This window comes from Ornithodoros turicata, chromosome 1 (assembly GCF_037126465.1).
Source record: "Ornithodoros turicata isolate Travis chromosome 1, ASM3712646v1, whole genome shotgun sequence".
NCBI classification, from domain to species: Eukaryota; Metazoa; Arthropoda; class Arachnida; order Ixodida; family Argasidae; genus Ornithodoros; species Ornithodoros turicata.
In genome coordinates, this window is record NC_088201.1 from 134,353,842 (window position 1) to 134,425,930 (window position 72,089).

Here is a 72,089-nt window from a genome sequence, read left to right on the forward strand (position 1 = left end):
CGGCTGACGTAAAAAATAACGTACTGATGCTGTCACATTTTACTTTCTTCATTCCGTACACGACTGCCGCGGCGCCACAAGACACCCACTTGTCGACACATTTCGCACTCCTGCGTTTCCCTCTAGGCCAGAAATATAAGAGTTTCGTTTTTGCACGTGGTTTTTAGAAGACGTTTTAGGATAAGCATTTCCATGCAGGATTGTCGCTTTTCGGCTGACGTAAAAAATAACGTACTGATGCTGTCACATTTTACTTTCTTCATTCCGTACACGACTGCCGCGGCGCCACAAGAGACCCACTTGTCGACACATTTCGCCCTCCTGTGTTTCCCTCTAGGCCAGAAGTATAAGAGTTTCGTTTTTGCACGTGGTTTTTGGAAGACGCTTTAGGACGAACATTTCCAAGCAGGATTGTCGCTTTTCAGCTGACGTAAAAAATAACGTAGCTGATGCTGTCACACTTTCTTCATTCCGTACACGACTGCCGCGGCGCCACAAGAGACCCGCTTTTCGACACATTTCGCCCTCCTTCGTTTCCCTCTAGGCCAGAAATATAAGAGTTTCGTTTTTGCACGTGGTTTTTAGAGGACGTTTTAGAACAAACGTTTCCATGCAGGATTGTCGCTTTTCGGCTGACGTAAAAAATAACGTAGCTGATGCTGTCACATTTTACTTTCTTCATTCCGTACACGACTGCCGCGGCGCCACAAGAGACGCTTTTCGACACATTTCGCCCTCCTTCGTTTCCCTCTAGGCCAGAAATATAAGAGTTTCGTTCTTGCACGTGGTTTTTAGAAGACGTTTTAGGAGAAACGTTTCCATGCAGAATTGTCGCTTTTCAAATGACGTAAAAAATAACGTAGCTGATACTGTCACATTTTACTTTCTTCATTCCGTACACCACTGCGAGGGCGCCACAAGAGATCCACTAATCGACACATTTCGCCCTTCTGTGTTTCCCTCTAGGCCAGAAATATAGGAGTTTCGTTTTTGCACGTGGTTTTTGGAAGACGCTTTAGGACAAACGTTTCCATGCAGGATTGTCGCTTTTCGGATGGCGTAAAAATAACGTAGCTGATGCTGTTGCATTTTACTTTATTCATTCCGTACACGACTGCGGGGGCGCCACAAGAGATCCACTACTTGACACATTTCCCCCCCTGTGTTTCTCTCTAGGCCAGAAATATAAGACTTTCGTTATTGCACGTGGTTTTTGGAAGACGCTTTAGGACAAACGTTTCCATGCAGAATTCTCGCTTTTCAGATGACGTAAAAAATAACGTAGCTGATGCTGTCACATTTTACGTTATTCATTCCGTACACGACTGCGGGGGCGCCACAAGAGACCCACTTTTCGACACATTTCGCCCTCCTGCGTTTCCCTCTAGGCCAGAAATATAAGAGTTTCGTTTTTGCACGTGGTTTTTGGAAGACGCTTTAGGACAAACGTTTCCATGCAGGATTGTCGCTTTTCAGATGACGTAAAAAATGACGTAGCTGATGCTGTCACATTTTACTTTCTTCATTCCGTACACGACTGCGGGGGCGCTACAAGAGATCCACTACTCGGCACATTTCGCCCTCCTGTGTTTCCCTCTAGGCCAGAAGTATAAGAGTTTCGTTTTTGCACGTGGTTTTTGGAAGACGCTTTAGGACAAACGTTTCCATGCAGGATTGTCGCTTTTCGGCTGACAAAAAAAATAACGTAGCTGATGCTGTCACATTTTACTTTCTTCATTCCGTACACGACTGCGGGGGCGCCACAAGAGACCCACTTTTCGACTCATTTCGCCCTCCTGCGTTTCCCTCTAGGCCAGAAATATAAGAGTTTCGTTTTTGCACGTGGTTTTTGGAAGACGCTTTAGGACAAACGTTTCCATGCAGGATTGTCGCTTTTCGGCTGACGTAAAAAATAACGTACTGATGCTGTCACATTTTACTTTCTTCATTCCGTACACGACTGCCGCGGCGCCACAAGAGACCCACTTGTCGACACATTTCGCCCTCCTGCGTTTCCCTCTAGGCCAGAAATATAAGAGTTTCGTTTTTGCACGTGGTTTTTGGAAGACGCTTTAGGACAAACGTTTCCAAGCAGGATTGTCGCTTTTCGGCTGACGTAAAAAATAACGTACTGATGCTGTCACATTTTACTTTCTTCATTCCGTACACGACTGCCGCGGCGCCACAAGAGACCCACTTGTCGACACATTTCACCCTCCTTCGTTTCCCTCTAGGCCAGAAATATAAGTGTTTCGTTTTTGCGCGTGGTTTTTGGAAGACGCTTTAGGACAAACGTTTTCATGCAGGATTGTCGCTTTTCGGCTGACGTAAAAAATAACGTACCCTGCTGGAAATAGCAAACATGTTCTCACTGAACCCTTCCATCGTCTTGAATGAGATTCAATGTGAAAAATTACACCCACTTCGTGCAATGTGCTGAGAGAGTAAATTTCTCATTGAGGAAATGGGGTGTCGTGCAAGGAAGGAACCTTTACGGAGATACTCTTCAACATGCTGTGTAAGGAAGTTAGCTTACAGGAGCCAGGCACCCAATTAAAGCAATGGGTTTAATGGGAACGAACAGGAATGAGTGCTTTCCAATTGATTTGATGTGAATACAGGACCAACTGAGTCATTTGGTCTAATGAGTATCAATGAGGAATGGCAATTTCAAATTCATGCAATGTGCATACACAACCAATTGGTGTAGTGGGTGTAATGAGAACAAATGAGAAATGATGACTTTATTTTTAATTAAAGTATATGAAGAACCAACTGATGCAATATAGGTAAAATGAAGACCACTTCAGGCAATGTTATTTGTGCTGCACCTACATCAAATAAGATGAACAGATATAAAAATCATTAGATAATACACACTGGTTTGCTGTGAAGAAACATCTCATTTCCAAATACTTTATTTAGTGGGCTGTAGTACGTAATTGGCCAATGTCAGAAACACACCAATAACATGCAAATGCTTTACTGCTTCCTACAGTGCTTAATTTTACTCCTGACAGGGATGAATTCCATGGACAACATGTTCAATTCTTCACAATGTTGAACAATTAAGACAAGATCAAATGAAAGGGGAGTAATTAATGATGAAAGAAGGAAGTCACTGAAAAGGTTAGCCAGCTGTAGGATTTGAACCCACATCTTCTGTATTACCGGTCTAGGGCTCTTACCAATTGAGCTAAGCTAATACGCGTCACCAGTGACTTCCAGCGATGAGTCATTTTGTACCTTCAAAATGACGCAACTCGGGAAGTCACTGGAGAGGTATGTTACCTTTGCTCAATTGGTAAGAGCCCTGGACCAATAACGCAGAAGATGTGGGTTCAAATCCTACAGCTGGCTAATCTTTTCAGTGACTTCCTCCTTTCGTCATTAATTTCTTAGGCACTTGAAGCCTTGTATGTATTCAAGACTCAGAACATCAATTCCCGTCATGGGGAGGTTGGATGTGAAAGGCGTCTTCCGTGCACGACGCCTTCGGATGGAATGACGAAGGCTGAGGCGGACTTGTTGTTTCGGGATGCGCCATCAGTATATGCTGCCGTAAACGTAGAAAACTTCTCGTCTACCAGAGCATGAAAATGGGCTCGGAGGACTTGAGGGGGGACCTGATCTCTTCTTTCCTTTTCTTTCTACAACACATCTGTGATTTTCCACCCCGGGAATGGGCAGTCTTTACAGACCCCAAATCTGCACTTCAAGCAATTGAAAATTCCGGCATACGAGGCCCATCCACACCCCTAGTCACAGACGTGTTAATGGCTTACCACACTATCTACGCCGCAGGCCACAGGCTAGTTCTCCAGTGGGTTCCAGCCCAATGTGGTGTCGTGGGGAACGAGCAGGCCGACAGCGCCGCAGAAGCAGCACTCTCGTATCGGCAACGGACCCGCATTTTTCTCCTGAGAGGAGACCGCCGTTCAATTCTGCGACGCCTAGTGACACCCCTGGCTTCCCGCCAACGGACAACCGACATTCTTTCCCCCTCTATGTTGAACAGAGTTGATCCCACGCTCGCTTTCCGCATGCCACGAAACACCTCTCGTCAAGATGCTGCATTAATCCACCGAATGCGCCTCGATGTGGCCTTTACAGCTCAGTGGCGTTACCGCTTGAGACAAGTTGACTCTCCCACCTGCTGCCACTGTGGTGCTCTTGAGGATCTGGAGCACATTCTTCTTCATTGCCCTCACTACGAACCTTTCCGAACCACACTCTCCGAGTCTCTTCGTCAGCTGGACTCTCGCCCTTTCTCCCTATCGAAATTGCTTGGTCCCTGGCCCAATCCAGCCCAGCAACGCTCTGCGCTCAAAGCTCTTCTGACATTTCTGGACACCATCGGACTTCGATCGTTATTGTGAAGGGGCTCGTTACTTTATTCCCCCCATTCCATCCAGTAATGGGGTAGAGTATTGCCTGTGGCGATGAAACTCCCCACTCTCCAAGGTCGAAAATAAAGTTGTTGTTGTTGTTTCCCATCATGGGCAATATTTAGTTATGAACTGCAAAGTTGAATGACCTATTTAAAAGTAGCTTTCAATGTAGGTAACATTATTCATACTCAACTTTGTTCGGCAGCTTACCAACCACAAACTCTTAATGACATGTACATGCACCTGTACGCCAAACGTTCAGGAGCATGCACCCTAATTTGTTTCGAAAGAGCACAAACTCTCAGGTGGGGAGAATAGAACTCACGAAGGTCAGTGTATTCTAAAAGGATCAGAACATCTCACCATCACTTCTGTAAATGCATATGCGCAGTAACTCAGCATAGATACCATTCGTCAGACAAACTGTCCGGTTGTTCCTATGCCTAGACCTAGTGTAGTCTGCAGAATGATACATAGTACCCCTAAGAATATTCGCCTGGAACTCGTACAGGATGCAGGTAAAGTCAATGTCATGTCACTAAAGCTGTGAACAGCCCCGTGCTTTGTGTTGTCGATTTCTTCCCAATGTAAAACCTCTCTTTTGCTTCTGACAGCCATAGTCCTGTGATTGTCCTTACATACCCAGAAGTACAGCATGCATATAATCTGGGACAAATCCTGACACTATTCCAAAATGTGGCACGTTAATTAACGCTGCTGGAACTTTAAAACCACATACAGGATGCCGCTTCTCTTTCAATGAGTGCTGCATTTCTCTTATAGCCATGTCATCTGTTCGCTCCATAGGCGTGTCGATGGTGATGGGGAACCTCATTGCCGAAGTGTGGTATTCACCTTTATGATAACACCAGCTGCAGCCGAAGTAACCATGAAATCCAACATGGTTCTGCATGGGTGCTCATGCAACAGAATCGACACAGCAGCACAGCCCAACAAATCTGCTCCTAACAACAGTTCGAGAGTTGTTTTTCCACTTCACACCATCAAATATCTTTTTGGCATTATTGACAAAGAGTCCAAGAAACATGTTCATATCTGGCTTTCCTTTTCCACACCAGAGCCCTGCTACAAGCATACAGTAAACCCACGATAACTCTAAGTCGTAAAAACCCGAAAAAATTTCAAGATAAGCGGGGTTTCGAGTTAAGCGAACAGCGAAAATTACGTTGCCACGATGTTACTACAATGCACTATGTTGTGAAACATAAAAAAAAAAAAAGCATTCCTACAGTAATAGGGCTCGTAAACAATTCCGAAGCCATTTATTTTTTAACATCATCTGAGACTGAATAACTCTGTAATAGCAATCTGCTTGGCATTTGCGCCTGTGAACAAGAAAGCATCTTCAAGCACTTCAATGCAACGCATGAGACGCTCCTCCCGGCACGTCACTACCGCGGGCACTCTCGACGATTTCTGTATCACTCAGTTCACCGCTACTGGAACATCGCCGTCGTAAAGCGCATAGTCCTCGATGTTCAAGTCCTAAGTCACTCTCCATGCGTGGCGCATCGCGTCGTTGCACAATTCATCACAGCCACTGAACTAGTCTGCTGGCTCCGGTACGGCGATGGAAGACCAGAAACCCGCATGAATGAAACAGTTCATGCTATTGGCTTGATGAACTTGCTACCAGGCCTTTGATAAGTGCCACCTTCCGTACTTTCATGCGTGTTGTTCAGCCATCATGGCACCGCGAAGAACAAAACGAAGAGAAGCTCGGACGAATGCAGAGGAGGAGGAGGAGGAGTGACGTTGGGTGGAAAGGGGAGTTGTGTCTGCGTGCCACAGCTAGCGGCGCGTGAGGCGCGAGTCACTAGGACTGAAAGGCTTTGACCTTGACCTAGCCTGGAGGACCGAAGAATGCACGTTATCAGTCGTAGGTACGCTGACCTACCGGTGATGGGATTTCGAGATATCCGTACTTGGGCAAAAAAAGGCTTCGACTTAAAAGGGCCCAAATATATAGGAAGCATTGGGACATGGATCGGGACGCAAAAAATATTCGAGATAACCGATATTTCGAGATAAGCGAGTTCGAGTTAACGAGGGTTTACTGTATGCTTTTGCCTAACACGGGGAGGCAACTCGTTTATCATGACATGAATGGGCCAGGCGGAGGTTTTGGCAGACTTAAACACCTGTGCCCCATCAGTGTTAAAAGTGTACGAAAAGTTATTAGGAGACGACAAGAACTGTCCGGGCTGAGACAGGCTTTTGTACTTTGCACCATCCAGGATATCATCAAAGCTAGTCTTTTTGCTTTTTGTTCGGTCTGTTCTGTAACTCAAATGCTGCTGTATTGAGGGATTGTTCTCCAAAAGAAATCAAATCAGGGGACCTAGAGGCAGCATGATCAGTGAAGGTATATCATTCGAGTTCCATTGGGTGTTGCAGTTGGTACACTTGACCTTTTTACGTGTGGTGCTGGTCTTACGTCCAAGATTAAGTGAACACTCTGAACCATATAGGTGATGTGATACTTGCTCGGCTTCTACGGGGAACACTTTCCTGAACAAATACTGCGGCAAGATGCTGCTCTGGAAGATGGTGTTGATAAGCAGTAAAAGGTCAAGCAGTGCAGCTGTCGTCGACTTGTGTCCACTGACATGTGCTAAGGCTAACACCAACACATCCACAACAGTTGTTGACACACAGTTTCACACCTTTACATTCAGGCTGTCACTGTCAAAAGGGTGGCTTTTCTCATGGGCTCCGTCATCCGAGAAATACTGTTCCACATCACTGGTTGAAGAAGCAGAATTATGAGCACCTTGGTCAGCACACCTTGCTTCTTCACTGCTTGAACATGAATAAACCTGTGACAGGAATAAATGTCATTAGTTATGAAATCATATCCAGCAGAGCTCAGTGTTGGTTACCTCCTCTAAATGCATTTCAGCAGGGAGAGCAACGTGATGGGTGGGACAAGGTTCCTGTTCGCTGCCTACCTAATGTGTGACCAAAAATTAGGATCACCACTAGCCGTGCTGTCTTAACCAATTGGATGTGCAGCAAAGCTTTTGTTTCTTCGCCACCTGCACAAAGAAGCGTTACTTACGTCCTCCAAAGAAGTTTCACCAGGAAGGGCAAGCTGTCGGCTTCTATGCTGTTCGTCCAGACTGAAATGCTGAGGTGAAATGTGAAATCAGCCATAGGAAAAAAGCATGCAATGCCAAGCAGCTCACTGTGCAAGGTGCTTTTGTGCCTCTGCCGTACACCCACTGAAGCACGACTTGGAGATCACTCACCTCCTCTGATCCTGTGTCAGCAGGCTGCAACACATGATGGCTGGCATGGCCTTGATCCAGATCGCAATCAAGCTAGAGTATAATCAGAAAATTGAGAGCCCCCCATAGAAATAAGATACACGCAGTCCTATACAAGTGAAAATGCTCAGAGCGTTTGTCCTTCGGTCATCAACGTGTTTTACATATCCTCTGACAAAGAAAGGTCAGGGTAGAGAGAGGGAAGGGGGCACTACTCACCTCTTCAGAAGAAGTTTCTATAGAAAGGGCAAGGTGTGGGCTTTCATGCTGTTCATCGACACTGCAATGCTCAAGGGAAACATGAAATCAGGACCAGCATGAAACAGGAAAGCACACAGCGTTCCAAACATCTCAGAGTGCAAGACGCCATTGTGCATCTGTCATTCACTCACTGGAGAGTGCCACGAGTTCACTCACTGTGTCAGCAGACTTGACAACATGATGGCTCGCATACAGTTCATGTTCACAGTCGAGCTGAAGTGTAATCAAATAATTGGAAGAACCACAGAGCAAGAAAGTGCATGAACTCCAGAATAGTACAGAGCTGTTGCTCAAATTTTGCGCTCCATGTCTAGTTTAGATCAGCCACTCGTACCTTGAAATCTCCATACCTGGATGTAATTATGCAAGGTGCATCGTAATCTGTTAATATGCGGTGCTCGGTTCCACAAATTCCTCTAGAGAACTGTGTTTCACAAAAAGTTTTGGCAGCAGCGGCCGTGCCTTCTTCATGCACCCATTGTTTACCTACGAGTGCCTTTGCACACCTCACCCTCTTCCCGGCATTCTTTTCATCTGTTCTCACTCATTCATCGTTAGGACCACATAGCACTGCGCTAGCAGACAGCAGCCACACTTGCTATGAAAGTGCATTTTATGCTTTTATTTGACTCAGAGAAGCACATTCTCCTATAGATATCTGCGTTTTCATTGACCTCGTGAAGGAATAATGATGGAACCACCATACTTGACAACAAATGCACGAGTGCAAGGGGGCTGAACACCTTACAGGGACAACAAGAACACAGATGTCTATAACAGATATAGCGTATCTATAGCGTGCTATCGTGGCAGACGCTTCAGAACACTGTAAAATGGCTATCTGTGGCCACTCTGAGTCAAATGCACTTTCATGGCAAGTGTGTCTGCTGTCTGCCAGCGGGAGTGGTACGCATTCCTAGCGATGGGCGAGTGAGAACTATACCAAGAGAATTCCAGGAAGAGGGTGAGGTGTGCGATGGCATGTGTAGGTAGGCATGGCCGCTGCTGCCAAAACTTTCCGTGAAACACAATGCTCTAGAGGAATTTGTGGAATCGAGTGCTGCATATTTATAAAGGATTACGATGCACCTTCCATAATTACGTCCAAGTATGTAGATTTCAAGGTTCAAATCGAGTGGCGGACCTAAACTAGAAATGGACAGATTTTTCTGCCATCAGTATACTCACTTCCTCTGAAGAAGATACCGCAGGAGATGCAGCCTGTGGTCTCCCATGCTGTATGTCTGCACTGCGATGCTAAAGTGAAACATGAAATCAGGACCAGCATGAAACAGGAAAATGCACAATAACAACTAGGATGCTGAAACACACATATGTGTATTGCTCGCAACACTGGTCAGAATTTGCACTTAAGTACATTGATATGACACATCAAAGTTAGCACTACAAAAACACCATGTAAGCACGAGAAGTCACAGATCACGGTAATACTTACTGTTTTCTTTCGAAAGCGTCGATAGTATGTCGTACGGGGCGACTCTCGTTTGTTCGTCAACGGCCCTAGGTAGCGTTTGTAGTGGCCTTTTCTATTCATCGTCCTACTTCTGGTTAAATTTGTTGAAGCTTCCGAAACTCTTACGAAGTTCCGAGCTCACGAATTACACGTACATAACACAGGCCAGGCACACAGTCACGAGCACAAATAGCTGAATGTGAAACAGATTCAGGGGCATGTACAAACGAGACAATTAGAAGTAGCTAACGAACACACACAACTCGATAAAAGGGATAGGGCGCACACTACTGGTGCATGATGTTGAAGGAACAAATAACAGAGAGACACGGGACACAAAGACAAGCACGAGATTTCTCAGCTATTAAATCAAATTAAATTAAATGTTATTAAATCATTACTGTGTCTGAGAACTCTTGTGCTTGTCTTGGTGTCCCGCATCTCTCAGTTATTTCTTCCTTCAACACACAAGTCACAATGACAACATTCCAACTGGGACACGGAAGTATAGGTAATGGCTATGGCTATGAGCCGGAAAGCGAACTGGCTAACTAGAAGCCAACTGAATCCGATTCGGAGCTGTCAGCGGCCAACAGGGTCATATTTGTAAGTCGCTGCCTGCCTGTTGTACCAGGCTCCAACAGCTCCCCATAGAGCCCATAGTTTGAGATAATTCACACAACACTGGGCACATGACCAATGAAATTGCGGCGTGGTGGATATTATGCACAACCAGTCGGTCAATCAGGAGCCTTCATGTCTGGCTGGCTTTTCAGTCGGTCCCCGCTACCATCGACTTCTACTGGATTTCAGACCTGCCGCCGTTACTCGGTATACAGTCGAACCTCTCAATAACGAACGTCCATTTAACGAAATCCTCCATTTAACGAAAAATTTCCGTTGCACGAGCGCGTCCCCATAGACGCCAATGTATTTTTGAGCTCGATTTAACGAAATACGTTCGTTTGGTCACCTCTATTTAACGAAGTCCCCGGGCTCTCCTGCGCGTGTCTTTACCCCTTAACCACAAAGAAAAGGAGGAGAAACTTTCCTTCTCCGTTGGTTTTACGTGAGTTTTCGTTGGTTACTTCGGTTGTCACGTGCTGGGGGCGCAAACGTGCCGACGTGTGCTTCGCCTCAGCCGGTAATCGGTGCGCCGATGCTGTGCGCCGCGACGGTGCGTCGCGCCGGCGCGAGGCTCTCTTCGCACCCGTTTTCGGACAAGAAAACACGCATTGCTGACATTTTTTGCTCACGCCTCGCGAAGTCTTATCTGCTTGTGTTGATGACGACGACAGTACGTTGTGGTTTTGTGCCTTTTCATTACTTTTTTTTTGTTCGCGCCGCTAATGCTGACGGTGGTAAAATGGGCATGATGCCGCTGCCGTTCAAGGTTCCATCGGCGCAGGCGTCTACGCGACATGTACCCATTTCTCGTTCTTTTCGGCGGCGTACTATTGTTCTTTCCGGACGTCATGAGTGAAAGTGAACCAAAGAAACTTCGATACGCGAACGCGTAGGAAAAAGCAGTCGAGGTTCATCCGGAGTTACGAAGGTAATGAACGCTCAGAGCGACACTGTGCACAAATTACGTGTTACCTAGCATTACGTAATGAATAAAGCTTGATATTTTGTGCCCTTCTTACCTTAGTACCTGTTTCATGACAAATGACGTTTTGCGGAACGCGCGGCGCTGGTAGTGCGGCGGCCATCTTCGTTTAACTTGGCGTGTTCCATTTAACGAATATCTCGATTTAACGAAACAAAGAGTCAGCATTTACAAATTCGTTATATAGAGGTTCAACTGTATTCAAAATAACTAAAGTGATTTTGGGGTAAAATAAAGATTTATTTGATACAATGCACTAATTCAAAGATCTGATACATGGGTGCACTGCGCGTACATAGCTCACTGCGTTCCTGACACACTGGGACAAAGTTCGAACATGAAGAAGAAAGAACACACCGTTGAATTCCTAATACCGAGCCAGTCTCATGAGTGCGTATCATTTCATGATGAGCATCTTCTTTCGCTGCCTGCGGTGCATCCCTTATAGCGAAGCGAAAAGCTTGTGTGTGGCACGTAATCCTGCCTATGACATGCTTTACAGAAAGAAAACCCATTCACTAATGAGCTGAATACATGGTAATTAAATGACAATACATACCATCATTAAGCGTCTTCTCATTAGTCCAGTTGGTGCGTTTTCTGACTCTCTTGAAGTGAGGATGGTTCCGTGGAAGCCCTGTATCGAACACTGCAACTTTCACGGCACCACCTGTAAACATGTAAAGGAGAATTATCGCGTTTTGCATGGCACATACTTAAAGGGATGGTCTCGTACCCCCCGCCCCTCTCATAAAGTGTACTGTTCGATTGCCCTTTGTTGAAAATGGAATATCATGAATGTATCCGACAAAGCATATCACGGTTGTTTAGCAACCAAATTAAATAGATAAAGATTGCAGAGCATGCCACGATCTGCGTTGGCAACAATACGAACGGCTACGTCGACCTGTGGGAAAGTCTGTGAAGTCTGTGATGCAGAAATCGTCTGCTTTCGCACGCCACGCACTCGTGCACCGACATGAGCAGAAAAGTTTTGACTGGGGACCGCAGCAACTCCCATACATTTTCTTTCAGTTCTCAGACAAAAAATGCAGGTTCTAAGAATTTGCCCACGTAGTGGCTTAGATCAACTATGTCAATCCTTAGAAACAAGTTAAAACTCACAGGACAACCCCACCCACAATCACAAATCTCAAGTCGCTCATTGTCGGCATGCACGGTCACATTACAGCTCTGACCAAAAATACATTACGCGCGCTACCATTACACTCCCCGTTGCACACTGATCATGTTTCGAAATGAAGTGTCACTGACACCGTACGTAGAGAATGAATGTGTGTTTTCTGAGAAGCACATTAAATACCCGTGGAAAGAAAACATGTGACTCAGCTTCCAAGTATCCGATTATGCGCCACAGGAGACCCCCATTCAATGCACGGACCACATTCTCCGCTCGCAGAGATCTGAGCATCCCCATTTCGAGGGCAAAAGGGAGCTTATGGAGATGACTCAAACCAAGGTCCTTCTGCAGCTTAGAACTGCTATGACAATGCCGACTTAGCCACAGGCTGACATCAGGCATGACGTTGCATGAGAGTGAAGCGCAGGTTTCATCGTCTGCTATTACGGCATGTTTTGAAAAATTCCTCGAAAACGACTCAGTTATTCTGAATGAAACTTTGATGGTTGTATGTATACAGTTCTCGTGAAGATAATTTTGGCTAAGTTTCAGAATCGCCCCGGCTGTACCAAACTGTTCCCTTAAAGGTACTGTAAAGCAGCAGCAAGTAGGCAGTTCATGTAAATGGCGTATGTTAACGCTGAAACGTGAAGTTTCAAGATGTGCAACCAGGAGCAGATGTAGACCCCGGGCTTCAGGGGGGGGTTCTTTGTTGAAGCATGCAGCACGGGAAGGAAGAGAGAGGGAAATCCAATGCGTCAACTGACGTTGGGGGAGGAGACATGCATTAACATGCATGACATAGAAGTAAAGTGTCTATGAATCCAAAATACAGTTGTAGCTAGGCATCACATGGCACTTTGTGCTGTTTTAACACTAGCATAACATATAGTCAACACTGTACTGGCAGAAGAACAATCTGGCGCTTTTGAGGAATTCCTCAGTACTGCATTAATGTTTGCACACTTGTTTCCCCAAGTGGGAACGTTTAGCCATCGCACACTTGCAGTTGAACATGAGGAACGTGCTAGATAGGATACTGCCGATGAGAGCAAAACAGAAGTAGTAAAGACAGGATAGATATGACCTTAACCAGTGTTACCAACACAAGATGTGTGGTACACTTTTATTTTCCTCTCAGTCAGGTGGTGCAGGAAAGGACATTATGAGTCGTAGGTAAAAGATGAAAGAAGGAAGTCGTAGAAAAGGTTAGCCAACTGCAGGACTCTAACCCACATCTTCTGGATTATGATTCAGATTATTAATCCAGAAGATGTGGGTTCAAGTCCTGCAGCTGGCTAACCTTTTCAGTGACTTCCTCCTTTCATCATTAGGCACTTGAGGCTTTCTCTGTTTGTCCTTCTCTGTGTTCAAGCCTCAGAACATTAATTTCCATTGAGTCGTAGGTACATCCATCTCCAGCACCAAAGCTTTGTTCCTCAGTAAGGATTATTACTAGCTTTGCTAAATTCTGTACAAAACCCCGAATTCTATGATACGTCCTTCATTCCGTGTATTTTCGTGGAATCGTGGAAAAGTTGGGGGCCTTAGCGACGGTACACAGCAACCTGACCACCCCACAGTTGTTCAAACAATGGTTGAGACTGCAGTCAGAGCAGCTATTGCAGGCACATGACCCATTCTCGAATAACACACACCGCTCGCGCATTCCGTAAACCTTCGTCCAGCACTGTACCTTGCGGCTCAAGACAGAGTCATCTCCGCCCGCCACACCAATCGTCCCAAAATGTGTGTGAGTGCACGTGTGAAATCCAGACCCATTACACGAAATAAGCATGATCACATCAATCACAGTCAATCACAGTCACTGATCACAGTCAATAGCTACATTACACTTCTGGTAAGATTTTGTGTCAACGATTAGATACAATCTTATTGCCGGGTCAAATAGAAACATATTTCACGACAAAGTTTGCAAACTTGGTTGCAAATTTTGCAATCTGCTCGCAAAAGCCCGTAAAAAGCAAAGTGCTCCGATAACCACACTAACAGTCAATAGCTACATTACACTTCTGGTAAGATTTTGTGTCAGCGATTAGATACAATCATATTGCCGGGTCAAATGGAAACATATTTCATGGCAAAGTTTGCAAACTTGGTTGCAAATTTTGCAATCTGCTCACAAAAGCCCGTAAAAAGCAAAGTGCTCCGATAACCACACTAACAGTCAATGGGTACATTACACTTCTGATAAGACTTTGTGTCAACGATTAGATACAATCTTATTGCCGGGTCAAATAGAAACATATTTCATGGCAAAGTTTGCAAACTTGGTTACAAATTTTACAATCTGCTCACAAAAGTCCGTAAAAAGCAAAGTGCTCCGATAACCACACTAACAGTCAATGGCTACATTACACTTCTGGTAAGATTTTGTGTCAACGATTAGATACAATCTTCTTGCCAGGTCAAATTAAAACATATATCATGGCAAAGTTTGCAAACTTGGTTGCAAATTTTGCAATCTGCTCGCAAAAGCCCCTCCGTGAATCGGCAACATACTCTGTGTATGATGTCATGGTCAGTTCGCCTTGCAGGCGGGCCATAGCAGCCTCCTTTCACGGTCATGGTTAATAGAGAATATTTTCGCTATTTGGACTATTTTCAACTTCATATTTCACAGTGTGAATGCTGTAGTACAGAGGAATGAATTGAAAATGATCGTAGGCTTATTAAATATCCTATCATGGTCCCTTGAAGTAAACTGCCTGATCATTTTCAGTGTATATAACAGGTTAAAGGGGGAGGTGTAGAATTACCGAAGGACGTGTACAACGCACGGTTTTAGAGTGCATGCACCTGACTGGTTGCACGGGCAGTTTTGCTGTCTCGTTTCCTCTGGATTATTCTGTATTGTACTTTGGTCATCGAGCAAACAAATACCTTTCCTAAGTGAAGCAAAGATAGTTTTCCTACCTTTGATTCCCATATTCCAGAGCATATCTGCCTGAAGGGCTGAAGTGACCTGGCGGGGCAAAGACCGCATCAACTTGCGCTGCTTATGGTGCTCCGACATCTGCCACAGCGAATTTCCCTGTGAACATATATAACATCAATACAGTCAAACCTCGTTACAACGAAACGCGATATAACGAAATTCGCGATAGAGCGAAATAATTTGGATTCCCCGGCAGAGGGCCATAGAGATCAATGTATTTTAACTCCCGCTACAACGAAACACTTTTTAGCCGCCGCCTCGATACAACGAAAGAACGAGATAAGGTTTATGACCCCAGAGCCGACTTTAGGGTCACGAAAACAAAGGGCGCGAGCAGCGTCCTGTTCCCGCGGCGAAAGATGACACGCGCGATTATGGTCGGGAGGAATCTGGTGCCTACAAAAGGAAGTATGAGTCATTGGAAGGTTAGGGATTTTCTTCCGAGGCTTCTCCTTTTCGCGCTTCTTTTGAACTGTCCGGTTGCAGCCAACTAAAAAGAGCACGAGACGCAAGGCGCCATCGCGCGCGTGGGAAACGCTTTGTTCGCGTGGCGGCGTAAATGACGAAATCAGCCTAGATGATTTTCTTGACGGGGACAAACATGCCGTAGCAACGGAGAGCCTTACGGAAAATGCACTGTCATAGACGTAGAAGGTTTGCGGGAGATCGCAACACGATATGGAGAAAGCTGCGGAGGCTTCGGCGGCGTACGAACAATGCGTGACACCGCGTCTTCTAGGCACGACGCAGACGCGTATAACCGGCTATTTCACGCAAGAATAAAATGCCGTAGGTACACCTTGGCGCTGTATTTGTAGTTGTTGTCATTTTTCACGAAAAACATTTCCGCATCGTCGCGGGAGTTATCGACGCTTATCTACAGCGCGCACCCTCGCAAAGGTCGCGATCCGTGACCTTCAATTCGGTACAACGAAATGTTCGATACAACGAAAGAAATTGCAGTCCCCGTGGGTTTCGTTATATCGAGGTTCGACTGTATTGTCATACATGTGTTCATATAATAGCATCACTGGACCAGAAAGCAGAGTCAATCTAAGGTGCAAAGACGGTGGTGGGAAGTGAAGACGATGTGTGACATTGCCTTTGTTCTTGGGGACACAGAGGAGAGGTAATAAATTCTGTGCCTGAAGTCGTGTCAAGTGTGCTGCCGCACATGGGTGAGGTGGATACTTAACATAAAAACGAAGCGGGCAAACTAGACATGTGTGAGACTATATTAGCCCGTCTGTGCTGAACGTTACTTGTGTTTTCACCTGATGAAGTGCAGGTTCTGCACTAAAGCTTGTGAATATTAAAGAGCGCTCCATTCACCGGACTTATCGTGTTCACACTACTGCTAGACTGGACTATGTACATATATATATATATATAGATACTCATTGAACGGTGCGACAGCACCAGAGGACACGTGTTTCGCCGTGTTTGCGGCTCGTCGGCCCTGGGTAGCTGCGCATCGTTCGGGATTGGCAAACCAGGGGTCACTCAGCGAGCGATATACACCTGGGAGGGTGACCGAGCACTCCTCAATGCCACAGTGCAAGCCAGTGAATTATAAAGAGGGGGGAAAAGCCATTAAAAAAATAGGTAAATGATGCTAGACGTGTTTGAAATTCAAACTTACAGTTAAGATGGCTTCTATGGCTGCACGTAGAGAAACAGATACTCATTGAACGGTGCGACAGCACCAGAGGACACGTGTTTCGCAGTGTTTGCGGCTCGTCGGCCCTGGGTAGCTGCGCATCGTTCGGGATTGGCAAACCAGGGGTCACTCAGCGAGCGATATACACCTGGGAGGGTGACCGAGCACTCCTCAATGCCACAGTGCAAGCCAGTGAATTATAAAGAGGGGGGAAAAGCCATTAAAAAAATAGGTAAATGATGCTAGACGTGTTTGAAATTCAAATTTACAGTTAAGATGGCTTCTATGGCTGCACGTAGGGAAACAGATACTCATTGAACGGTGCGACAGCACCAGAGGACACGTGTTTCGCCGTGTTTGCGGCTCGTCGGCCCTGGGTAGCTGCGCATCGTTCGGGATTGGCAAACCAGGGGTCACTCAGCGAGCGATATACACCTGGGAGGGTGACCGAGCACTCCTCAATGCCACAGTGCAAGCCAGTGAATTATAAAGAGGGGGGAAAAGCCATTAAAAAAATAGGTAAATGATGCTAGACGTGTTTGAAATTCAAACTTACAGTTAAGATGGCTTCTATGGCTGCACGTAGAGAAACAGATACTCATTGAACGGTGCGACAGCACCAGAGGACACGTGTTTCGCAGTGTTTGCGGCTCGTCGGCCCTGGGTAGCTGCGCATCGTTCGGGATTGGCAAACCAGGGGTCACTCAGCGAGCGATATACACCTGGGAGGGTGACCGAGCACTCCTCAATGCCACAGTGCAAGCCAGTGAATTATAAAGAGGGGGGAAAAGCCATTAAAAAAATAGGTAAATGATGCTAGACGTGTTTGAAATTCAAATTTACAGTTAAGATGGCTTCTATGGCTGCACGTAGGGAAACAGATACTCATTGAACGGTGCGACAGCACCAGAGGACACGTGTTTCGCCGTGTTTGCGGCTCGTCGGCCCTGGGTAGCTGCGCATCGTTCGGGATTGGCAAACCAGGGGTCACTCAGCGAGCGATATACACCTGGGAGGGTGACCGAGCACTCCTCAATGCCACAGTGCAAGCCAGTGAATTATAAAGAGGGGGGAAAAGCCATTAAAAAAATAGGTAAATGATGCTAGACGTGTTTGAAATTCAAACTTACAGTTAAGATGGCTTCTATGGCTGCACGTAGAGAAACAGATACTCATTGAACGGTGCGACAGCACCAGAGGACACGTGTTTCGCCGTGTTTGCGGCTCGTCGGCCCTGGGTAGCTGCGCATCGTTCGGGATTGGCAAACCAGGGGTCACTCAGCGAGCGATATACACCTGGGAGGGTGACCGAGCACTCCTCAATGCCACAGTGCAAGCCAGTGAATTATAAAGAGGGGGGAAAAGCCATTAGAAAAATAGGTAAATGATGCTAGACGTGTTTGAAATTCAAACTTACAGTTAAGGTGGCTTCTATGGCTGCACGTAGAGAAACAGATACTCATTGAACGGTGCGACAGCACCAGAGGACACGTGTTTCGCCGTGTTTGCGGCTCGTCGGCCCTGGGTAGCTGCGCATCGTTCGGGATTGGCAAACCAGGGGTCACTCAGCGAGCGATATACACCTGGGAGGGTGACCGAGCACTCCTCAATGCCACAGTGCAAGCCAGTGAATTATAAAGAGGGGGGGAAAGCCAAAAGCCCCCCTCTTTATATATATATATATATTTTTTTTTTCACTGCGTCTTTTCCTGTAAAATCTAGCAACGTAAATTGCTGCTGCAGAACGAACAATTACGGCAAACACAACATTTAGGTCTTGCCAATCCCAAGCAATGATTTCAAAGAATAGACCTGAAGTCCTATACGATGGCCTGACCCTCTGCTCAATTTCTATCATTACAAAGAAGTTAAATAGACCTTGGGTAGTGCAGTAGTGTGCTGTCCAAGGCAGGACCCCACTCAGACATATCTTGGATCTGCCTCTAACCATGTCTCGGATCAACAAGCAGACCGAAATGAAGGCAGGCTTGTAATTTCTGGTGGGTCTGGCAACCAAATGGGAAAGAAATGAAATGCTTCTCAGACCTGGTATGCATACAGGGAGGTCCACTAACCATGTTAGAAATTCATAGTATATAACATAAGCGTTTTATAGCGTAACTTTAACTTTTTTTTTTTTTTTCTGCCAGGAACATTTCCCACATACGAATACCATTTGTACTTCACTTCAATTGGTACTGAAGTATTGTGTTGAATTGTGTTGAAACTGAAAGGTGCACCTGATAGGTCTCCTACGAAACCTAGAGATAAGTTCAAACTTAGTATGCCTTATCTACCATATCGTCAGTAAGCTGGTTGATGAGTATTTTCAAAAGCATCTTGAATGTGTATCAATTCAAAATACGATTTACGTAACCAGTACTGTGGAAGATAAATACAGTGGACTCTCGTTAATTCAAACTCGAGGGGGCCAGGGTATTTGTTCGAATAAACCAGAGTTCGAACTAACGGGAGACGCTCTCCTGGAAGGGGGCTTGGGCGCAGGGAGCGCATGCATATGTGTCGCGACGCGTTTCGAGTCGTGTTTTACGTTCGCGGTACCGGTGTCACTTCACGACACATTTATATTGGCGTAATTCAAATCGTTACTTCTGCCTAACTCCGCCGCTACCGTTGTTACGTTCCCGGTGCCGTTCCTATGTTACGGTGGAGAAAACTCCCAGAGCGTCGCGGCCATTACGACTTTAAAGGAAATACATGACTTATATGTTCACAAGAATTCACTTACAGAAACTATGAAGCAACCTAGGGTTGAAAGCAGTCAGTATTTCGCGCTTGCAACTGCTTCCTTTAGCGGGACTGTTATTAGCATCGCTTTTGATCCGGACACAAGTTCAAGCGTGGCATCCGCATTTTTCTCGGAAGAAAAATACCTCACTGTCATATTCAGCGCCGAAACTACATCAGATGCATTTGGTACAGTGAAACCTGGTTAAAGTGTACCCTCTTAAGCAGCAGTTCTGCTTTAAACGTAGTACAATGTTGAACCCTGACAAACCTCCCCTGTATATAAATTGACCCCGTGAAGCTGCACTACCACTTAGTGCGTGGCTTCTCTGCATCCTCATCAGGTACGCTTTAACGACGTTTTACTGTAAAGGCACTGGTTCGCGAGACACGTTCGCGGCTTGGGTCGTCTGAATCTTCGTCGCTATACTCCGCAACGGTCCTCTGATCTAGGTTGGCTGGCGCACGCGGCGTCGATGATGTCCACGTCAGTTAAGAGCCCAGTCTCCACGCTGTCGTCCCTGCTGACATGGTGCAAGTTACGAAATTAAACGATGGCAGTGAACGGGTTGTAGAACGATATTGACAGTCGCGAAGTCATAAAAATGAGTGACGGCGGGCGAACATACCTCCTCCACCCTTGACGGCCTCAAGAGGAAGAGAGAGAAAGAGGAGAGGGACAAAGGGAGAATGCAAGGCGTTCGCGTAAACTCCTTCGTGTCGTGAAGAGGAGAGAGCTCCCTCGAACAGTGCAAAATGCGGAAAGAGGACGGGAAGCGTACGGAAGGTCAATAACCAGGGAGATATGGGGCGCTGTGACCCGTTCCTGTCTGACGCGCGAGCGCTGTTGGTTCGAATTATGCGGTGTATACGCTCGTCTGTTTGAATTACCGGGAGTGTCTCCCCATTGAAATACATGTGGTTTGGACGAGACTCGGACGAGAGTTCGAATTATCCGGAGGTTCAAATTAAGCGATTTCGAATTAACGAGATTCTACTGTATAGCCTGATTACACTCAAATTTTGAGAGGAAAATGTAACGAAAATACAAAAATATATACGACCAACATTTATCCCCCAATTTTGCTGAAAAATATAACCAGAAAAAGTCAGGCAATAAATATAATATTTTCAAACTTGCGCATATAAAATGCAGCCAAAACTGCACTGCTCTCTGGTACGCATCTCTCAACGTCCCCCGGGACAGCATGCAGCAAGCCGTGAATTCCACACTGTGTTGAAGATGCCAATTTGGATTCACTGTCAGTTGCAAGGCAAGTGTCTGCTGCACTACTGTTCTCCCGCACATATCACTGGACAAATGTGCATTACAAAATGTTCTGAAGAGGGTTGGAAAGGCAAAAATGTTACTTGGATGTATGGACATAACAAATACACTTGTTTGACCTAGCACTGTTGCGAGTGCAGTCATGCACCTTACATGCTCGATACCATGTGGATGCAAATGCTGTCAATCCTGTCAATGCTCATCTCCATCTAGGGCAGCACCTGTGCTTGAACTGGTGGCTAAACAATTTGCAGAAGAAAAATCCAGCAATCTGGTGACGGTATGTTGATAATTAGGGACTCGTGTTCCAGTGTTAGACGAGGTGAAACCCATTTTTGCCCACTATTATCATCACTCTTACTTCAGGTAAAACCTGAAAAAAAAAAAAAACTATGAACCCAACTCAGCCACTTGCAGAGCCCTACTGATACCATATAGCTTATAGTATGCTCTAATTATTCAAACTGTAGAGGTCCACAGCTGCTTGTTTGAATTACCATAAATTCATGTAAATATAGGGTGCAAGACAAAATTATGGTCTGTTATATGGGTATACATGTGTAGACATTTTTTAACATTTCCTGTGCACCAGCTGACTGCAGGTAGGAACATGGATACAACATTGATAAAAGCCTGTTACTAAGTTCAATAGTCCACGAAGAGGGGTATTTAAAAGAAACCTATTTATGAAACCTACTGGCTAGCCAATAGTCTTTGAAACAAAACTGCCAATGCCAGCATAAGCAGGCAGTCCTCTACAGCTTCTTCATTAGCAGACAGATACACTTGATGGTGATCAAGGTATTCAAAGGCAGGTGTGTCAGTGTCGTGTATTAAAAGGGAGCCTTGCCATTAGGAGGAGCCTAAAAAAGAAGCTCGACCTGTCAATCAAACTTCGGATCATATCACTGGCTGCCGTTTTACATGAGGGCTGCCACGACACCAAAATGTCTCCAAAATGTGATTGGAAGGTGATTGGAACGGCGAAGTAGAGATTTTGTGACAAAACATTTTCACGGACTACTTTAATTTTACACTGTGAGTATATACCGTCATGTACGCATCTGCAAAATCAGTTTCAACGTTCGCTTTGCCATCATTATTTACGGGAAAATTAGATGTTTCGTCACTAATGTTAGGCCTAGTTAAGACCGTGATCCCAAGAAAATAGCTAGAAAGACGCACCTGATACGTAAGATTTTGCATCATATCGCTGAATTTTATTGATACATACATCTCTGCGCATTTTCGATTCAATCTACTTACGATATTTAGGTTTAAAAGTTCATACCAGCAGCCGTCTGCTAAGAAGAAGTGGTTCTACCACACTCCTGGCCAATCACTTCTGCCAGCAACCATTTCTGCAAATCTGAATCTTCCCAACATGCCTCTTTTCATGCAGATGGTGCTGATAAAAGTGGGCACAAAATCTGTCATTTTGGTCTGTCTCCAGCAGAATCCTCCCTAATAGCAACCACAAAAGGATGTGTGAGCCAACCTAGCATTGTCCTCCCAGAAGGCTTGGTCACTCTCCTTAGCCCCGTTAGCCCCGGATAACTTCTTTAATCTTGATTAACTCCACGGGAGAGACTCAAACACATTTTATTCCGTACCTTATTTTCTTCTGAGTTTTACTTGTAGGTCTATATTTTTATATATTTACTGTTACTGTTACCAATATTTTTACTTTTTATTGTCCTTTTTTGCAATCTGTACTGCTTTGGAATACATTTCCATCCTTTGCAAGCACACACGGTCCCTTGTACAGTTATCCATGCTACCACCGACCGTTAAGAGGTTCGTATTACGCACCTCATATTCACCTACGCTGAGACGCTGGAGTGTACACTTTCTTTTTAGCCTGTCTCCCTTGCCCTTTGTGTATTGAAGCTTCATTGCTGGTTCGTGAGTCTATCTGTTCATCTCGTCCTGTGTTTTCCCCTCAAACTCAAGGCACTGTTAATACGTATCAGTAATATCCGTTTCACTCCAAATCCATCAAATCTCTTTAAAAATGGTGGCGCCCAGTAAATAAGTGTGAGGTAAAAGTACTGGATGGATGTAATAATACACAACTGTATTATGACCTGTGATTGGCTAGTACCTCAAAAAGTGGGTGGAGCCTCACGTATAGGCAGGTCCCATTAATGGCCTCACTCTCTTTTGATACACGGCACTGAGGTGCCTCAAGACATAGTGCCACCGGTGTGCAGAAGGAGTCTTCCAGTACGATACGAAAGCGTCGTTTCAACTAAGTGACTTTTTGATACACAGTAAACCATAGCGGGCTAAACAAAGACCTTAAATCGGTTTGAATTCACCAGGAGTATGAAGTGTCTGAGTTTCAAATAACGAGAGTATACTGAGAGTGTATACCGTCGTGTTTTTGGTGTTTTTCGCGTGTTTTTCTATTGAGAAAGGAGCTGCAGAATGGGGTGAAATCGGAATGTATACGGTTGGATAACCAGATTTATTGTTATTCATTTTTTCTTCTCGCTAGAACATTTTAAAAAAGTGTGTCTCTCATTTCGGATTAACGACGTGATTAGCAATTCTGCTGAATGCAGTGATGGAGCTGCCTCAGAGCCCACGGGCGCTGGCGCTGGCGCACAAAAAAGCTGCATTTGGCGCAGAATTTCACAGAATGGCGCACCTCCGCCGTATGTATCCCACTGCGTCCCACCGCAATACGTCGTGTTTGCAATGCATACTCTCCACTTTATGGCGAATATCGGGGTTCAGGACATCTGGGAACAATTATCGGCACGTACGGTTTAAGTCCTGAAAGCTCAATTTCTCGCGCTCTCCTTATGCGCCTACACTCTGCGAGCACGCGCGATGTTACGTAGTAGCGGAAAGCGTGGAGCGATCCATAGTACAGGCGCTGGCAACTCCGGAATCAGCGTCGTCAGTTATTCCCATCCACAGTTAGTTGTTGCACGCGGTTGTTTAAAAACAACTCCCATGCAAACGAGCCAATATTCCATCGCAGGCACGTGGCGTGCCCACATGTTCGGAAAATTTGTACAGCCACCTTTCGTCCAGGACGCAAACACTTGATGCACTAACAGTGCGCTTTATTGTTCACAACTTCTCTTTGAAGTACAACAACGTAATATTCGGTTCAGCAGTGACATCCCGGCAGTTTAAGAATCTTCGTCGACTTGGCGGGCTCGGCCGAAACGACACGGCTTGACTCGGCTTTGCTGTCCAGAGGCATCACGAGAATAGAGAGGGCGCGGGAGCATCGCTCGCGGTTTTTGTTTCGTTTTCATGCGTCCGAACCGGGGCATCTTTGTTCGGCGCAGCTGTGGCGCAAAATTAGGGAAAATTGCTTTTTCGGCGCAGGGTGGCGCAGGCAATCCCAAATGGCGCACTTTGGCGCAAATGGCGCAGCGCAGTTCCATCACTGTGAATGCGCAGTGCTTAGCGCTATTTAATGTACATACCAGTGGTTCTCAAACTTTTTTGGCCCGGGGAACCCTTTGGACCTAGCCAGAAGGACGAGGGAACCCCTGTTCCTAAACACGAGCAGTACATCAGATATCACGTACATCAGGCCTCCACGAAGAGGTCACGGAGCTTCTTGCTGGCACGTTCCAGGCCTACTCCTTTGCCTAGTAAGGGGTCTGTCAACGGGTCAAAGCGCCCATAAACAACGGAAAGAGGCCGCGAACGAACTCCGCAGCCATGGTGCGCGTGCTTCTGGCCTGCCTAGCGAGCTTGGGCGGGGGAAATCAAGTTCTGTGAATGGATAGGGGCCGAGGCGGCAGCCTTCTCGCGGAACCCGGGAAGGCAGCTCGCGGAACCCCTGCGTTCTGCGGAACCCAGTTTGAGAACCACTGGTCCATACTAATGGCTGAATTTGCATCAAGTTCACTTTTGGGGTCCTTCTGGTTCTACAATAATCGACGATGGCTCAAATCTGCGGGGCAAACACAGGTGTTACTGCGTTTAAACCTACAGCACATGGTCCTATGCAAGCTACATTAGTACATTCTGAACAGTGACTTGTAACCCTCAATCCTACTTAATAACTCTAATGCTGCCAGCATCGCACCACATGTAAGAAACATTGTGCATAAGTGTGCTCTTACCCAAGACAGGCTGTTCCTCTTGGAGAAGGGTCAGGATGAATGCCAACAATTTGCCCCATCACACACGCTGTCAGTCGATACTGGAGTATGGAGTAAGAAAATTCAAAAGTTATCATTACATCAGAAAGGAGGATGGTAAAAGCACTATGAGCAAAGTAGTTAAATCGAGAATTTCTTAATTTCTGCTGAATGAAGTTGAACACTGAGAATATGTATCTTCCACAGATGATCACAGTCAACATCAACAAAGAGTCGTGTATTGTGTAATGTCGACAAGATAATTTTCCCATGCTACTTGTCTGTGTGCAGGCGTCCCCATGCTTAACTGTAGCGAGGGAGCGGGTGGCCTGCCTGCCTGCCAGCACCGCCTTGCATCAATGCTGGGTTGGGGACTCACACTGGGGTGGTCACGGTACATGAGCACCTCCTCTCGACGGGATGAACTTGGGGGAACCGTTGTAGTAGGATGGATCACCTGCTGTGTAGTGTCATCTAACGCTCTCGCCCAACGAGCAGACCAACCGCATGTGTGCGTTATCTACTACGCTTTATCTAAATGCTGGTTTGCGGAAGTGTGAGTTACGAGGGGCGCAATATTATTAAATAATTTTTAGGCGCATGCAAACATTGTGGTCTCATACATGTTTGCTCTGAGCGTTCTGCTCACTATGATACGTGCCATCACATAAATTTTTATTTCGTTTCGCGGTGCTGAGGAAGGATTTCGTAACGTGTTTGTGTGGATGCGAATAGTCCAAAGGCACACTTTGGTGGTCGAACCCCCATATTTCTAATTATTGCGTATATCACACAATAAAAAAGTCCTCTCGAAAATTACATGTAAAAGTATAGCACGGGTGTATGGCTTTATCGAACTTTGGTACCGCGTTTACCCGATATATTGAATGTCGAGATCCTCAAAAGGCCACCTCTTCTGGGAACTTGCAATGGCACACCCGCGATCTCGCACCCTCGGAGAGGAGGAAAGAGCGAAAGAGGGCAGAGGAGGAGAGAGCACTTGGGTGGAAACATGGATGAGGGATCTGAAGCTGTGGTGGAACAGACGGACGCGGATACAGCCGTTGCCGATGAAGCAGATAGCATCGACGACAATGACAGAGCCACTAAGCTCATCTCGGCGTTTCAAGTGATACATCGCTACTGCGTCGATATGGAAAGCTCCCGCCTTACAAACGTGGAGCATCTTGACAAGATCGAGACGCATGTGCTCAACTTCTTGGCCCGCAAGAAACTGTGCACAACATACAGTACACACACTCACATACAGTACCGTACAGACCAATGGGACAAACTGAAGAGAGGCACAATGCCATAGTGAAGCAAGGCATAATGGTATGCTGCAGGTTCCATTGTGGTTGGGACAAACACCTCCCAAAGATCACATTTGCCATGCATACAGCAGAGAGTGTGCTAACAGGATACACTCGACTGCACCTCTGTTATGGAAGGGAACTGTGCATTCCAAGGACAAGAACATGAAAACATGAACATGACATGACAAACAAGAACATGAAAACAAGTTGTGCATCCTCTTGGTCGGGCCAAAAGTAATGTGACCAGACTTCCCCTTTTAGGCAGGACAGGTCCCACGTTTACGGTCAAGGTCTCAGTGTACAATTAGCCTGCTTGAAGACGGTGTTTAGTCCTGCTTTTGGGTGGAACGATCCCCAAATGGAAAATGACGCAGCTAAACAATGGTTTTCTACTCCCACGTGGCCCTGTTCAGCCCCTCTTAGACAGAGTGAAAGCGCAGCTTTGCGTAACGTCATCCTACTCGGGTAGATGTTAGCAAATTCAATGAAAAAAGTGTCCTGGCAAAGCAGACAACTCGCACTTCATCGGAGAGAAACCATCCAAGCAGCCTCAGGTATCGCAAGGGCAAGGATATATTGGAGAGGGCATAGGCCTTCTCTCCTAGGTAGTGCTGTCTTCTTCCAGCTAATACCTTTCCACAATCTAGTCAAAGAACATTTTTATGTTTTGGTTCGCAAGCCATCCATTTGACGGTACTTCGTGCAAAGCAAAGATCGCTTGCACACGCCTTGCTCATGAAGCTGCCATCATCAATCATTGTGACACTGACAATCATGACAAAATGGAAGTGCAAGTTCAGCAATTTCGAGAGTTCAGGGTGAGGTTTTCTAGTTTTCTACTACAAGTATGAAGGCACAGTTAACAGAATACATTCGGCTCAAAGTATTTTATGCTCATAGAAAACTAGGAAACCCTAGGAGACTGGCTCCTACCACATGGTCGCACGAACAAACGATTTTATCTCATTGAGCAGGCATGTGCTATATATTAGGATATGGCAGTATGCAAAGTGCAAATGATAAAGTATAAGAAATATACAAATTGAAATCCAATTAAAATAACAGCAATGGGTAGGCAAAGTGCAAACTTAAATCCAGTTAAAATAGCGGCAAGGGGTATAGCAAAGTATAAATTGATATCCAGTTAAAATAGCAGCAATGGGTATAGGCAAAGTGCAAATTGAAATCTAGTTAGAATAACAGAAATGGGTATAGGCAAAGTGCAATGTCCTGCCTTGAGCACCATGATCACATTAGACAAGAGTCACCTCCCCAAGAGTACCGCACAGAGCTGTCCAAGAGCTTGCAAGACACCTTGGATTATTAGGCTTAATCCTGCATGACAGCCACACCCTCAGTGATGACGGCATGGGCATTTCAGACAAACTAGCTCCTAGTTGGAAGGGTTCCATAGTAATTACAGCTAGAAGGTGCATAAGCTTTGAGACCCACTCTCATAACGGTTGCGTGGAGAGGCAAAGGAGGAGCAGCTGACACTGTATTATACAACATGAGAGTTATTGAACAGTTTCAAAGGGGGAGCCTGTGAGGCTCCTGACGACATAGTGTGCATGGCATGCTGCGAAAGGGCAGTGGGAGCCCGCCCAAGCAACAAACAAAGGTTGGGCCAAGCTAGGCTATAGTTAGGCTGGCCTACCTGGCCTTGCTTGGTACATCATCGGCCAACAAGCTTGTTTCTTGATACGGATCTGTACCTTGGCCAACAATTTGCCAAGCATTGGCCAGCCTACGTTGTGCCAAGCTTGTGCCAAGATACAGACCAAAGCATTCCTGCGGCGTCCCTCATTTTCAGACTCAATTGTCTCGCGGCGTAAGGTAACCATTATTTGTAATTAACATTTTTTTATAATACCATTATTTGTTTATTGCTCGTATTTCCCACAACGTTTCCTGAGGAAAAACAGATACTATACATAACTTGTCTCGCGAGCTTCCGCAAATTCGAGAGACCTGTTCGCGTGTGTGTCAAAATGAAGGGTGAGGCGTGTCTAAGTTTAATTTGGCGCGTACACAAATGACACTGAAATGGTGAATTGCTTGTCGTATTAACTCGCCATGAAGGTAATGCTTCTGTTTCTTACAGCTTTAGTTTTGAGAAATTCCCTTGGTCCATCGAAAGTCGAACTTATGCAGCGCTGGACCATTCTACGTTTCCCTCTCGCCCACGCGCGATTAATCAAAGCTTTGGCAAGTGCTTGGCCAACGAGCTCGTTTCTTGATACGGAGGTGTACCCTGGCCGACGGCTTTCCAATCCTCGCTCTGCCTATCACTATGCAACGCTGGGCCAACGTTGGATGGCCGAAAGAGTCGTTGGCCAACTGTCATCCGACCTTTTGCCAACCGTCGGCCATCGGCCATTGCTTGCTTGGGCGATGAGAGAAGGATGTCATGCATGGGTGCTCGGTACATGATTGGTGCTAATGTGGCGTTAGGTTTCGTTATTTTGCAGTAACCATGCAAATATGTATCCAGTTGACTAAAGAGTGCGATACCCTGGACCCTGACACAGTATTCCATGAAAGTGAGTGTAAACTAGCGAACGGCATAAGGGGATTAACATCCAGCAATAGGGCTTCCAGTGGCAATGAAACAATGTCAATACACTGGTGTAAAATGACAGCCATGCTGTTCCTGCAAGGGGCATGTGATGTGAGAGGGCGAAAGCGTGACAAAAAGTTGTTCCGAGAGTACACAACCTTGGTGTAAATACTAAACTATCGAAAGGCCTAAGCAACAGCAAGGAGTTGTATCTCAGCACTTGTTACTGAGTCAAAGCATACAAAAATGGTCTACCCCTTAGGACCATAGCCTCTGATAAGGGTACCTGTCAAAAACAGCTTTGTGGGTCTCTAAAGATATGTCTGAAAGAAATACTCACGCGGAAACCTTCATCAGCAACAACAATAACTTAATTTTAATGATGATGACAGGGGAGTTTCACTGCCAGGGGCAACACTCTACCCCACTGCTGGCAGTAATGTGGTCAAATGGAATAATGAGTCACCTCGCAGTGAGGACTTAAAGTGGGACTCCACAACAAATTCACGACAAAGGTGGTTGTGTAAACTTTGGGATGTCAGAAACCATGCGTACGAAATATTTCAGTCCAAAACTGTGCAGATTCTGCTGAAACGAATTATCACGAAGCGAGCGGTTCGCGTGACATCATGGAATCCTCCTCCGGATGAACCAGCGTAGCATCTAGCTCTCTTTTCTGCTCTTCGCATTTCGGTTTCGGTTTCCTATTGTCATCATTTATGAATTAATTACTTGTGCAAACTAAATGTGCATGTTGTATTTGTTGTACATGTTGTATTGAGGAGGTGCATACCTGCCAACTTGGGAACGTCCGAATTTGAAAGATTTCAAAAGCGAGGGGGGGGGGATAGAAGTAGAATACAAAGCGGCAGTGACACCGATGGCAATCGGGCTGGTACGGGATTGACGTTTACGTCTGTGTGGCCAGACAAAAAACAGGCGTTCCAGACATAGAGGGGGAAAATGCATTTTCCGGAATATTTGCTTCTCGGTCGTACAATCGTACGAAACGGTCCGAATCCGGGAGTCTCGTGGATGAATCTGGAGACTTGGCAGGTATGGAGGTGGTTTGTGTTCGGTATGATGCTCACTTAATTTTTTTCTTTTCCTGCAGTGTACAAAACGTATAGAAGTGCTTTTAGGGCAGAGGACCACCTTGCTCCATCGTCACGAATTCATTGGAAGTCATTTTTCAATGGCTAAGGAAGGTGTCCGAGGAGCTGAAAAAGATAACGTAGTGGATTTGTATTACAGTTTACCGTCCTTCTCAGGTGGTCGAAAAGGAGCAGGAATTGCTGGACAACGGTACAGGCATGCTGGTAAAAGATCTGCTTGATCTAATGTCACTTTACCAGACAACGATCTTCATGCAACAAAGGGGACAAGGTATAAAAGCAGAACAATGGGGTTTGCATCAGATTTAAGTTGGTCCATTCTGAGTGACATTTTCCTGGCCAAGGTGGAGCAGCTGTTGAAGAGGCATTGAACTGTACGCACCATGAAGGTTTTTCAAAGCCTTCCGATATGCAAGCTATTTTCTAGTCCTGTGGGTAGGCCCTACACATTCCTTGCACCTAGAAGCTTGTTTCCAACAGGAAGGCAGAAGGTTTGAATTCACTATAGAAACCCCATTGCATAACTGTTTACATTTTCTGGATCTTGCCCTGCTTCTGAGGATGACCTGAACAAGAACACTGATGCGCTTCATTTTAAACCACTCGAAGGTGACAAAAAAATTACATCACCAAAAAGGTTCCCACTCAATTTCGGAAAAACATTCGAGGGTCTCTCAAGGACTCATCATTTTCCCCGAGGATGTAAAACACAGTTTATCGTCGGAACTTCAATATTTCACACAAAATACTGGTAGGCTATATATATCACATGAGAGAATACATAGGGATTGTGCGATAGTGACCTGCTCACAATCTTAACTGAGGACTCCTGAATCTTGAAGATTGTAGGATAGAAAAAAAGGCTGATGAATACAATACAAGGTGCCATTAATTTATAGCACTTCAGACTTCCTCTACTTGATTGCTATTCCAAGGAGTGCCAACTCCTATGGTTTCAAAACTATAGTTCTGGCTCCGAAGAAGCGAAAATTAAGTTTGCACTGCAGCCTTGTGAAAATACAGTGAAACCTGAATATAACGATATTGACGGTAATCGCGAGTTCCATCGTTATACGGGATACATCGTTAAACGAGGGCTGACCTAAATAGGGCCACCCCGCGTGTAGCAAAAGTAAAAGAAACGGATGCTAAAAAAAAAGAAAAAAAACGCGAAGCTGTGTGACATCGCAGATGCTTCGCTTCAATGGGAAAACAGCGATCAGAACTCGTGGAGGGAACCAGACAACATAGCAGGACAACTTCTGGTAACACTACACGTCACTATTCTGCAAGTCGGCTTCACCTAACGCCTGCGTGCTTTAGGAGAAGCTCGCTTTAGAACACCGTCGCGCGACTCGCGGGTGGAAAGCACGTGTTAGGCCTTTTGAATCATCTTGCGAATTTGAGCAGCAATGGCCAAATACGGAGACAAAAAAGCGTTACCACCTACCTCTTTCACTTACAGTATTGGAAAATGAACAGTCGCTGTCTATTTTCTTGCCTCAATTTTTATTTTGGTTTATTTCTTTTGACGTGAATTTCGGATTATACAAATTTTTTCCGCTACCCCGTGAGATTCGTAGCATTGAGACTCTACTGTATCTAATCGCGGCGACAATCGCCGCGTGGTTATGCGCACGGGACAGCGTCCAACATCGTTATAAGAGTACTCGGAACCGCGGTCTCCATCGGTATACGCGGGTCGTTTCCCCATAGAACCAATGTATATTTTGACTGTAAAATCACGAACCATCGTTTTACGAGGGATATCGTTATACGCGATATCGCTATCCGCGGGTTTTACTGTAGATGCAAAATTAAGGTTTCAAGGACTGTGGACAATTCCAGTGTTTTCCAGACCTTGAATACAGCGTTTGAAAATTCCAGGACTTCAAGGGTTTCAAAGACCAGTGGAAATCCATGATAACAAATATTGCGTGGAGGCTTTTAGGTGATGGAAGCAGTTCTAGGTGGAAGGAATCATGTAGAAGCAATATCGGCAGACTGACAGTCATACAGTATGCACATATGATATCCCAGTTGCTTCCAATGTGGAGAATAAATTAGCTTTGCTAGTTGTAAAGATGAACAGAGTCACAGCTGGAGTGTTATAATGTGAACGATAACACAGTCAGATCTCTGAACCATGACACAGTCAGATCTCAGAACGATCACATTGTCAGTGCTCCATGGGAGTCATTAACAAATTTGTGTTTGCCTGCTGTACAGTGTGCAAGGGGCAGATGGGCCATTGCTTTAACGTTAGACAGAACGAACACTAGAGGTCCTTCGAGGGCAGCATGTCTGTGGCTATTCAAGAGCATGTGGAGAAGTGTGTGAAAAAATTTTGGCTATATATTTTGGTTGGTTTTGATAACATAAGTGTGTCGTCATGGGCCACTGAAAGTCCGTACGGTACGCAGGCAAAGTGCTAAGTATCTATCTAAGTATGTGAGGCTACTTTAATGCACACACCCAGTGCTATGATTCACTGAGGGCTATCATGTGTGATAATCATTACAAGACTTATTGCCATGTGGCTGCAGTTGAAGAAAATTTAAATATGCTCATGGAAAGCAAAAACTAATATCTTGCCATTTGAGTTTCTGATACTAACATGTGTGTTAAGTAATATATGGAACACTAGTGTGTAAACCTATGCAGGCTGAACAGTTTGAGCAGTTCCTTGCACAAATTTGGAGCTTACCATTGTATGTGAGCAGAGATCTTGTGACCATTCTCTGAGGCGTAACATGCTTGATCAGGGGATGATCTCTCAGAGCCGACAATGCATCACGAGATCCATTTGCCTTGAGCTGCAGCAAAAGATATGCAAGCAAAATGAATGAGGATACAAAACACACGCATGTCAGATTAAACTATGCTTTTAATCTGACATGCAGCACCAACAGGCCCAATCCCACATTTTGAGTACCTTCGTTGAGTACCCTTAGTTATTCGGGCTTTCCGTATGTATCGTGTATGTTCAACGACTCGTTCTGGACCAACGTTGTTTACCGCACCTTCCGCGTGTGTCGTTCTTGTTGTGTCGTAGGTTATCTTTATTATCACGCATCTGCTTTCCTCGTTCCTTATCTGGTTATCTTAATACACGTTTGTGTTATCTTGTTTAGTTCATGCCGCAAGGCGGCGTGTTTGACATAAGCTATATAAACAGTGGATTTTGAAATAAAGGTTGTTGTTGGTTTGGGACCTGCTTGGCTGGTGCCTCCTCCTTCCTGCCGGGAACATCACAAAATGGCGACGAGGGCTTAAGTGCTGTACGAACCACGAGCCACGGCCACAGGATGAGCTTCTTTGGTCTTCAGCCGCCGGCGCCGTTTCTTCCATTGCCGGGGGACCCAGAGTTGCCATGGGAGCAGTGGCGCAGCATGTTTTTGAACTACTTGGCTGCCATTACCGACACTACGTTCACGGGCCCGAGGAAGAAGGCGGTGTTGTTGCACTGTTTGGGTGCAGAAGGGCAACGGATCTTTCAGGCTTTGGAGACGGCGACTGTTGTCATGAAAGAGGGCGAGGGAGACGGGAAAGATGGTGGCAAGGACGAGAGCAAGCAGAGTGAAGTGTTGGAACAAGCGTTGCAGATCCTGGACAAGAGGTTTGGAAGTGCGCCGAACGTAGCCGTTCTTCGCCACCGGTTTCGTGCGAGACGACAGCAGCCTGGAGAGTCAACGCAAGCGTTCGTCGGAGAACTAAGATGCCACGCAGCGAAATGTCAGTATGGGACATTTGAAGATGATGCCGTCAGGGACCAATTACTGGAAGGCACTGTGGTCCCGGGACTACGGGAGCGACTACTTATAGAAGGCGGACGGTTATCACTGAGTGCTGCGGTGACGTTGGCAACTACGTACGAAGAGAGCATAAAGGCCGCCAAAGAGTTTCAGCAGTCTGGTGAAGTATAAAAAGTTGACAAGTACCGGCAGCAGGAGAGAAGGAAAGGGAAATGGCCGCAAAAGGAAGCCAAGGGCGCAGACCGACAACCAACGGGGGGTCCTAAACCAACATTACAACGTGCCGGTAAGCAATTGGCATGTTATCGTTGTGGAAAAATTGGTCATTTCGCCAATGACGGAAATTGTAGAGCCATAGATAAGAAATGCAGAGGATGTGGAAAGATTGGACATCTTATCAAGGTCTGCCGAAATTCAAAGACTATTAACGCAATTCAGTCAAACGACGAGGATATCGCTGTATTAAGAATTGGGGACGGACATGCGAATGAGGTGTATGCCGAAGTTATTGTGGAAGATGTCTCCATGAGATTAACTGTCGACACTGGGTCAGCGGCTTCGTTAATGCGTCAAGATGTGTACAAGGTCAATTTCGAGCGGAAGTACCCGTTGGCACCACCGCCGCGCAAGCTGGTGAATTACAGTAATCAGAAGATATCTGTTACGGGCTGCTTCGAAGCTAAAGTTACGTTCAAGGACAAAGTGGGAACGATTTTGTTCTATGTTGTACCAAGGGGAACAACCTTGCTGGGACGTGATGCCGTCCGGGTGTTGAACATATGCATTGAGGGCAAGTCGTTGCAGTGTTTGAGTATCGATGGGACTAATGAGAGTGTCTTGCCGCCAGATCTAAGAAGAGAGTTCGGACAGTTGTTTGAGAAACGCATTGGTTTTGCAAAAGGATTTATGCATAAAGTGCATGTGAAGGCTGATGTCAAGCCTGTAGCACAGAAGTTGCGTCGGCTACCGCTGGCGTTGAGAGACAGGGTGTCCAAAGAACTGAATAAGCTCGAAAGTGAAGGCATCATTGAAAGGGTTGATGCATCGCCGTGGGTGTCACCAATTGTGGTGGTTCAGAAGCCGGACGGTAACATTCGACTTTGTGTCGATCTGAGGGAGCCCAACAAAGCGATAGTAGCTGATGCGTACCCGTTGCCTACAGTGGAGGAATTGCTGAATTCTTTATCAGGAGCGAACTATTTTGCAAAATTGGATTTGGCGTCAGCATATTATCAAGTTGATCTGAGTCAGGAAAGTCGTGCGCTGACAACATTTATCACACATGAGGGACTGTTCCGGTTTCGGCGTGTGTGTTTTGGACTAGCGTCGGCACCATCGGTGTTCCAGAAACTGATGTTGCAGCTTCTTCGAGACTGCCAAGGAGTCGTTGTGTACTTGGACGATGTTGTGGTGTTCGGCAGTGATCGGGAAGAATACCGGAGAAATTTGCGAAGGGTCTTGAAGAAAATAGCGGAGGCTGGACTAACCCTTAACAGGAAGTGTGTATTCGACAGGCAGGAAATTCAGTTCCTCGGGCACCAGTTGTCTTCCGGTGGAATTCGGCCTCTGCAATCGAAAATTGATGCTGTCATGCAAGCCCCAGCGCCCAAAAATCAAGAAGGACTCCGTGCATTCATAGGACTTACTGGTTATTATGCCCGCTTCGTACCTCGCTACGCGCATGTGGTGGAACCCCTGCGTAGACTTCTACGTAAAGGTGCGTCGTTTGAGTGGAATAAGGAAGCGGACGAAGCCTTCAGGAGAGTCAAACAGCTTCTAGGAGCAGCAGGGGTACTGCGTCCTTTCGACCCTAAGTTGCCAGTTATTGTAACAACGGACGCCTCTAGCTGTGGAGTTGGAGCGGTGTTGCAGCAGCGAGACGAGAAGAGCCTGCACACAGTAGCTTTTGCATCGAGGACCTTGTCCACTGCAGAACGGAACTATTCGACAGGTGAGCGAGAAGCGCTCGCTTGCATCTGGGCTTGTGAGCGATGGCATGTTTACCTCTGGGGGAGACACTTTACACTTAGGACTGATCATCGCGCGCTGGTCACTCTTCTGTCAACCCGAGGGCAGGGACATCGACCTCTGCGGATTGTGCGCTGGACAGCCAGACTCCTGAATTACCACTACACGGTCGAACATAAGAAGGGCTATGAAAACGTCATAGCCGATGCCCTGTCTAGGCTGCCTCTGTCCAACAGCGAGGAAACAAAATTCGATGAGGAGGTAGTTTCATGGGTAACTACCTGTCTGACAAAGGCAGAAGTACAGCGAGCAACGGAGCAGGATGACCTGTTGAAGAAAGTTATCACATACATCAGGACGTCTTGGCCAGTGAAGCGGAGTGTGTCTACAGAGGAAGAACCGTTGTATCAGGTACGGGAGGAACTGTCCGTAGTTGATGGTCTTGTGTACAGGGGTGAAAGACTAGTGGTTCCAAAACAGTTGTCGAGAAGGATCATTTCCCAAGCTCATCAGGCTCACCAAGGGATGGTAAGGACCAAACAACGAATTAGGCAGGTATATTGGTGGACCAGCATGGATCGAGAAGTTGAAGAATATGTAAAGAGTTGTGCAGTTTGCCAAGCAGCAGATAAGTCTGCAAGAGTGTCACCGGCACCACTACAACCAGTACCATTACCTGAAGGACCATGGCAGAAGTTGGCGATTGATATCGTCGGGCCATTTCAGTGTGCTCCACAAGGGTGCAGATTTGCCATCTCGCTGATGGACTATTTTAGCCGATGGCCTGAGGTTGCTTTTGTTGGAACTGTAACAGCGCAGGTGGTCATTGGGTTTCTTCAGCGTGTGTTTTGCCGTGAGGGGCTGCCTAACGAATTAGTCTCGGACCACGGACCTCAATTTACGTCAGCAGTATTCGAGGAATTCCTGAAGAATCAGGGTATTAAGCACTTATTTTCGTCTGTGTATTATCCGCAGGCAAATGGATTGATAGAACGGTTTAATCGTGTTCTGAAAGATCAAGTGCAGCTTGCAGTTTTGCAAGGGAAGCCAGTGACGGAGGTAGTACAGCAGGGTCTGCTGGCATTTCGGTGCACGCCGCATGCTACAACGGGATGTGCTCCAGCAGTGCTCTTGCACGGCCGAATGCCTCGGACGAAGTTGCACGTGGTTGGCATAGCAGTGCCTTCAACCCCTCCCGGAGTTGATCTACGTCGGAAGGTGAGCGACCGACAAGAGTATATGAAAAGATACACGGACGCGCGTCGAGGTGCAAAGTCACCACAGGTTAATCCCGGGGATTTCGTTCGCATAAAATTGAAGGAAAAAGGCAAGGCAATGCCTCGGTTTTCAAGGCCATTGAAGGTATTGAAGAAATGCGGGAAAAACTCGTTTCTGCTTCAGGATCGTCGGGTGTGGAATGCATCAAAGTTAGCACTATACTCTCGGCCTGTCTCTACGGATGCAGCCTGTTCGTCAGAGCTGTTGTCGCCTGCCATCTACAGTGGGGTGCAAGATGTATTGTGTGGTGATGTGCAAGCAGCTCAAGAACCTGAAGGACCAACCAACATAGACACGGGGAGTGATGTCCAGACCCCAGAGCCAGTGCCTCCAGCTACTTCTACTGAGGAGGGGGATGAGGATGCAAATGTGCAGGGAACTGTACCCGAGGGACAGCACACAAGTCGACCTCGGAGAGTGCGACGACCCCCAGTGTATCTCCGTGATTATGTTTTGGATTAGAAGTAGGAATTTTGAAAATGTGTGGAATGTTGGGACGGTCTATGGTTGCGTTCTGTGGTTCTAACTAAATTAACTTGTTTAACAAATACTAACAGTTACGTTAAGGGGGGAAGAGATGTTGTGTCGTAGGTTATCTTTATTATCACGCATCTGCTTTCCTCGTTCCTTATCTGGTTATCTTAATACACGTTTGTGTTATCTTGTTTAGTTCATGCCGCAAGGCGGCGTGTTTGACATAAGCTATATAAACAGTGGATTTTGAAATAAAGGTTGTTGTTGGTTTGGGACCTGCTTGGCTGGTGCCTCCTCCTTCCTGCCGGGAACATCACAGTTCTCGTCTGTTTTTAGCGCTTTTAATCTGCCAAGGTAGGTTGGTTCCTCTGTCTGTGTGCTTTACCTGCCAACTTGGGAACATCCAAATTAGGGAGAACTCAAAAGCGCGGGGGGAGAGAAGGAAAAAGCCGCTGTTGGGAGGCTTTTATTTGCACATGTAACAGGAGCGCACTTGCCCCCAGTAGGCACATCAGGCACCAGTTTTGCAGCAACAGAGTTTCCCTCTCCAAGAAACTATCTGGGTGTCAAGCTGTGACAAGGCTATGACACTTTCTCAAAAGAACATGAAGACACAAAACTATGTCGCGTTCTCTTCGCGATGCTGAACACTGCTCGTTCAGCACTACCTCAGTAATGTGTCTGAAATTCAAAAGCCCATCTGGACTTCCCAGGAGAGCTTAAACATAATAGTTGTTGAACAAGTTAGTTAACGAGTCATTAAAAAGTAGTCTGCACAGTACGTCAGAACCATCAGTCACAGTTGTACATCGCTCTGGTCAGTTCAGCGCGAGTATCATGAGCTCTTGTGCGCAGTTTCCCATTTCATCGACAATTGCATTCGACTTAGTTCAAAGCACAATCCTCCTTCGTGTTTCCAACTCCTGACGCTGCAAAGAGTTTTGTGTCGTCGTGAGTTGGGAATACGGAGGACGAGGGCCCGCGCGGATAACATTGTAGTGCTTGTCTTGCTTTCGGAAAGACTGACCTAGCTAGCATTGTTTTAACGTGGGCAACGATGTCGGTCCACCTTCCACGCAGAATGTTGATGTCGCAGCCGTAAAATGTGGAGAACACATGGTGCCCTTCCTGGACGCGATCTGGCATCCCAATTCATCTGCGTATTGCTTCAGAGACACGTGCAGATACTTGTTTCGCTCACACTAAGCCGTGATGTGGAATATGCGAGGCAGAAACAGGGAGGAAATGCCCGGAAACTAGAAGTGCTTGAACAAGAACCATGACCAGAAACCTTGAACTCCGTAACATAGAGGCTCCAGAAAGAGGCAGCGATGTCAATGGCAATCGGGCTGGTATCGGATTGACGTTTACGTCTGTGTGCTCAGAGAAGAAGCAGGCGTTTGAGATATAGAGGGAGAAACTGCATTTTCCGGGAGATTTCCTTCTCAGTCGTACAATCGTACAAATCGGTCTGAATCCGGGAGTTTTCCGGATGAATCGGGAGAGTTGGCAGGTATGGTTATATCCAGAGCTCGAGGTAACTCGTTACAAGACTGTACTGTCGTTACTGTAACTAATTTCCTTTTTTTGGTAACTTGTAACTTAACTCGGTACTTTTGCGCCGTGGTAACTTTCAGAGGAACTCGCTCCTTTTTCAGGTAACTTTGCCAAAGTAACTTAAGTTCAGTTCCAAGTTACTTTTAACTCGCTTTTTACTGACATCCACATATTTTCTTGCTTTCTCTCCGGTTCCTTCATGGCATTTTTTGCCATAAAACGTGATGTTCAATCAACGACAGTACTTTATTCAGGAAGTAAGAACCGCTGCCACTGCCCACAGGGAGTAAGATGCAAAGCGTTCGAATAGACCTCTACGAGAGAAACGTCACCATGGCATTGGTAGACAGACTGAAACCGAAACAAATCTGAAGGAGAGGGCTGGGTTCCACGAACGGGCACTTGTTCGCTGCCTCCCATTGAAAGAAAAGTAGGGCCGAGGGTCGCGTCCCTTTAAGGGACCATATCTCATTCCCCTCAAGACCGTGGCTTTCGGGCGCGCCCTTGTTCACCTGTAGCTTCGAGCGTAGTTCAATTCTACCAAATTTTGGCGCTGTCGAACATTATGACGCCATTTGTTTACAAACAGGGGAAGGTGTATTGTTGGACATAAACGAAAACGATCTAAGCGTGTTGCACTTCTCCCTTTCATTTTTTCTTTTTCCTTTTTTCTGCCAATAAATCCCCCCACCCCCACTGCAGGCAACTCAAGGTCTAACTGAACTGCTCACCTGCATAATGCTATTTTGTGTCCGAAGTAACTTGGAAGTAACTCGTTCCTTTTTTTAAGTAGCGCAGTAACTGCGAGTTACATTTCAGGCTGAAGAACTTCGTTATTAACTTAGTTACATTTTGCACACGGTAACTTAACTTGTAACGAGTTCTTTTTTGATGCATAACTTCTCAATCTATGGTTATAACACACCAAGAAGGATCTTTAAGTGCATCACATTAGCTTAAGTTTCAGAAGCAAAATAAAGCGAAAATTATTCATCTGTGTCTCTTGTCGCGGATGTTAAGCGTTTCATTCCTTTGCACCTGTGTTAGAAATCAAGCATGGACTGTTGCATGCGATGGAAGTGAAGGTGTTAATATGGAAAGTTTTTCCCAGGACCAAACTTGTTCAGTGTATTTGCATCTTGTTAAAATAGAGACTCGCTTTTTGGACAATAGACAGAGAAATAAGGTACCAAACCTACAGGGCCCCCATGTACTTCTGCCTCGATATTATGGATTTCATCAGTATCGAGGGAACTTCGGCCACCATTGAGCAAATATTTCACTGCATGCAGCAAAGTGACAGCTTGTAGGGAGGGCAAGTCGAAAGAGACAGAGGGCTCTGAACAGGACTCTCAGATGCTCCTGCCACAGTGCTGACTGCAACTTGATGATCAGAAATAGCCATTACAGCAGCCTTTTTTTTAGAATAATGGCGACTGACACCATGCACTCTGTGTTGCTTAAATTTGTCTACTTTGAGTTGCATGTCATTATGCATGTAAAAGACACTGATTACAGCTTTCGATTCCTCAAATTTATTTTGTTTTTTCTAATATTCGACAATATGAATTCGCTTTATTAACAGATTCAGTCCGGGACAAAAGTGTCCAAATGATTGAAGCACTACTGTTATTGCATTTTACATTTATCAGGAATACATTCCAATGAAGTGTAGCAACCCATTTAAAGGAGCACAGAAGACGTCTGATGAAAGTTTGTGGGTCATTTTACTGAATAGCGTGAAATGTTTTGATGTGTGCAATTTGCATGCCAGAGGAAAACTCACAAACATGGCTCCGTGCGTTCACCCTTAAGCTGCCACTCCGGGTATAACAAGGAGAAGTATGATGCCACGTCACCGATGACGTTACAGGGGCAACGCGTTCTAGTTCGCTGGTCAGCGGGGGTCAGCACTCTGTCCCTTTGGCGCCCAAAACCGGTTTTGCCAGTTCCCCCAGAGAATTGGGGATAGAAGGAGCAGCCGCATCATCAACGAGAGGAGCAATGCTTTTTCAGAACCAGCCGCCGAGAAGCAGACGACAGCGGAGTAGAAGGCAGCATTTCTCTGGACCAATCAGCAAATGTGGCCCCCGTAGCGTCGGCGCAAGGTCCCAGGCAGATCACAGGCTGGTACCGCTCTCCACTGCCGTTGCGCATGGTCATCTTTTGCAACGTACTTTAAATTCAATTTCTGTGATAATTACGACTCTATGGGGTGAATTAATTCTTACGATGCATCTTAATCATCTGCTTAGCAGTTCTGCACAAAGAAAACAGGGTGTAAAAAATGAATTCTGTGCCAATTTAAGCAATCCAAAGGGGCAAAAGTCAGTCGATCTACATCAAGTCAGTCAGTCTATATCGTCAGGTTTAGGAAACCCTCCATGTGAACAGACACCACACAGTGAAAATAATATAATAAATAAAATAATATAAATAAAATATGCACTGAGATTTACAGAGATTTCGCTTTAACCATGCAGGAGGCTGCTGATGAAGTGGACACCTCCATAGGATTCCCTCATCAAGAGTTTCTGAGAAAACTTGGAACGGATCTCATCGGTGCAAAATGGCTGCTGCACCACAACAACGAAGAAAACGCAAGAAAGAAATTAGAAAGGATGCGATTTTCAGACCACAGAGGGGATTCAGGAAAATGTAACACAGGAAGAGTGAGCTCTGGCAAAAAATGAGTGCATTGACCACGTGCTCTGGAGCATGGGGATGCATGCCCCAAGCACTAAGCGGACGGAGCACATCACACATTGTGGTTTTCGGAGTGTGCTCGAGCAAAAGTCTCGCACTCGGAACCCATTTCGAAGCGCGGGGAGCGCGATGCACAGGTCCCGAAACGTGACTTCAGGAGTGACGCACCTCCTTTGCCGGGACGCTTGCTCGGCAGAGTGGAGCACGGAGCCCCGTCCACATTGGTCTCACCGCATGCCACGAAACACCTGTCGTCAAGAGGATGCATATATTCACCGAATTCACCGACTCAATACGGCTTTTATAGCTCAGTGGCATCACCACTCCAGACAAGTTGACTTTCCTAGATTCTCGAAGCAGACTGTCCTGGCTATTTGCTCGCCTCCTTTTCATGTATGAGGAAACATCATCATCATTATATGGCATCACAAAAGTGATCTAGAGCATATTCTTATTCACTGCCCACGCTGCCAACCTTCCCGAATTACTCTCTCCGGGTCTCTAATCATCTGGACTGTTGTCCTCTCTCTCTATCAAAACTGCTTAGTTCGCGGCCAAATCCAGCCCACCAACACTCTGCCCTCAAAGCTCTTTTGACCTATTTGGGAACCTTAGGACTTTGATGCTTATTGTGAAGAGGCTCGTTATTTTATTCCCCACATCACCAGCAGCAATGGGGTATAGAGTACAGTACAGCACCTTGAGATGAAACTTCCCATTCATCGTGTCATATTAAAGTTGTTGTCGTTCGACCTCCTTTTATATACGCACCTCATAGTTTATCTCACGTGACCCTGTGTATCTTATCTCTGTTTCAAATGCGATTAATTACAGAAAGCCTTATCGCCTTTGCCTGATGTCAACTATCCAATTATCCACCTTTCACAATGCTTACATCTTCTCGTTGCAATGTATTTCACTGATATCTTCTGAAACCTTACCAAAACAACGTCAAAGTCACTGGGGAAGTCACTGGCTGCATTCAGCCTTGGGACAACTTGCCACTCCCCTGCACCACACAGAGCCGCTGAAAGGTAGTGGCCACGTGTTTCCTTTTTGTAGTAGTGCTTGAACTTCACTATGTATTCTGAACAAAAGAGAAAACCGAAAGGTCAATGCTCAAAAGGGCTCAGACAGTTGGCACTGAGCTATACTGACTGGATGTACAATATGATCATTCCTAGGTACCTGAACTTTGTGATGTAAGTTCTGCAGTAAATGGATAATATGGCTCACTCAAAAGGGCAACACATCAGAACACAGCACTGTGTGATTATCGTTCACCTGTGCAACTGTGTCAGACCAAAGGATAATTCTTTCCGACTCATTACGATGACATGCCAATGTAAATTCTGTGCCTCACATAATGACCCAACAACACAAGGGCCCACAGGTTCTAAAATTTGTACTGCCTGCTTACATAGGAGGCTCAACCGTGCGGAAATGTCCAGGGATGTTTCAAGGACAGAAGCACATAACCGTGTAAGGTGGATCCTCAACCGATTAACTCTCGAATTTTGAATTCCGTGGCTTCATGAACGGAGTCCTCTGAGACACGACACATCCTCTCACTCCTTCCATTTATGAAGCCTACAATTAGTTAACGATACTTTCAGGAATGTTTACCATTCGTAAATCGAGGGCCAACTGTATTCCATTAGAATTGCAAATCAAATATGGAACTACAGTAAAACCTCCGAGGTCGGACAACTTCCCATGTCGAACAAGATTTCATTGCGCCGGTAGGCTCCCATTGAAACTACATGGGGGCAAAATTCTCTATGTCAGACACCGCCCCATGCCGGAAGTAGGACAGGGTATTCCCTGCCAAGTCAGACAAAACACTGGTCAGATTATCTCAATCTCAGCCCATTATTGCACTAAAAAAAAAAAAAAAATGAGCCAGTGCCCTTGACTTTCGCAGTTTTACGTTTCTTTTTTTTTTTTTTTTCCTGTACCAGTCTCAGCATTGTGTTGTTTTAGTTTTTGGAGTCCAACAAGGGGTGCTAGCAGTCTACATTGCAACTATTCTTTAGCGTGAGCACTTGTCTTTAGTTTGTCTAGAGCCTTCACAGATAAGTCCTTGAGCTTCATTCCAAGTGGGTTTAAACTCCCAATCAAGCAGCACACTGCTCGAAAAGCTCCGAAGGTTATGCCATTGAGTGGAATCTCCACAGAATTGAATCTACTAAAATCAGTAATCATCATCAATGAATAGTGGGAAAGAGGTACCAGATAACACTAATAAACATGAATTGAAGAAGGGAGACATTTCTTGAAACACAGCAGTGTAACTTTCCATTTTTTGTTTCCCTTGTATTCTGTAACTCGGACACGTCCCTATTTAGGACACATTTTGGCTGCATCACGGGTGTCCAAGGTAGGGAGGTTTCACTGTACATATATTCAAATTTTGAATTGAAGCGATTGCCAATCCAGAGCAAACAGATACTTGAAAATAACCTCGAATATTTCAGAGGCTGCATGTGTCACACTTAAAACAATGCATGTATCACATATAGAATGTTTTCACCTACATCACGTTTCGATGTGGTATGCTAGTAAGCTCCTCCCACTTTTCGTGCTAGTGGCATTGAATGATGCCAAACTGCCCTATTTTTCAACGCGAAAAACCATGGTTTTTATAAAGGAAAATGTGAGAACGACAATGACAAAGTGCATTTAGGATAAAAGAAGGGTACTGACATGATCGGATTTCAAAACTCCATTGAAGGCTTCGTTTTCGAGCAAATGCTAGATAGTTTCGGCAGCTGCACTGAAAAAGTGACCATAACCATGGCGGCCAAACACGTTTGTTTGACGTCATGTGAATACACCCTATACAGTTGTTTCTTTTTTTTTTCTTTAATCCACAACTGATTTTCTTTCTTCTTCTTTTATAGCTATGTGAGCAGCACTGATGCAGTTTTAGCAGTTGAGTTACACAGCCAAGTGGACACCCCCTTGAACACACAACTAATTGCCTCAAATCCATTAATTAATGCTCTTGAGTAAAGGTTTTGTGGGGAAAGTGAGACAGCAGAATGAAGCCAAATCTTTGTTGCAAGCCTTTGTTTTGTTTTTTTCCTTTTTTCATTCGGAAGGAAGCACATACGTTGAAATATGTATCCACTGCCTGTAGTAGTTCCATGGAGGCACGGAGAACGGGCACGGCGGCATGGGCACGGAGGGCATGGGCATGGAGCATAGCTCTTAAATGTTGCAGGCAACATTTAAGAGCTATGCTCCACTCATGGATAATCTTTTTCTTACAAACCTGGCATCCTGAAGACAACTATTTGCTTCCAGTAAGCAGCTATTTCTCTTCATATTTGATTCGGTTTCATGCAGTCCTACAAATGTCGCAAGGGGCTTCCAGCTTTCCAATGCCTAAAATGTTGTTGACTAACGTAGGAAGTATGTAACGTTACACAGCAGGAGTCTCTGATCTCAAGTGTAGGCGGCTGTAGGGAAGGAAATGTCTATCTTTGCTCCATGTCATTTGTTCTTTCGGCAACAGTTCCAAGTACAAAGGTAAATTTTTTATCAACATGGTGCCTCCAATATTCACCACAGACGTGCGTGCAGAATTCGACAGCTTCCAAATAAGCTATCGAGAATTTCAGGTACAACTGAAGAAACCTATGCAGGATGGTACAAACTACTTTTTTTTATCTGTTTAACACGAGGTGTCAATTTGTACTTCTAAATTACTCCACTGGTAGGTAGTTTCTGCAAGAACAGTTCCACTCTCATTTATCCAACAACTGCAGTTTCCATAGAAAATGTCCAGCCGGCGAATCATCAGGGCAAACGAAACTCAGGAGCATATGGAGGGCATAATGAGATGTCCACCAGCATTTGCGTAAAATATAATTCTGCACCTGTAAACTCTCACTGACAATTTTACTCTGATGAACATTCTTTGGATTGGAAGTGAAGGAAGCGCCTTGAGGCGTTCGGGCGTAGCCACTGACGCTAGGAAAATCAAGTTTTGGCGCAGCTTCGCGATCCGCCGTTGAAGGGCCTCGGGCGTGCATAGATACTAATTTATGATGTGGAATGAATGCCTCCCATGTTAAGTTTCAGTTTCATCGTGTCCAGGAAAATTTCCCACTCAATTTAGAGGCGCAAAATCGGGAAGCTGCAAGGCCACACTAGCGTTGCCGCTTCCGAGGAGTCTCAGCAGAGCGGGCGTGAACTACATGTTTTGTTGTCGAACAGCCTAATGCTCCTCAAGGGTAGCAAATTACAATGACTCCCAACAACAGACATAGACCATTTCTTTAGAAGCCCGCTCTCATGTCCAGAGTTCGAGGTGACTCTTTTCCTAACTAGGTTCATATTTTTTGGTAACTTGTAACTCAACTCGGTGCCAACATGAGGTCCAGCAGGTGCATTTACTTTTCACGGGATTGAAACTTGGGGTAGTTGGTACATCAAAGGTGCAACGGCACCAAGCACAACACTGCGCATTCTGTGCTGTGTTTTGGCGCAGTTGCACCTTGGATGCATTTAGTTTTACACAAAACATGCCACAGCATTGAGAAACATTTAAGAACAGGAAATTTTCTTGGTGCTCTAAGCACCGAGCAATCCTGCGCTTCCAGTACAGGATGTTTTTTCACATGATGTCAAACAAACCACCATGGCGGCCAAACGCGTTTGGCCGCCATGGTGGTCGTCACTCTTTCGGTGCAGCTGCTCGAATTATCTAGCATTTGCTCGAAAACGAAGCCTTGTATGCTGTCCGGTCGCGTCTGTACCCTTCTTTTTGCCCCGAAGACGCTTCGTCATTGTCGTTCTCACATTTACTTTTATGAAAACTATGGTCATCGCATCGAAAAATAGCGCAGTCTGTCACCTTTCAATGCTGCTAGTACAAAAAGTGACCACCAGTGGGAGGAGCTTACAAGCATGCCATGTCACTGCCACGTCACAATGTAACGTAGGTGAAAACTCCCTATTTATTCTGTAATTTCCAGTATTATCCTGTGTTTATTCACATGATGTCATCCACAGGAGACCGCCACTGTCGCTAGCAGGCAGACGTGCTGCCACTGGCCGCCATATTGTAGGTCCCATCCAAGACGTTACCCATATTGTACCGTATTGTATTAACCTTACGTACAACTGAAATATGGCAATCGTCTAAAATGATGGACAGCGGCAGCACTGTCACCTTCGGCACACCGATGGGCAATTACAACCATAGAAGCGCCAATGACGCTAACTTTAACAGGCAGCAGCCAGTTACATTTTCATAGCATAACCATTTATGATTTCACCCACTGTTACATGGTTGTATACTGTTTAGAAAGTATACCTTGCCAGTGGAGCTGAAAACTACGAAGCATGTCTTATAACTTATAGCCCAAGTTTTCTTGAGCATCTCAACACACAACTTGGCATTATCTCAGAGCTACTGAACTACAAGTGGGAATTTTTAGCAAACACAATAGGGTTGTCGTGGGACTAAAAACGAGAAAACCAGAAGCGTGTCCGTAAACTGCACACTTTTCTCTTTGGGGTATGTAAACAGGACACGAACGAACGAAGGGAACACTTTTTTACTGTTAGATTACGCACTTTCCGCTACAGGCCCTTGATGGTGAAAAGCGACATGCTACCCAAGCAGCAGGGAGTTACAAAGGATTGCATGAAATACTAAGACATGCTGTCGACATACATGCTCCTACAGAGACGTAGCGCGTTATGAAGTAAAATCGGCACATCACACCTTTCATGGCCAATATCGACTGCAAGCGTCGTCACATAACATGGTGAGGATATTCTGAGAAGGCATATCTGACAGAAACACGAGCAACTCCTGCAACACAAACAGCCACAGAGCGCGGATCGCACGGATAATGTTTGCCGATTGGAATGGATTCGGATTTCGAGTTGTAGGGTGCAACAGGTGTAAACAACAACACCTAGATAAGTAAGTCCATTCTTTTATTCTTTTCGGAAGAAAAGGGCTGTACCGGTTCTGCAGGAGTTCTTAAATGCATGCGACTTCTATGCAGGATCGTCGCTTCTCGGCTGACGTAAAAAATAACGCCGCTGATGCTGTCATATAGGGACTGTGCGACAAACTGGTGGCGCCGCGATGCGGCCTCCGGAGAAAGTACCTTGCGTGATAGCCGCCGGGTAGCCAGCTTTGTTTACATGTGAAGTGCGGGCATCTTTTTTTGCCACAGCATCGCTAACTGTGCCAGCACCTAAAAGAACTCTTCATTAGGGACCAGATGCTTAATTTCTCGTGATTTCTACGCTTCCAATACCACCGAGGACTCGCAGCGAATAGCGTTTGTGACGCGCGTTTGGCCATTGCATGAGGTGTGCACAACATGAGCGAATATATTCTATTTCTTTTGTTCTAGTTTCAATGAAACTGAATGAGGACCTACAAAATGATCAATGATTTACAGTTGCCACTTTCGTGACGGTGAAACGCCGCTGGATATCACCGTCAAATGCACCGACCAAACGGCAACCTATTTCGAGATAATTATTGAGGTGTTTCATCGCGAGGGCCCAGAGCCGATATTGCTCCCGGGATGACGAGTCTCACAGTGAGAACAGAAGTTATACGTTGTCCAAAAGGTTTAGTATTTACTCACCGACCATTTCACAGCTGTCGTCCCGCAAGCCTACGGCGGTAGCCGAGGTAAAAACTCATATACTTTCTTCTTTGAGGATCTCTTTAGCGTTATTGTATCTGAAGATACTGGAAAACTGCAGTGCAAGTTCAGGCAATAAGTTGTGACCCCACGTGTTTATTTGTATGGATAAAACGGACGCACGATGTAAATTTCAGTGACGAAGCTATGTGTGTGCAAAGACGACGAAAGGAATACAAGAACAAGACTCAGTCAAAAACATATTACAAATGGTTGGAGTCAGAGGAATACACGTATATAGCCTTCGCTAGCAAGCCAGGATTTTGTGAGGAGTCAAATAACCATCCTCTCGACGTATCACTTACATGTGTTTTGATCGGACAGACGCGAGTGGCTGTTCTCCTTCCGTACTGTTATATGCATTGTAAATACGGTGGTTGCTTCTGTGCAATTTGTCTCCATTCACTTCGTTCGCGCCCCAGAAAGGTTCCACATTATTTGCACTTCGAAAATTAGCCCTTCTAATTACGGCGGTCGCCACGCAAGCTACGGTTCCACTTGAGAATGCATAGAACGGGCGGCGTGGTATCACGTCGAATACGTCCAAGACCGCCACTGGCGGCGCTGTCGCGACGGAGCAGCGCGCCCCCTTTAGGTGTCGCACGGTCCCTATAATTTATTTTCTTCACTGCGTACACGACTGCGGGGCGCCACAATGGACCCACTATTCGACACATTTCGCCCTCCTGTGTTTCCCTCTAGGTCGCAAATAAAGGACTTTCGTTTTCGCACGTGGTTTTTGGAACACGCTTTAGGTCAAACGTTTCCATGCAGGATTGTCGGTTTTCGGCTGATGTAAAAAATAACGTAGCTGATGCAGTCATATATTACTTTCTTCATTCCGTATACGACTGCGAGGGCGCCACAATAGATCGACTACTCGACACATTTCGCCCTGTTGTGTTTCCCTCTAGGCCAGAAATATAAGAGTTTCGTTTTTGCACGTGGATTTTGGAAGACGTTTTAGGACAAACGTTTCCATGCAGGATTGTCGCTTTTCGGCTGACGTAAAAAATAACGTAGCTGATGTTGTCACATATTACTTTCTTCATTTCGTACACGACTGCGAGGCCGCCACAATAGATCGACTACTCGACACATTTCGCCCTCCTGTGTTTCCTTCTAGGCCAGAAATATAAGAGTTTCGTTTTTGCACGTAGTTTTTGGAAGACGCCTTAGGGCAAACGTTTCCATGCAGGATTGTCGCTTTTCAGATGACGTCAAAAATAACGTAGTTGATGCTGTCACATTTTACTTCCTTCATTCCGTACACGACTGCCGCGGCGCCACAAGAGACCCACTTCTCGACACATTTCGCCCTCCTGTATTTCCCTCTAGGCTAGAAATATGAGAGTTTCGTTTTTGCACGTGGTTTTTGGAAGACGCTTTAGGACAAACGTTTCCATGCAGGATTGTCGCTTTTCGGCTGACGTAAAAAATAACGTAGCTGATGCTTTCACATTTTACTTTCTTCATTCCGTACACGGCTGCGCGGGCGCCACAAGAGATCCACTACTCGACACATTTCGCCCTCCTGCGTCTCCCTCTAGGCAGGAATATAAGAGTTTCGTTTTTGCACGTGGTTTTTGGAAGACGCTTTAGGACAAACGTTTCCATGCAGGATTGTCGCTTTTCGGCTGACGTAAAAAATTACGTAGCTGATGCTGTCACATATTACTTTCTTCATTCCGTACACGACTGCGGGGGCGCCACCAAGAGATCCACTACTCGACACATTTCGCCATCCTGCGTTTCCCTCTAGGCCAGAAATACAAGACTTTCGTTTTTGCACGTGGTTTTTGGAAGACTCTTTAGGACAAACGTTTCCATGCAGGATTGTCGCTTTTCAGATGACGTAAAAAATAACGTAGCTGATGCTGTCACATTTTACTTCCTTCATTCCGTACATACCGCAGCGCCACAAGAGACCCAGTTTTCGACACATTTCGCCCTCCGGCGTTTCCCTCTAGGCCAGAAATATAAGAGTTTCGTTTTTGCACGTGGTTTTTGGAAGACGCTTTAGGACAAACGTTTCCATGCAGGATTGTCGGTTTTCGGCTGATGTAAAAAATAACGTAGCTGATGCTGTCATATATTACTTTCTTCATTCCGTACACGACTGCGAGGGCGCCACAATAGATCGACTACTCGACACATTTCGCCCTCCTGCGTTTCCCTCTAGGCCAGAAATACAAGACTTTCGTTTTTGCACGTGGTTTTTGGAAGACGCTTTAGGACAAACGTTTCCATGCAGGATTGTCTCTTTTCGGCTGACGTAAAAAATAACGTAGCTGATGTTGTCACATATTACTTTCTTCATTTCGTACACGACTGCGAGGGCGCCACAATAGATCGACTACTCGACACATTTCGCCCTCCTGTGTTTCCCTCTAGGCCAGAAATATAAGAGTTTCGTTTTTGCACATAGTTTTTGGAAAACGCCTTAGGACAAACGTTTCCATGCAGGATTGTCGCTTTTCAGATGACGTCAAAAATAACGTAGTTGATGCTGTCACATTTTACTTTCTTCATTCCGTACACGACTGCCGCGGCGCCACAAGAGACCCACTTGTCGACACATTTCGCCCTCCTGTATTTCCCTCTAGGCTAGAAATATGAGAGTTTCGTTTTTGCACGTGGTTTTTGGAAGACGCTTTAGGACAAACGTTTCCACAGGTCCCCCAAACTCACCTCGGAAAAGCGTGCAACGAAGAAGGCCGCCACTAGATACCCCACTGTTGCCGTTCCGGATCACTTCAGCGAGCTAAGTTTAGCGGCAAAATGTTTTTGTTGTTTCTGCGAATGAATCTAGCCTTTATATGTCCAAATAAAACGCGTATAACAACTTTCTGTGTGGTGTTTCGCTTTTTGGTCCTGTTTTTAAACGTGTTGAGCGATCGGAAAGATCTAGTGCACGGCTGCGTGCATCACATAACGTGCCTGTCGTACCAGGCGCCGCCACTGGCGCCGCAGGCGCAGTCGTCCATTTCTCCTTCGGTGACTTGGCCTGGCTTGGACTGTGCTTCAACTGGATCTTTAGCGCGCTACAATCAAACGCAAGCCAACGTCTGGTAACAATGGGGTATCTAAGGGCGGTCTCCGGCATTGCACGCATCGGGATAGGAACAAATACATGGGAAAATGGCGACCTTGGGGGACCTGCGTTTCCATGCAGGATTGTCGCTTTCCGGCTGACGTAAAAAATAACGTAGCTGATGCTGTCACATTTTACTTTCTTCATTCCGTACACGGCTGCGGGGGCGCCACAAGAGATCCACTACTCGACACATTTCGCCCTCCTGCGTCTCCCTCTAGGCAGGAATATAAGAGTTTCGTTTTTGCACGTGGTTTTTGGAAGACGCTTTAGGACAAACGTTTCCATGCAGGATTGTCGCTTTTCGGCTGACGTAAAAAATTACGTAGCTGATGCTGTCACATATTACTTTCTTCATTCCGTACATACCGCAGCGCCACAAGAGACCCACTTTTCGACACATATCGCCCTCCTGCGTTTCCCTCTAGGCCACAAATATAAGAGTTTCGTTTTTGCACGTGGTTTTTGAAAGACGCTTTAGGACAAACGTTTCCATGCAGTATCGCCGCTTTTCGGCTGACGTAAAAAATAACGTAGCTGATGCTGTCACATTTTACTTTCTTCATTCCGTACACGACTGCCGCGGCGCCACAAGTCTCCCACTTTTCGACACATTTCGCCCTCCTGCGTTTCCCTCTAGGCAGGAATATAAGAGTTTCGTTTTTGCACGTGGTTTTTGGAAGACGCTTTAGGACAAACGTTTCCATGCAGGATTGTCGCTTTTTGGCTGACGTAAAAAATTACGTAGCTGGTGCTGTCACATATTACTTTCTTCATTCCGTACACGACTGCGGGGGCGCCACAAGAGACCCACTTTTCGACACATTTCGCCCTCCTGCGTTTCCCTCTAGGCCAGAAATATAAGAGTTTCGTTTTTGCACGTGGTTTTTGGAAGTCTCTTTAGGACAAACGTTTCCATGGAGGATTGTCGCTTTTCAGATGACGTAAAAAATAACGTAGCTGATGCTGTCACATTTTACTTCCTTCATTCCGTACATACCGCAGCGCCACAAGAGACCCAGTTTTCGACACATTTCGCCCTCCGGCGTTTCCCTCTAGGCCAGAAATATAAGAGTTTCGTTTTTGCACGTGGTTTTTGGAAGACTCTTTAGGACAAACGTTTCCATGCAGGATTGTCGCTTTTCAGCTGACGTAAAAAATAACGTAGCTGATGCTGTCACATTTTACTTTCTTCATTCCGTACACGACTGCCGCAGCGCCACAAGAGACCCACTTTTCGACACATTTCGCCCTCCTGCGTTTCCCTCTAGGCCAGAAATATAAGAGTTTCGTTTTTGCACGTGGTTTTTGGAAGACTCTTTAGGACAAAGGTTTCCATGCAGGATTGTCGCTTTTCAGATGACGTAAAAAATAACGTAGCTGATGCTGTCACATTTTACTTCCTTCATTCCGTACATACCGCAGCGCCACAAGAGACCCAGGTTTCGACACATTTCGCCCTCCGGCGTTTCCCTCTAGGCCAGAAATATAAGAGTTTCGTTTTTGCACGTGGTTTTTGGAAGACTTTTTAGGACAAACGTTTCCATGCAGGATTGTCGCTTTTCAGATGACGTAAAAAATAACGTAGCTGATGCTGTCACATTTTACTTCCTTCATTCCGTACATACCGCGGCGCCACAAGAGACCCAGTTTTCGACACATTTTGCCACTGATCTCGATTGTAAAAGGCTGGATCGCGGATAGGGAGCGCGAGCGTGAAGAAACCGGCCGCCATCTTACTGTACCCACAACAGTCGCCGCAGCGATCATGGCAACTTCTTGCAATTACGGTCGTACCAACCGTACTGGCAGGGTTACAGGGCCTAAATTTATACAGGTGAGTCACTCTTCATCAAGGAATAAATAGGCGTCCATTCTGTATATTTAGTTGCCCATTATGAAGTGTTTTTTTGCCCAAAACGAGCACTGGATGCAGGTTGCTTGATCGCTCTTCCGACGTTCAATCGAGCACACTTGCATTTTACCCGGCGGCAAATACAGTTTGAGTGCATAATATGCTTGAAAGAACACGTTACACTACACAGGTAGTGTTGTCATTAATATATGTGCGAGCACTCGAGCGCTTTTTTGCATGCATTGCTAGCATGGTACACCGTGTTCTCTGCGGAAGCAAGTGCCACATTCATTTCTTTGAATTACCTTCGCGCACAAGTTCGGTATTACGTCATAATGAGATTGTCACCTTTTTCATGTATTGGTATTGTTTTGTGCCTTGGCTTGATTTGTGACAAAGAATCCTACGTAACGGTGGTGTGGCGCGACTTGAATAACGCCTTTGTGTCTGAGCTGTATCGTCAGCTTGTTACGATAGTAATAATTTGTAGCGTGTCGCGCTATTTGTAGCAGTTTTTAAGGCAAAAGTGGTTTCTCAATACAGGTTTCGTCATGAGGGCTACCCAGTGAATAATCTGTGCAGTGTGATACGGCTGGGTGTACAGGTAAGTATCACGTTCCTCATCCCCTGGTTTCTACTTTACAGGAAGGAACAACCTCAGTGCACGCACTGTAGTTAGCCTCTCTCAGTTTTGCATATTTTCTTACATGTTCACATCAGAAACACACCTTACACTTTAGGCTCCTTCACCCAGCAATATAATAATTAGAGATTATAATTCTTTTTAGAAGAGTTCCCCATATTCTTTTTGGAATAGTTTTTAATCTTTTGAATTTTTAGAAGATACAGGGATTGTAAACCATGTTTTAAACTGATGTTTTAACATTTGTCCAATGCATTTATTAAACAACATATTCATTTTTAACTGGTTACACCCAAACCAATGTTCAGATGTATTATTTCCTTTGTTGTCGATGCACCATAAAAATTGGAATAATCATCATCAATGCAGGTTACTTCACGGCTGCCTCGACATACTCAAGAAATGGGTGCAGAACCTGCGTAATGCCCACAAACTTTGACTACCACAGCACCTCCAGAAAGTAAAGGCATATGTGTCACATGGGATTTTTAAAGGCATTCACAGTATATAATACCTTGTATGAACTGTTGTAGAGCCTCTACAGTACACTCTCAGAAATTAAAACTTGTCAGGGAACTGTGATAATTGTTTCAGTTAATAGGCATGTACATATACGCTATAAGAAGAAAATTATTTATTGAAAATGCACTTCTCTGGCTACTCATGTTGTTTACATCTACTGTTGATCACATTCATTTATCACATATTATATTCTTATATATTATTATTATATTATCACATATTCGATCACATTAAATTTAAAATTCAGCATATATGAGAAAATATCAGGAGGGAAATTGCTATGCATTGCTCATTCCAACCTAAAATTGAGTGCTACAAATTTAGAGAGCGTACCAGACCATTGTCATTCCTAAAATATATATTGCCATTGTAGCAAGGTCACAAAACAATAAATGTAGTCTTTTGCGACCTCCCTGCACGTTCATTGTATCCTGAAACGCATAAGTGCAAGAAATAAATCTTGAACTTGAATAAACTCGATGTTGTATAAACTTGACATAAAATATTGAATAATTTCAATTCCATTTCAATTTTGTTAGTAGTATTTGCAATACATAGTACACAGTGGGGGCCCCGTAGCATAGCTAGAGGTGGGGCCTCCCGGAAACAATCTGAATATCATGTATGTGGCGACAACATCAGAACAAGGTATCCAATATAACGATGTACTGTCACAGTATGGGACAAAGCACAATACGCACAAAAGTAAAAGAACAAACAAATTAAATAAATATAAGAAATAAAAACAACTGAGATTGAGCAAAAATGTGACGTTTATGAAGGTGAACAGCGTAGGCAAAAAAGCCCATGGGTGAAAGAAGACAAATAGTTGAAAAAGCGTGCATGAAAAGAATGTGTATGAATATGAGTAACTAATTCATGAAATGGTTCCGTAAGATGATCCGAAAACGTTGGAACGAACGTACTGACTTTGGGTTATCGGGCAAGGCGTTCCATAGTTTGGCAGCAACGAAGGTGAATGTTTGCTTCTCGTAGTTGGTTGTTGTGCGTGGCAGGAGAAAATTACAAGGTGATCTAGATGGAACGACTACTGCAAGACACTGATTGTTGAAGACACCTGACAAATGCTTGTACAGAAGCAGTAGAACGCGGAAATGAAACAGCTGCATGAGCGGCAAAATACGCAGTGATATGAAGAGGTGGCGACTGCTGCATACTGTGGGAGTGAATGTAATGATGCGAATAGCTCTTCTTTGTAAGCGGTTTAGAGATGAGAGATATATGTGGATCCCCATGATGTGATGCAGTAAGAGAGGTGGGGAATGTATGAAAGCGTAATATAATGACACAAGTGTATGGAGTGGAAAAAAATATTTGACCTTGGATAACGCATGAAGGCCATAAGCCGCACGCTGACATATGTTTGAGATGTGTGCTGTGAACTTGAAATGGGTATCTAACGTTACTCCCAGGAACGTTACCTTGCCAGTAGGTAAAAGAGAGCTACCATTTAGCGTTAAAGTTGGCAGCAGCGGTAGTTTCCTCTGAGGGCTATGGAAGAGAATGAATTCAGTTTTTTTATTATTAATAGTTAGCTTGTTGGTGCGGAATATAATGAATGATATAAAATATTGAATAAACTAGAACTCGTATATTCTCTTTACTCATCATCAGTGATCTTCATTACAAAAGCATATCGTGTTAGACTTCTTTGTTTGCGTTTCACACACTGGGTACACGAGGGCCAAAATGACAAAATCACAACTGTTTCAAGCTCCAAATAGTCCTGTTGCAATTTGAAGACCATACGTGGAGCTGCATTTTTTGGAACATGCTCCACATAACAAGCATGACAAAGTCAGCACTGGATAGCCCATCCCCAAGCAGCTTTTCTCACACTGCAGTTGTATTCAACAAAAGCATGTGAGTGCTGGAGAAGGACATTCAGTTTGGCACAACCGCGCCTGCAAATAATCAGAACAAATAAAGGAAGAAGCAAACAAACATAGAAGGGCTGTACTTCAAAAAGAGATAAGCCCTGTGTCTCAAGGAGGTGTTATCACTTTCTAAGTAACTTAATTGATTAAGCTTACATCACTACCTGATTAACTGTCCTAACGAGTGTGATCTAATTGCGTGAAGTAATTATTTGGGCTGCTTCGGTGTGTCCATATTTGCGAGGCAAAGCACCGCTGTCGTTTACTAAAAGACTCTTTCTAAGGCGATGCTTGACATAAATCATACTAAACGCATACACGGCTAAAACAACGGCTGTGACTCTACAGAACGATCTCTTTCTGCCATGCGAGTATATCTTTTCCCGGGCCGTTCTTTATGGAACAATTTTTGTCCAGAACGCAGTACGGGATATTATATACATGGTTGTTGTTAATCTCACGTCGTTTCTTATTGAAATATTGGCTGGGAAACGTGCTGTAGTACAATCCCCAGCGCTGCACTGCAGTGACGGTCTAGTTTCGGAATGCAAAACATAACGTAATTAAGAATCGAACGGCAGGACACCTGTGAAACACCGTTAGGATACATCAGTATACTGGCACCTTACAAAATTGTGTGATGACAAACAACGATCAATGCTAGCAGCGCAATAAATACTCACAATCTCTGTTGCCTCCCATTGTTTTCTATGGGCACACACAGCACTTTAGGGCCCACCAACATGGCGGCTAGAAGGCACGCCTCTCCCCCACGAGCCCCTCTCCCATGCGCGATCCAGCCTTTATACATAGAGATCAGTGCATTTTGCACTCCGGCGTTTCCCTCTAGGCCAGAAATATAAGAGTTTCGTTTTTGCACGTGGTTTTTGGAAGACGCTTTAGGACAAACGTTTCCATGCAGGATTGTTGCTTTTCGGCTGACGTAAAAAATTACGTAGCTGATGCTGTCACATATTACTTTCTTCATTCCGTACACGACTGCGGGGGCGCCACAAGAGACCCACTTTTCGACAGATTTCGCCCTCCTGCGTTTCCCTCTAGGCCAGAAATATAAGAGTTTAGTTTCGTTTTTGCACGTGGTTTTTGGAAGACTCTTTAGGACAAACGTTTCCATGCAGGATTGTCGCTTTTCAGATGACGTAAAAAATAACGTAGCTGATGCTGTCACATTTTACTTTCTTCATTCCGAACACGACTGCCGCGGCGCCACAAGACTCCCACTTTTCGACACATTTCGCCCACCTGCGTTTCCCTCTAGGCAGGAATATAAGAGTTTCGTTTTTGCACGTGGTTTTTGGAAGACGCTTTAGGACAAACGTTTCCATGCAGGATTGTCGCTTTTCGGCTGACGTAAAAAATTACGTAGCTGATGCTGTCACATATTACTTTCTTCATTCCGTACACGACTGCGGGGGCGCCACAAGAGACCCACTTTTCGACACATTTCGCGCTCCTGCGTTTCCCTCTAGGCCAGTAATATAAGAGTTTCGTTTTTGCACGTGGTTTTTGGAAGACTCTTTAGGACAAACGTTTCCATGCAGGATTGTCGCTTTTCAGATGACGTAAAAAATAACGTAGCTGATGCTGTCACATTTTACTTCCTTCATTTCGTACATACCGCGGCGCCACAAGAGACCCAGTTTTCGACACATTTTGCACTCCGGCGTTTCCCTCTAGGCCAGAAATATAAGAGTTTCGTTTTTGCACGTGGTTTTTGGAAGACGCTTTAGGACAAACGTTTCCATGCAGGATTGTTGCTTTTCGGCTGACGTAAAAGATTACGTAGCTGATGCTGTCACATATTACTTTCTTCATTCCGTACACGACTGCGGGGGCGCCACAAGAGACCCACTTTTCGACACATTTCGCCCTCCTGCGTTTCCCTCTAAGCCAGAAATATAAGAGTTTAGTTTCGTTTTTGCACGTGGTTTTTGGAAGACGCTTTAGGACAAACGTTTCCATGCAGGATTGTTGCTTTTCGGCTGACGTAAAAAATAACGTAGCTGATGCTGTCACATTTTACTTTATTCATTCCGTACACGACTGCGGAGGCGCCACAAGAGATCCACTACTCGACACATGTCGCCCTCCCGTGTTTCCTTCTAGGCCAGAAATATAAGAGTTTCGTTTTTGCACGTGGTCTTTGGAAGACTTTTTAGGACAAACGTTTCCATGCAGGATTGTCGCTTTTCAGCTGACGTAAAAAATAACGTAACTGATGCTGTCACATTTTACTTTATTCATTCCGTACATACCGCAGCGCCACAAGAGACCCACTTTTCGACACATTTCGCCCTCCTGCGTTTCCCTCTAGGCCAGAAATATAAGAGTTTCGTTTTTGCACGTGGTTTTTGAAAGACGCTTTAGGACAAACGTTTCGATGCAGGATTGTCGCTTCTCGGCTGACGTAAAAAATAACGTAGCTGATGCTGTCACATTTTACTTTCTTCATTCCGTACATGACTGCGGGGGCGCCACAAGAGATCCACTACTTGACACATATCCCCCTCCTGTGTTTCTCTCTAGGCCAGAAATATAAGACTTTCGTTATTGCACGTGGTTTTTGGAAGACGCTTTAGGACAAACGTTTCCATGCAGGATTGTCGCTTTTCAGATGACGTAAAAAATAACGTAGCTGATGCTGTCACATTTTACTTTCTTCTTTCCGTACACGACATCCGCGGCGCCACAAGAGACCCACTTTTCGACATATTTCGCCCTCCTGCGTTTCCCTCTAGGCCAGAAATATAAGAGTTTCGTTTTTTTACGTGGTTTTTGGAAGACGCTTTAGGACAAACGTTTCCATGCAGGATTGTCGCTTTTCAGCTGACGTAAAAAATAACGTAGCTGCTGCTGTCAGATTTTACTTTCTTCATTCCGTACATACCGCAGCGCCACAAGAGACCCAGTTTTCTACACATTTTGCCCTCCGGCGTTTCCCTCTAGGCCAGAAATAGTTTCGTTTTTGCACGTGGTTTTTGGAAGACGCTTTAGGACAAACGTTTCCATGCAGGATTGTCGCTTTTCAGATGACGTAAAAAATAACGTAGCTGATGCTGTCACATTTTACTTTCTTAATTCCGTACACGACTGCGGGGGCGCCACAAGAGATCCCCTACTCGACACATTTCCCCCTCCTGTGTTTCCCTCTAGGCCAGAAATATAAGACTTTCGTTTTTGCACGTGGTTTTTGGAAGACGCTTTAGGACAAACGTTTCCATGCAGGATTGTCGCTTTTCAGCTGACGTAAAAAATAACGTAGCTAATGCTGTCACATTCACTGATCTCTATAGTAATAGGCTGGATAGCGGATTGAGGGTGCAACCGTACGGTCACCGGCCGCCATCTTGCGAAGCTCAAAACATTGCCGTCCGCAACTCAGCTGCATATTCTGCATGCGCCTTTGCGTAGCATTTTTGTGGTGTCATGCCCGCCTGCTGTGGTTATGGGTGTACTGCCCGTACTGGCAAGATACCGGGGACGAGATTTCTCAAGTAAATAAGTGACTTAGTTTTACTAATAAATGTGATTTATTAATCCATGAGCGGGGCGACAAAACGTTGCTGTTGAAGCATGTGCGCTGCACTTTGTGACTCGTATCTCAAGATCTAAACGTTGAACTTTAAGCAGTACGTTATCTGGATAGAGTCATTGTGATAGTCCAGACTTCCTGCAGTTCACGGGTATGGTCTCGGCACGTAGCAGGCGTTGAAGTGCGCTTGTCAGGTGTGGGGTCCATACGGCTCAGTTTGTTGGTCACGGTATCGACGATTGCTTGCTTGGATCAGCCTTGTCATCCCTGCTGTAACTGATGGCATAAATTGTTCAATGCAGGCTCCCTCACAGCCGCCCACAACATTTAAAAAAGTGTGTGGTGAATGTCAGGCGAAAGGACTGGACGCCGTCGAGGACATCACTGGTCTGCAGCAAACATTTTAAAGACAGGTGCTTCGACAGAACAGGGCAAACCGTTAGACTGAGCCTGAAACGTAACTCGCAGTTACGGAGTTACTTAAAAAAAGAATGAGTTACTCCCAAGTTACTTCGGACACAAAATAGCACTGCAGAGTTGCGGCGCGTGTGAGCAATTTATTTCGACCCTGAGTTGCCTGCGTTGAGTTTTCGTTTATGTCCAACAATGCGAACGCCTTGCATCTTATTCCCTGTGGGCACAGAATGGTTGAGCTTCGTTTCAATAGCAGCGGTTCTTACTTCCTGAACAGAATACTGTCGTTGACTGAACATCACGTTTTATGACATAAAATGCCATGGAAGAACCGGAGAGAAAGCAAGAAAACAAGTGGACGTGAGTGAAAAGCGAATTAAAAGTAACTTGGAACTTAGCTACTTTGGCAAAGTTAACTGAAAAAGAAATGAGTTCCTCTGAAAGTCCCCACGGCGCAAAAGTAGAGAGTTAAAGGGACGGTCTCGTACCCCCTGCCTCTTTCATAAAGTGTACCATTCGATTGCCCTTTGTTGAAAATGGAATACTGCTAATTTACCCAACAAAACAAGCCACAGTTATTAAGTAACCGAATTAAATTGATAAAGATTGCAGAGCATGCCGCGATCTGTGTTGGCAACAATTAGAACGGCCACGTCGCCCTGCGGATAAGTCCGTGATAGGATACAGAAATCGTCCGCTTTTGCGCGCGCTAGTGCATCGGCGTGAGCAGACGACTTTCAGAAGTTCCTCGGCACCGCGGCAACTCTCGTACATTTTCTTTCAGTTCTCAGGTGAAAAACGCGCATTATAAGTAGTGGCAAGCATGGTGGTTCAGAACAACTATGTTAATCCTCAGAGACATGTTAAAAGTCGCAGAACAACCCCATCCACACTCACAAATCTGAAGTCGCTGGCCATCGGCGCGTCCCATTACAGCTCCGACCAAAAATATGTTACGCGCGCTTCTATTACACTCCCCGTTGTACACTGACCATGCTTCGAAATGAAGTGTCGCTGACGACGTACATGGAGAAAGAGTACGTGTTTATTTAAAAACCGCATTAAATGCTCGCGGAAAGAAAACACGTAACTTCGCTTCCACGTATCCGATTGTGCGCCACATTATGGGAGACCCCACAGTCAGTGCTCGGACTACATTCTCCGCTCGCGGAGGTATATGCCTGAGTGTCCCCATTTCGAGAGCAAAGGGGACAAGGTGCTTCAAGGGGACAAGGACCCAAGGTGCTTCTGCAAGTTATAATTACCATGACAACGACGACGCACCCGCAGGCCGACGTCATACGTGACGTATGCATGAGAGAAGCGCAACTTTCGTCGTCTGCTCTTACGGCACGTTTCGACAAATTCCTCGAAAACAACTTGGTTATTCCGAATGAAACTTTGACGGCTGTATGTGTACAGTGCTCGTGAAACTAGTATTGGTTAAGTTTCGGAATCGCCCTGGCTGTACGAGACCGTCCCTTTAAGTTATAAGTTATCAAAAAAAGGAACTTAGTTACAGTAATAAGTTGCCTCGAACTCTGGTTGAAAGTGTGTATTTGCATGAAAGTTTAGCCTCTATGAATCATGTTCCCTAGTTAAGAGTTTGAAGCGATGGTTTATGATCGGAATCAGTACTGCATGAAGGGCACCTTAAAGCTGCAACTAGTCCAATATATGAAAACACTCCTGAATTATGCATTTATATGCAGTTAAAAGCCACTCCATATTGGATAGGACAGTACTAAGATGGGCAAAAGCATATAAAGAGAAAAGTATTGCATGAAAATTTTGCCTAACGTACAAAACATACAAACACACCAGCCACATGTCTCTTTGGTGCGTTCCAGCATGTTTACTTTACTTAGAGACAATAAATAATTTTTCAACCTCGAATGTCCACTCTTTATTCTCCCTGCTTAAGTTTGCGACAATATATGTTTGAATGCAGCCCAAATGAAAACAATGTGATCCGTCTGATGAAAGAAGTTTCCCAGTGCTACAGCAGTATTGGACTGTCCTTGCCAAGGAATATACAGAGAAGGTGACTGCCAGGCCTCATCTGCGAAAGAAATTGTCAAGGTTGATCATATATTCAACAACCAGTAATGCACTCTGCCCACTTACCTGGTTGACTGCTTCAAACTTGCTGTTGCAACTGAACTTGTGATACTTTGATGTTGGAGCATTCACCACAAGACCTTGCTACTTAGCCTTTTTATGACTTATTCACTCTACCTCTAGTCATTTTGAACTGTCTTTTTCCGCCATCTACTTCCACAGTGCACATATTTCTAGTCGATATGTTTTTACCGTCATATAGCCTTTATATCACATTGTCATCATTGTAGTCCTTTGGAAGTGGTCTAGTGCCGTTCCAAATTTCGTGTCATAACTAGTCATATCTAAACTTCCTGTGCAAAGCGTAATGTTTATACCCAAGCATATTAAGGTGATTACATCCATCATCATCTCTCATCACGTACAAGTGGCACTGGGGCAGCGCCCAGCCTGCTGGCCGGCATCAGCCCCATCTCATCATCGTATCTCTATTTGTGTGTGTGTGTGTGGTTACATAAACAAACGTACCAAACATTGCTGAATGCCGAGAGTCAATTCTGAGAATACTGCTCCCTGGTATTTCACACCCCCGAGCAGAAAGGAAATGGGAGAAACACGAGAAGCAACACGCTGACAGACGACAAAGGAAACGTAACACAACAAATACAACACCACACAAAACCAGCAAATCACATAATCGAAGTTCAAAATACAAAATTGGAATGACACGACATCACACAAGTAAAATATAGACAGGAAATAACATGTATGTGACGGGGTTTCACACAAAAAACGTAAGGAATCCAATCACGAGGGATTTCTGCAGCGATCCGTGGCAAAATTTTAGCGAAGCAGCAAGGGACAAACAGCAAAACTTGTCACAGCTTACATGCATTCCAATGGACAGTAATGGCTCTTTTGAGCACCGCAATATGGCGGCCGGTTGGCGTACCCTTTCCCACGATACCCTCACCGATCCAGCCTTCATACATAGAGATCAGTGGTACTGTCGTTCCCAGTTTATGCTGTCGTTCTAGCAACCCGTCTGAGAAACAGCCCGTAAGGGGAAATGTTTCTGCCAACCCACAGCAGACCAGTCAGGCTTGTTTGAAATGTCAAGTGAGGACGCGGCCCTGTATCTGAAGCCAAAATCACTCTTCGCCATCAGGATTTTCGCCGTGTAAGGTGTGTAATCAATATAACTGGGAAATAATATGTTCGGCTGTGCCATGCATTGTCATTGTAGACTTCACTCCATTTGCAGGCGACCAACGACAGGGAGATGGAACGCAAGATGAAACTGCATGTTAGCGACTTTGTGCAGACGGTGTGTACATGTCTTGACACCTACTGTACATGGCTATGCTGTCATCGTGTTTTCTGAAAAGATATTTCTTGCATATTAGGCGTGTATGGTGCAACGTGCACCAGGTAGAAAGACACAAGCTTTGTGTTTAATGTGGCGGAGACTCATGCACGTCATTACAAGATTTCCAAATGCTTTGAGAAAGACAAGTTGGACCGGAAGTGAGAATCTATGTGCTTTTTTTCATTGTTGTTCATCGTCCGATCATTGCAAATTTTGTGCCTGCGTGAGACGAATGCTCAGGTGTGTTGATGATGAACGGGGATGCTTTCAGGGGTACGTACTCGTGAGTGGTGAAGAAAGTGATTTCTTGCTGCTATACAGGGTGTCCCAGAAAACGTGTCATTGAATTATAATAAAAAAACTACACCACCTAGAGTCATGCGGTCAACGGCGTTTGTTCTTACTGGGTTTTTGCCACCTGCTCATGTGAATGTTGTGTAACGTAAGTTTAATTATGTAAATTTTTGCGAGCTTAAGTCGGAAATTTGCCCAGTAAAGGTCACTTTTTTACCCCACTAATGTGAAGAACGTGTCTAATTTAGTCAAATTAATGATAATTGATTGGGATATTCAAGAGCTATTCCATCGGAAAAAATAGCCGAACATCATGCTCTACGGAGGTCGCACATAATAGCGCGCGATGAATTTTTCAGCGCAATCTTTGTCAGTCCGACGAAAGGAGGTTGGAAACCCAGCCCTCCCCGACGGTTACGCCCCATTTCGTCCAAACGTTTATTTCGTCCAAGTGCTCACAACGTCCAAATATTTAATTCGTCCGAAAAAAATCGGACGTACTGAACACCTGGACGAAATGAACAGGCGAGGAGAAACTTGCCCTGCGCGTCCAATACCCGTACCGTCCAATAGCCCGTTTCGTCCAAATGGGGGAATTCCCAAAGGCTCTGCTCCTTTCGGCAGACGACTGCCTAAGGCTCTGCTCCTTTCGGCAGGCGACTGCCTGGCTGCATTCATGAAAGCACAGGCCATTTTGACACTGGGTGAATGGCAGGTGACTGTATTCATGAAAGCAAATGGATTATCGATCAAACGGGGAATCACAGAAAACACAAACCCGTTCACAGGACCGCTGACCTACAGTGAGTGTTTTCTGTAACTGTGTTCTCGCTACGTACCGCGTTTCCCAATGTCAGTGATCTTTCTTGGAAACATCTAGGGATCTGAAAGGAAACTTGCGGCCCCTTGCTTTTACGTTGACTACTTCGAGCGGCAGTGGCTTACCAACGTTCATCTCTGGAATTAGTTTGCGGATGAGGACGATCTCCGCACAAACAATCACGCCGAAAAGTGGCATAATTCGCTGCGCATAAAATTCAAGAGCCAACCCCACATGACGTTTTCGAAGTTCCTCGTCGAATTTGAGTCAACCATACACAATGTAAGCACATGCAATGTAATGCACAACCAGGTATGCAACAAATTCGCACAATCAGAGAACATCATCATGATAATTAATAGAATATAGCATATATACTTCCTCGCTTGCTCTCTTTGTATTCATGCCTCTTACTGCCATTTGCAGGTACGCATTCGGCTGCTGTTGAACGGGGCTTCGCCAAGCAGGAGACGATACAAGAGGCTCGCTCTTCCTTCTCATGGGCGTACGGAAAATACAGCTCAGGGGAAATGATGCTGGGAAACGAAGCACCCTTCACAGACGTAACAGAGCAGTTTGCTCATGTTATATCAAGGCATACCTGCAGCGCATGTCCCACTTGCTGGGCCATGCTAACTAATAAGTTAGTTGTTCAAATGAAAAAAAGAACACCTAAACAGAGCAGGCTGAGCATTTGTTTCTCGTTTTACTCGGTGTATAACATCTTTCAGTGGGAATGTTTAAATCTTACCTTCAACTAATAAGTCAGTTGTTGTAATGAAAAAAAAAAAGAAAGAAAAATAAATAAACAGAGCAGGCTGAGCATTTATTTTTCGTTTTACTTGGTGCATGGCATGGCATCTTTCGATGTGAATGTTTAAATCCTACCTTCAATCGTAAACGAAGCAATTGTTCACTCGCATTCGGAGGTCCCCCTCCCTTTTTGGACGAAACAAGGTTTGGACGGTACGGTTATTTGGACGGGTTGGTCAAGTTTCCCCCCCTTTGGTTCAGTTCGTCCAATGCCCACAATGTCCAATTTTTTTCGGACGTGCTGAGTACTTGGACGTTGTGAATACTTGGACGAAATAAACATTTGGACGAATCGGGGTGCTACCCTCCCCGACATCGCAGAAAGAGATAACACAGGCACAGCTTATCACGTCCGACTTTGGTTACCCCCATTTCGTCCAAACGTTTATTTCGTCCAAGTACTCACAACGTCCAAATATTTAATTCGTCCGAAAAAAATCGGACGTACTGAACGCTTGGACGAAATGAACAGGCGAGGAGAAACTTGCCCAGCGCGTCCAATACCCGTACCGTCCAATAGCCCATTTCGTCCAAATGGGGGAATTCCCAAAGGCTCTGCTCCTTTCGCAGACGACTGCCTGGCTGTATTCATGAAAGCACAGGCCATTTTGACACTGGGTGAATGGCAGGTGACTGTATTCATGAAAGCAAATGGATTATCGATCAAACGGGGAATCACAGAAAACACAAACCCGTTCACAGGACCGCTGACCTACAGTGACCGTCCAGTTAACGATGTGTTGTTTTCTATAACTGTGTTCTTGCTAAGTACCGCGTTTCCTAATGTCAGTGATCTTTCTTGGAGACATCTAGGGATCTGAAAGGAAACTTGCGGTCCTTTGCCTTTACGTAGACTACTTCGAACGGCAGTGGCTTACCAACGTTCATCTCTGGAATTAGTTTGCGGATGAGGACGATCTCCGCAAAAACAATCACGCCGAAGGGTGGCATAATTCATCAGTTCATCAATCAGTTGTTGGAATGAAAAAAAGAAAGAAAAATAAATAAATAAACAGAGTAGGCTGAGCATTTGTTTTTCGTTTTACTTGGTGTATGGCATGGCATCTTTCGGTGTGAATGTTTAAATCCTCCCTTCAATCGTAAACGAAGCAATTGTTCACTCGCATTCGGAGATCCCCCTCCCTTTTCGGACGAAACAAGCGTTTGGACGGTACGGTTATTTGGACGGGTTGGTCAAGTTTTCCCCCCTTTGGTTCAGTTCGTCCAATGCCCAATATGTCCAATTTTTTTCGGACGTGCTGAGTACTTGGACGTTGTGAATACTTGGACGATATTAAACATTTGGACGAATCGGGGTGCTACCCCGACTTTCGCTGTGATAATGCTTTCCCTCTCCCAATTTTACGAACTGTTACTTTTTCTACTATCACTCTGTGGGCTGGCTTCGCAACCTCCATTCGTCGCACTGAGTGCGATTGCGCCCAAAAAGTAATCGCGCGCTATTGTGCGGTACTCCGAAAAGCATGATATTCGGCTATTTTTTCCGATGGGATAGCTCGTGAATATCACTGTGAATTATCAGGGATTTGAGTGAATTCGGCACGCTCTTCATATTGGTGGGGTAAAAAAGTGACCTTTACTTGGCAAATTTCCGAGTTCAGTTCGCAAATATTTACATAATTAAACTTGGAGTACATGACATTCACATTAGGAGGTGGCAAAAACCTAATAAGAACAAATGCTGTTGACCGCATGATTCTAGGTGGCCTAGTTTTTTATTATAATTCAATGACACGTTTTCTGGGACACCCTGTATGTACTGTTTCGCGTGGGTTTTTGTGGGTTCTCGTCTCCCCCAGACATGAGCGGCTTACTTCGCAGAACATTTCAGAAAGCATGTAGAGAGCGACGGGGAGGGGCGGTGAATAGCATGCCGTTGCTGGCCACACAGCAGCATTTTCAAGATTGCCATAACCAGCATCAATGCAACTCAGCCACATGCTGCCTTAATGCCACATCAGCATTAAAGCAGCCCTCATGTTAGAATCAGCATCAGAGAGGCTCTAGTGTTAACATGAGCCTGAACAGCTCTGTTAATATTACTGTCAGAGCAGCTCCACGTGTTAACATGAGCATCAAGACAGTGTCCCCAGTCACATCAAACCTGATATCAGTTGTCAATAGGGGACACACCCACAGACGTGTGTTGCCACAGCTGTGTCTCTGCTACTCTGGTTACGTGCTATGTAGTAAAATGTGGCTTAACCCTGTTCTCTACACAACCTGCATATTTTTGTCCGCATTCTGCTAAAAATGCTTATAAATCCAGCATACGTATAAGCTCCTTGCTGCTGTGGTACTATTGTAGTTTCCTATCTTACTTTTGATTCATTCTAGTCGAGAGTATTCTTATGAAAAGCTGTCCTACTGTACTCAGTCAGTGCACCAATAAACGTTGAAGCCGAACCACATATTTGCGTCGTGGTATTGCTCAAAGTATATACACCTGGCATAAAATAAAAAACGTCCCAACAAGGTACCAGATCATGTGTCTGAAAGACATCCCAGTGACATGATATGGATGCTTGTTTTACCATCCATGGGATTTCCACCCTGACATCATCGGGATGATTGTGGACGTCCACAGGTAGTCCACATATCCTGGTAAGGATGTCTTGCAGTCATCCCAGGGACATTTATGGTTTACTGGGTACGAGCCCTCCATGGAGCCCGCTCGCATTTCAACAATACAGTCACAACATCAACAGCGTTAGTTATGCATTTACATTCAATAAATCGTGGACGTCAAAATAGAAAATATAGAAAATTGTGTTACAGATTTTAACATTAAAGTCGTGAATTCACTATTCTTTTTACTTGACGAAGGACGTTCGCAGGTGCACATCGAACGGAAGTCTTCGCAAGAGATGCCGTGGATGAATGCATAAACGATGACAACGACAGTGTGACGAGCCTACAATACCTACAAGCCCGCCACTGGAGCCCGCTCGTATTTCAACAATAGAGTCACAACATCAACAGCGTTAGTTACGCATTTACATTCAATAAATCGTGGACGTCAAAATAGAAAATTCCGTTAAAGATTTTAACATTAAAGTCGTCAAGTCACTATTCTTTTTACTTGACGAAGTACGTTCGCAGGTGCTCATCGAACAGAAATCTTCGCAAGAGATGCCGTGGATGAATGCATAAACGACGACAACGACAGTGTGACTAGGCTACGAGCCCGACACTGGAGCACGCTCGTATTTCAACAATACAGTCACAACATCTACAGCGTTAGTTACGCATTTACATTCAATAAATCGTGGACGTCAAAATAGAATATTTCGTTAAAGATTTTAACATTAAAATCGTGAATTCATTGTTCTTCTTACTTGACGGACTACGTTCGCAGGTGCACATCGAACAGAAATCTTCGCAAGAGATGCCATGGATGAATACATAAACGACGACAACGACAGTGTGACTAGGCTACGAACCCGACACTGGAGCACGCTCGTATTTCAACAATACAGTCACAACATCAACAGCGTTAGTTACGCATTTACATTCAATAAATCGTGGACGTCAAAATAGAAAATTCCGTTAAAGATTTTGACATTAAAGTCGTGAATTCACTGTTATTTTTACTTGACAAAGTGCGTTCGCAGGTGCTCATCGAACAGAAATCTTCGCAAGAGATGCCGTGGATGATTGCATAAACAACGACAACGACAGTGAGGCTACGAGCCCGACACTGGAGCACGCTCGCATTTCAACAATACAGTCACAACATCAACAGCGTTAGTTACGCATTTACATTCAATAAATCGTGGACGTCAAAATAGAAAATTCCGTTAAAGATGTTAACATTAAAGTCGTGAATTCACTATTCTTTTTACTTGACGAAGTACGTTCGCAGGTGCTCATCGAACAGAAATCTTCGCAAGAGATGCCGTGGATGAATGCATGAACGACGACAACGACAGTGTGACTAGGCTACGAGCCCGACACTGGAGCACTCTCGTATTTCAACAATACAGTCACAACATCTACAGCGTTAGTTCCGCATTTACATTCAATAAATCGTGGACGTAAAAATAGAATATTTCGTTAAAGATTTTAACATTAAAGTCGTGAATTCACTATTCTTTTTACCTGGCGAAGTACGTTCGCAGGTGCTCATCGAACAGAAATCTTCGCAAGAGATGCCGTGGATGAATGCATAAACGACGACAACGATGGCAGTGTGACGAGCCTACGAGTCCGCTCACATTTCAACAATACAGCCACAACATCAATAGCGGTACACTCTAAAAACAGAACTTCACCGTATAGCATGCTGTGCGCCAACCATTGTGACGATTGATAGGGTTATCGCTTTTGATTCGAGCAGAGAGGGAGGCGTACGCCTTTTCGTGGCAATTATCATATATCCAAGTTGCCACAAAAAGGCATACGCCCTCCTCTCTCCTCGAATCAGAGGCGATAACCCTAATCATTCGTGGCAATGGTTTGCGCACAGCATGCTTTGCGGTGAAGCCCACCCAGCCCACCCAGGTGAAACCCTGCCCACACCGGCATCGCAGAAAGAGATAACACTGGCATGGCTTATCGCGTCCGGCTTTCTCTGAGATCATGATTTCCCTCTCCCAATTTCAGGAACTGTCACCTTTTCGGTAGCACCCCGATTCGTCCAAATGTTTATTTCGTCCAAGTATTCACAACGTCCAAGTACTCAGCACGTCCGAAAAAAATTGGACATAGTGGGCATGGACGAACTGAACCAAAGGGGGGAACTTGACCAACCCGTCCAAATAACCGTACCGTCCAAACGCTTGTTTCGTCCGAAAAGGGAGGGGGATCTCCGAATGCGAGTGAACAATTGCTTCGTTTACGATTGAAGGGAGGATTTAAACATTCACACCGAAAGATGCCATGCCATACACCAAGTAAAACGCAAAATAAATGCTCAGCCTGCTCTGTTTATTTATTTTTCTTTCTTTCTTTCTTTTTTTTTTCATTCCAACAACGGACTTATTAGTTGAAGGTAAGATTTAAACATTCCCACTGAAATATGTTATACACCGAGTAAAACGAGCAACAAATGCTCAGCCTGCTCTGTTTAGTTGTTCTTTTTTTCTGTTTTTTTTTTCATTTGAACAACTAACTTATTAGTTAGCATGGCCCAGCAAGTGGGACATGCGCTGCAGGTATGCCTTGATGGGATCCAGGACAATTGCTCACCACAGAACCGATGAAGCCGGACAATTGCTCACCGCCTCTTTCACCGTGCTTATATGTAATTTTATTTTGCGGTTGTATGTGATGTGATTTTATTTATCGTTTATGGTGCTCATATACTTGACTTTTTATTTGTTAGCTGAACTTGGGTGTACCTCGAAATAAAGTGATCGAAATCCCAATTTCAAAACAAACTACTGTAAATAAATGGGCGAATAGGCGAATCCATATTTTGTACATATTTTTTTCACCATCCATATTTTTTTCCCATCCATGATCATTTATCATTCATTGCCTCTCATTTGTTAATGTCCGCAATTTGCATCGCCCTGTATCGTTGATCTTGTGTTGTGTATGTTATGTGTGTGTTGTGCTTGTTGTATAGTAGCATGTGAAATCCGTCTAGTAAATCTCTCCCACACACATAAATATTATCTGGCTAAACAATTCACAGTTGCGCGCGGGAAACTGCCAACAGCGTACTTAGACTAACCTGGACATAGGCATCGAGCGCTTGTTTTGCGGCGCCACTATCGGGCTTGCGTCAGCGCCCCCTTGTTGCGAGCCTGTCGTTACCTGTGTGGACGATGGCGACGATAATCGTATAGGCACCGCATCAGATGTCTCCTTTCTCTCCGACTCTCCGAGTCTCTTCGTCAGCTGGACTCTCGCCCTTTCTCCCTACCGAAATTGCTTGGTCCCTGGCCCAATCCAGCCCAGCAACGCTCTGCGCTCAAAGGTCTTCTGACATTTCTGGACACCATCGGACTTCGATCGTTATTGTAAAGGGGCACGTTATTTTATTCCCCCATTCCACCAAGCACTGGGGTAGAGTATCGCCTGTTGCGATGAAACTCCCCACTCTCCGGCCGAAAATAAAGTTGTTGTTGTTGTCTCCTTTCTGCGAACATTAGCTGGTTTTAAGTCCGTAGTTAACATCAAAACGTTTTTCCAAGGCCAGAATATCGACAAGGGCGAGCTTCTGTTTCGCTCCAACCACGTTTACTGCATGGGTGAGGGGCTGAGGGCACACACCACCACGGCTGAGACATAATTAGGCAGTGTGTTCCACTGACACGAATCAACAATCACAGTTGACAAATTGTGATCAAGGGAAGGGTTCGCAAGCTGATACATAACCTCACTGACTAAATCAGAGACGTTTTTATTGAGGGTGAACAACGAAAGAGCCAT

General features: G+C 45.2%; 1 protein-coding gene across 3 annotated transcripts; it reads right to left on the reverse strand.

Moving 5' to 3' along the window:
- Positions 1 to 3,754: 3,754 nt before the first annotated feature.
- Positions 3,755 to 47,540, reverse strand: LOC135378625 (uncharacterized). Of its 3 annotated transcripts, XM_064611701.1 has the most exons (14): positions 47,406 to 47,540; positions 42,607 to 42,752; positions 32,635 to 32,743; positions 24,919 to 24,998; positions 15,104 to 15,221; positions 11,585 to 11,695; positions 11,383 to 11,519; positions 9,131 to 9,199; positions 8,099 to 8,155; positions 7,901 to 7,961; positions 7,664 to 7,735; positions 7,474 to 7,542; positions 7,295 to 7,363; positions 3,755 to 7,231 (listed from the first exon to the last, which is right to left on the reverse strand). In XM_064611701.1, the coding sequence occupies exons 6-14, from the start codon at positions 11,603 to 11,605 to the stop codon at positions 7,073 to 7,075; spliced, it is 714 nt and encodes a 237-aa protein (XP_064467771.1). In that variant the 5' UTR covers positions 11,606 to 11,695; positions 15,104 to 15,221; positions 24,919 to 24,998; positions 32,635 to 32,743; positions 42,607 to 42,752; positions 47,406 to 47,540; the 3' UTR covers positions 3,755 to 7,072. The 3 variants fall into 3 exon arrangements, with proteins under 3 accessions (XP_064467771.1, XP_064467772.1, XP_064467773.1); XM_064611702.1 differs by lacking the exons at positions 42,607 to 42,752; positions 47,406 to 47,540 and having other exon boundaries at positions 32,635 to 32,801; XM_064611703.1 differs by lacking the exons at positions 32,635 to 32,743; positions 42,607 to 42,752; positions 47,406 to 47,540 and adding an exon at positions 29,904 to 30,458.
- Between the last annotated feature and the right edge of the window lie 24,549 nt (positions 47,541 to 72,089).

What these genes read in the sequence shown, in the direction of transcription:
- LOC135378625 (XM_064611701.1), bottom strand. Translation starts at nt 11,605, where the DNA reads ATGAGAAGACGCTTAATGATG. An exon ending in TCGGTATTAGGAATTCAACG is followed by an intron (nt 9,200 to 11,382) that starts GTGTGTTCTTTC and finishes GTTTCACTTTAG; the next exon opens with CATCGCAGTGCAGACATACA. An exon ending in CGGTATCTTCTTCAGAGGAA is followed by an intron (nt 8,156 to 9,130) that starts GTGAGTATACTG and finishes ATTACACTTCAG; the next exon opens with CTCGACTGTGAACATGAACT.